At 39.0% G+C, this 55,285-nt stretch overlaps 3 protein-coding genes across 4 annotated transcripts; 2 read left to right on the top strand and 1 right to left on the bottom strand.

Annotated features, from left to right (window-relative positions):
- Positions 1 to 6,122: 6,122 nt before the first annotated feature.
- LOC103131169 (urea transporter 2) lies at positions 6,123 to 28,411 on the top strand. Of its 2 annotated transcripts, none has more exons than XM_016666447.1 (9): positions 6,123 to 6,485; positions 6,849 to 7,038; positions 7,497 to 7,625; positions 8,238 to 8,427; positions 14,758 to 14,905; positions 24,949 to 25,083; positions 26,182 to 26,231; positions 26,381 to 26,594; positions 26,846 to 28,410. In XM_016666447.1, exons 1-8 carry the CDS (start codon positions 6,359 to 6,361, stop codon positions 26,561 to 26,563), a joined length of 1,152 nt encoding a protein of 383 aa, XP_016521933.1. In that variant the 5' UTR covers positions 6,123 to 6,358; the 3' UTR covers positions 26,564 to 26,594; positions 26,846 to 28,410. The 2 variants fall into 2 exon arrangements, with proteins under 2 accessions (XP_016521933.1, XP_007542814.1); XM_007542752.2 differs by having other exon boundaries at positions 6,124 to 6,485; positions 27,949 to 28,411.
- Positions 28,412 to 29,667: 1,256 nt separating this feature from the next.
- LOC103131168 (protein O-GlcNAcase) lies at positions 29,668 to 47,653 on the bottom strand. Its single transcript, XM_007542751.2, has 17 exons — positions 47,063 to 47,653; positions 43,763 to 43,814; positions 41,210 to 41,307; positions 40,921 to 41,051; positions 40,662 to 40,833; positions 40,483 to 40,581; positions 38,155 to 38,424; positions 36,715 to 36,801; positions 36,133 to 36,599; positions 35,868 to 36,042; positions 35,043 to 35,099; positions 34,462 to 34,547; positions 34,229 to 34,333; positions 33,406 to 33,497; positions 32,812 to 33,001; positions 31,655 to 31,814; positions 29,668 to 30,966 (listed from the first exon to the last, which is right to left on the bottom strand). The coding sequence occupies exons 1-17, from the start codon at positions 47,100 to 47,102 to the stop codon at positions 30,830 to 30,832; spliced, it is 2,418 nt and encodes an 805-aa protein (XP_007542813.1). The 5' UTR covers positions 47,103 to 47,653; the 3' UTR covers positions 29,668 to 30,829.
- A 3,349-nt stretch (positions 47,654 to 51,002) lies between these two features.
- On the top strand, positions 51,003 to 54,654 carry LOC103131170 (secretory phospholipase A2 receptor-like). Its single transcript, XM_007542753.2, has 7 exons — positions 51,003 to 51,036; positions 51,787 to 51,957; positions 52,136 to 52,366; positions 52,604 to 52,703; positions 53,071 to 53,309; positions 53,882 to 54,139; positions 54,362 to 54,654. The coding sequence occupies exons 1-7, from the start codon at positions 51,003 to 51,005 to the stop codon at positions 54,652 to 54,654; spliced, it is 1,326 nt and encodes a 441-aa protein (XP_007542815.1).
- The last annotated feature ends 631 nt before the right edge of the window (positions 54,655 to 55,285 follow it).

Raw genomic sequence — 55,285 nt, forward strand, 5'->3', positions numbered from 1 at the left:
AGGAGGAAGTGCGTTCAGACCCCAGCGGGTGAAGTGATGCTAATTTAAGTAAATTTGCTTAATTTAATTTATTAAAAGTTATTGGGGCCTCAGTCAGTGGTTTTTGTCACTATGAGTAAATGTAGATACATTTATCTGCTTAATCTGTGATGGGATCTGGATTCACGGTGAATATTAACCAAACCGCATAAAATGCGACTAAATAGCCGATGTTAATATGATTATAATTTCACGGATAAAAATAGTACATGGCCGATTTTTTTAATGTTGTCGGTCAAGATAAGGATAACAAAAAAAAAGTCTAGCTCGACCTGCCGCCCTGACACCAACTCACACACATCTTCATTCTCAGTCTTACTTGTAAATCGATGTTTCTTTTCTTGGACGTTTTGATGTTAGCTTGTCGATGTCTCAGTTTTATTCGCTGGGAAAATCAATAAGCAGCTTGAGGTGACTCTGCTGCTCTCTAGTGGCGAGAAGCCGTAATGTTGGCTGGTAACAATCGGAATGCATTGTGGGAGATGTAGTTTGTAGTCAATTCATGCTCAAACCCTATTTTAAATCAATCATGGGCCTATAAAATGCTGTGGGGGCGGGGGGGTACATAAAGTGACATGGCGGGCCACATGTGGCCCGCGGGACTTGATTTGACACATGTGGGCTAGACTGAGGGTCTTTGTTTGGTGATGTTTCAGCAAGACGTTGCTGCAGTTCATAAATCCAATCTGACAAAGGACTTCTCCTCTTCCCATCTCACAAAGTTACTGTTTAGGACCGTTCTACATGTTGATCTAAAACTCACTGAAAATCTTTGCTGAAACACGGAAAGGTAGATTCACAACAAATGGAGTCTTGACAAAAGTTCAGTCTGGAAGACTCTAATCGCACCTGCCTCATCAATCAGCGCCCGCCTCTCTGCAACCTGGACCTATCGGGGCGGACCAAGCCTCGCTCCAGCCAATCATCGTTTGGGCTCCAAAAGGACCTTCACCCATAGCCTCCTCTGCTCACCAGCTGCAATCAACCCACCTCCACCCCATCTCCACCTTCTGCTCCCGGCTCTCAGGCCTCATCTTCCTCCGACCACCGCCACCAGTACAGGCCCCGGGGCATCAGGAATGTTCATCGAGCTCATCGAAGTCCAGCTCGATGTCCCCGGCCGGGGCCTGAACGCCAAAGGACTTTGTTTATTTTCATGTTCATTTTGTCATTAAACTCTTTTAATCGCCTTCTTTCTCCGTTTGAGTCTCTCCAGATTGAACTGACGTCAGCTCCAGACCGCGGATACCTTTTGTGTAGCATCTTCAAAAATTTAAGCAAGTTTTAAAACATCCTATATGAAGCACATCCATAGGCAGACTTTTAAAAAAATATATCTTTAACTTTCAGTCAGCTCATAAAAAAGCTGTTTGAGTTGAAATGTCACGTGGCTGTTTCTTCTGCTTGCATGTTGAAGATCAAACTGCAACACGGTCAAGATGTAAATCCATAGATTCGAACGAGGCCACACTCTCTTCTATCTTTCTCTGCAAACTTATCATTCGTGTTCATTTATGACAGACATGTTGCTATTCTTTTCCATGCAAAGAAGCTTGCAGGCCATGCAAAAGTTGTAAAGAGCAGCCAACGTACCAAATAACCACATAATATACAAAAGGCAGGCCACCGACACGTTTTCATTTTGTGTTCTTGTTGTGAAGCTCGTCTTCGTCAACTCCAGCAGGACTTCGCGCACAAATAAAAAGGACAACTCAGCCAAACCAGACAGTCATCTGCACAGCCCTCAGCTGCTCTGCACGCTGTGCATCAGGAGCTCATGGTCGTACGCGCTGAGTCACAAGCACTCAGCGATCACTCACCGCCTCCGATGCTGTTTGTTCCCTTTTCACTTTATGACGTGAATTTAATTGGTTGGGTTCATATTGGATGTCTTCCTTTCTTCCAAAGCCAAAAAAGGTAGTATGTTGAGGAAGGGCTATTTTTAAACCGCCATCAAAAATTGCCCAAATTGGACGATAATCAGCCTGGCTGTATACAGGGTCAGCGAGTACCGGAGCGCCACGCCTCTGTTATTTTACATGCCATAAAAACAGAGAGTGAACATGCTTCAAAGGAATAAACACGTGCTTTTTGTTGTATGAAAAGAGCAAATTAAAACATTAGTTATTCCCTCAAAGGAGGATTAAGTCAATCCTGTTGATCTTCAAATCTAGCCGTCTTTATGTTAATAACTCAGTGAGGCACCTCTTGGGCATAAGATACAAAAATAATCTGTTCTTACCTTCAATGAAGCATTGAAGTACATTTCAGACTTAATATTTATCTTTTTTTCAAGCAAGAAAGGTGTGTCATATTCCCCAATTAAATGGAAGAAATACATGATTTCTAATTATATAAAGATCCACTTCCAAAATGCAGCATGGCTAAAAGACAAAACATGTATCTGTTTATTTTTCATTTTAAAGGTTATTTAGTTTGGGAGTTTATAATTGGACGACATTCAAATAGAAAGGGCAGTTCATTTTAAAACTTGAGAGAAACGTTAACTACAGACAGAGTCTGTCTCTCAACCATCTACTTCCTGTCTTCATGACACCCTGTGACATGTTTAAGTGGAAACAACTTTTTCTTCTCTGTTTTTTTTTTAGATTTTTTTAGATTTTATATCTTTTTGCCTCTAAACAGTGTATCTTTCAGTTTCAACAGTGTATTGAAACTTTAAGGCGCATTGTCAAAAGTGCTGGTAGAAATAAAAAAAACTTGAGTGAGACTGAATAAAAGGTTGTTTGTATTATTGTGTGCAAATACAATGAGAAAAATGCCAATTGCCATGGAAACAAGAAGCAATCGGCACTCGTTTTCCTCGTCTCGTCTCATCTCTTCTTTTCTCATATTTTATTTTTTTTTTCCCAAAAAACAAGTATTTGTTCTTACTCCTCTCAGTTGATTTTAGTCTTCGGCTTGTGCAAAAATTTAGTGGCTCGCAGGCTCCACATCCTGATAATGTCGGAAGATTAGGAGACGGTTAGCCTGTTCAGCGATGGCCTCTGGGAACACGCAGCAATAAACAGTGTGAAAATTGTATCTAGACGTCCAGATGGGCTGCGATTTCAGCTCCTCGTTTGTGATGTTATCTTGGCCTCACGCTTCATTAGCTTCAGAAATTGGATTCTTTGAGCAAAACCTTGGTAATTATATGTCTCGGTGACTTTGGGGAATTTCTGAAAATTGGTACGCATGCTCGCATTAGTTTTGCTCGTTATCTCAACGTTGTTATATGTTTATTTATTTATTTATTCTCAAACTTGCCTCAAGTTCCTTCCAGTATTCAGAGGAACGACTGACACTCTTGTACAATCACAACATTATTATACAGCTAAAAAAAGAAGACATGTACATGAACTGTTGTGGTTCTTATGTAAGAGCTTTAGATTTCTTTTTAAAGTGTATGGCATAAGAGAAAAAGATATTGCTTGATAATCTGTCTTCTGTTTGACACCTAAGTTGCGAGGGGCATTTTTACATCAGTTCTGCAGGATTATTAAGTTCAGCCTTCGAGAGCCGCAGCCTGTCAGACAGTCGAACTCATGCTGTGCGTTTCCAACGGTTGCACAGTTTTCAGAAGGGGCATCTAGGGATAAGCAAATCTGCTGGAGCTGTCTGATACGTTGTAATTACACATGTTACACACTCATCCAAAACATTCACAGTCTGTCATCCGACAGAGCGAGAGGAAACACTGATAGTTCAGAAAAAAAATGCAAATGTTTTTCTGAAGATTAGCCTTGAAGAATCAAACTTAATGTTAGGATTACTTTAAATGCACTTTCTTTGGAAATTAAAAGTTGTCATAAGGATGTGTCACATCAACTTTGAGAACCACTAGAGTTGTTTCATTATTGGTTTCATTGTTGATTTGGTTCCCTTTGTCCTTTAAGGGAATCTGTTGAGGTTTGTAAGAATAAATGCTACCGAGCATTAAGTCATTCAAGCCCTGTTTCACATTAACACCCAGTAGTGTTTAACTTATGTTCAATTGGTACGTAGAGGCTCAAATTGTGCCCAGAAAATCTCCCCCATGCGGACATTATAGGCTCTTGAAAGCATAAATGCTTCTGATAATCAGCGTTAAATCAATTTCCTTCCAGCAGGATTAAAATAGTTTTAATGTTATTGCAATTCTGATGGTGCACATAAGAAATGTTCTATAGAAAAGATGTAGTCTTTTTCGTTGTTTGTGATGTACCACCAGAATTGAGCCATTTAACATTTTTCCTTTAAGAGAAAAGAGTCAAACTGTTTAATCAAGTTTTTCTTCGGAGTTAAAATTTCTTCTGTGGGATCCAGTTGCTTTAAAGCACCAGAGTTTAGCAGATCAACTCTGTCCTGCACATAGACAGTCAATAATCACCAGTAAGAGCCTTTAGCTGACTCAAATATTAATTACTGCTATCCCCTAGTTTGACATAGATGCACAAAATCTTATGACTTTATATATCACCTCAGTAAAACCAACACATTTACACGTCTGAGTAGTTCTGCATCCTTTCTCTTAATATAGCTCGCTCTGTCTTGTGTACCCATCTGTCGCTCGTTTTTGTTGCTCCACAGGCTTTGAGATGTGCATATACAGCCGGAGGGAAGGAGGGCGTATCTACTGAGGCTAATAAAACACAAACGAAACGGGGCAAAGCAGAGGAGAGATTAGCTGTCAGAGCATTTTGGAATGTCACAAAGGTTTCCATCAATAAAAAACGAGGTTTTTAGATCCTGACTCTGATGGAGGGATTGTACCTGACATGCTGTTATTGTCTTTACTTTCTTCACTTTGGCTTTTTATATCGGTTCATCTCAGATAAAAATAGTGTGTCCTTTAGCTATTTAATCCCCCGGTAGAGACGTGCAAAAAGGCCTAAAATAAATGTACCATTTACTGCAGCAGGATAATTATAAAAGAAAACTGTGGTCAACACAATGATCAGCATCACTGAGTATTTCTAAAAGGAATTATGCACCTGAAACCTTTTTTAAAATGTTATCAGAGTTTGAAAGAATAATTAGTAAGCCATGTGAAATATTGGGAATTTTGATTCTCAGTTTTTTTTTCCTTTTTGAATTTGTTTAGCCCACATCAGGTAGTCAGAGAGCCATTATTCAAATAATTTGTTGTTTCTAAAGGTCCGATTTACCAGAGCAGAGGATGGGTAGTAACTAAACTCCACTTTCCAAAACGTATGATTTACAGACCATAGAAACATGAGAATAAAGATCTGCAGAAGACAAAATAACATTCCTATTTCAGCAGATCTTTAAAAGTCAGTAGATAGATGCAGGATAAAAGCCACTCGCCTAAACCTGCTCAGATCTACAGTCAGAGCAAGAATCATAAACTTTGAACTAATGTGACAATCAAGGCTGGATAAGAACCCAGGTGATAAAGTAAACACCTATAAGGCTCGTTGTCAGAGAACCTTTTCTTACCATTTGGGTGGAAACACAAACATCTAAACTGTTAATTAGTTTAGATGAAGTGGATTATGTACCACTTCACAAAACTCAAATAATCTCAAACGGATTTCTGCAAGATTAGAATTAACTGTCCAGTTTCGTCAATAGTCACCAGATCCCAAACCAAAACAGCTCCTGTGGGATGTGGTGGATTTGCATCATGGATGTGCAGCTGAAAAACCTGCAGCGTCTGCTTGATGCTTTCACGGCAATATGGACCAAAATGCTCTGAAACCCTGAAAACTATGCTTGTTGACACCAGTTTTGCCTTGTGCTAGCTAGAAAGAAGCAGGTGCAAAAAAAAAAATTAGTGCCAACCGTGGATGTGTTAGCGGCAAAGGCCGCTAATGGGTTTTACGAATGAAGGGAAGACAAACATTCATCAACATGGTGCCATAAAAGGTGGATGAGTAGCTCAAATGGACAAACAGCAGGTGAGGAACTATCTCTGCGGGCCTGAAACAGAAGAGAGAGCAAACAGGGTGACTGTGAAATGTAACATCAGGGCAGGAACCGGCTTTGGGACGAATGCTCCTCTCTGTGATCACACACACACACACACACACACACACACGCATGCACGCACGCACACACACAGCTTACAGTGTTGAACTTTGTTCAACTCTGGCACATGAGGCTGAGTGAATACATCACCCACCAGTTTATAAGTCACCCCTTCGCGGAGAGAGAAGAGGCAGAGGAGGAGGAGAAGCGATGAAGCAGAGGGAAGAGGAGAAAGACGGAGCAGAAGAACAAAAACAGGATAGAGGGGAACATAAAGGGGAAGGTTTTCTGCATCAAGAGAACATTTTTCTCCTGTTTGGAGTTGGGAGGCCCTGCAGCTGTAAGAATGTGGATAGAAACCAAAACGGAGGTGGAGGAGGCCAGCAGGAGTCGGGCCGGCTTCAGTCGGCGAGTGCTGGATGGTCTGATGTTGTGCACTGGAGACGTGGAGCACTTGGATACGTACATCCAGGGTAGGGAAAGAAAAAGCAAATTTGGACTTTTGTGCTGCTTTAACAAACATTATTCACCAAGTTTTAGAATAACGATAACACTTGTGTGCAAAAACCTGAATAACCTCGGCTAGAAATGCTTACGGTTCGGGTAAAATATGCAGATTTAATCACAGCAGAGCTCCCACAGCGAGGACGCCCGCACTCTGCCTCTAACACAACAACATATTCATCATTACAATCTTTTTTCCAGTCACTTTGCAAAACATCCTGAACTAACAAGAAAACAACACAACAGAGGAATAAATTTGTCAGCAGTAGTTTGCCCCCCCTCCCCCTTTTTTTTTAACATGTTTGAATATTTATCTTTTGTTTCCTGACCAGAAAAGTGGTTTGTGCTGCAGCTGGCTGTGTGGGGGCTCAGAGGGGTGGCCAGAGTGATTCTGGCCAACAACCCGCTGAGCGGAGCTCTGATCCTGGCTGCCCTGTACTGGGCTTCCCCCTGGCAGGGCCTGCTGGGAACTCTGGGAGTACTGGCCTCAACGCTCACAGCTGTCATCGTTGGACAGGACAGGTGGAGTTTACACTGCCGCAGAGATCCAAACTCACTTAAAAACGGCAAATGATGATTTGAAAATTGTCGCAAGAAATCAGTGGTATTATTTCTTGCAACAAATTTTTGGTAAAGTTCACTGAATTATGTCTGAATGCAGTTTTAAGTTCACGCTTCTTATCTGAAAGCTGTACCTCAATGTATGCCTCCCACTGTGAAATATGCTAATGCCTGTCCTTGTTCAAAATCAAACACTTCTCAACTGGAGGCCAAGGTGTTTAGAAATGAGGTGCAGAATACGTTTACCTTCACTCTGAAGTTGCTGCTCATTAAAACAGAGAAGTTTGCTCTACGAGAATCCATAAAGAGTGCTTTTGATCTTGCCAGTTGACGATAATTATGTGTAATAGGTTCCTAAATGATCACATTTCATTATGAAACAAGCCAAGTTGCACTTGAGCTCCTGTGTTTGTGTGCAGTGGCGACGTGGCAGGAGGTCTTCACGGATTCAACGGCATGTTGGTGGCTCTTCTGATGGGAGTGTTCAGCTCAGCTGGAGACTGGTACTGGTGGCTGCTGCTGCCTGTCTGCCTGGGCTCAGCTACATGGTATGAATCTCATATATGCTGAAGCACAGAGTGGAAGACAAAGCAGATGGTGGCATCTGCCGTTTTAAAAAGGCTTAAAAAGTATGATTGTATATGTTTGAAACAGAATGTAAAATGTTGACTCTGTGAATTAGACTAACGTATGCTTTTTCAAATCGTTGAATTTCTATCTGGTACAATCAGTTCACCCTGAGAGAAGAATGATTCAGTAAGCTAAAAATCAATATGATACTCATGACCTTGAAGCGTGTATGAAAGCTTCTCATCAGCATCGCACCTCTCAGCGTTGCTCAGATAAAAAGTTGTTAAATATCTTTGAAGAAAATAGTTGCTGCCACTATAAAGGTGATGTGGTAATATTTCTCTGAACCGTTCCGACAGACTTCACACATTCTTTTCTGTGTGTAAAGAATGTTTTATATTCCAAAGGACACACCCCACTGATTTCTTCTTCTTTACTTTATGGAATACAAGTTGGCAGTCATTTCATATTTCTGAGTTGGATTTCAGTTCTTATCCAAAAATCAAAAGCATGTTTTTCAGCATATTGTGTTTTAATGTCTTTTTATTTAAAAAGCTTATAGTTTTCTCCATTTGCTTTCATTTTCCCAGCGTCTTTCTGTTCAGTGGGCTCACAACGTTACTGGACCACTGGGACTTGCCTGCTGCCGTGTTTCCCTTCAACATCATTATCGTCCTTTACCTCCTGTGCACTGGAACGAACAACCCTTATTTTCCTCACAGCCCAGTAACACCACCGGGGGCAGTAGAGCCTAATGACACAGCGCTGATAGCAGTCGAGGTGAGGACAAAACTAACCGCTATGGACTGCGTGTCCACCCAGCGCGGGTTTTTAAAGTCATAAAATTGTTAAAGACAATCTCTAGGAAGGGGAACATAAAAATACAACCCGACAACGCCACACAGTCGTGAAGACACTAAAGGTATTTGTGAGCAATCAAATTTTTTCTGACGAATATTAAAGTGATACACAGATTGTAGTATCCTACATTTTTTCTTTTTTCATTTTTGAAAGGCGAGGTGTTCATCAGTTTGCAGAAAAACAACAAACAAACAAAAAATGTTTTATGCAATGTAAATGTGCAACAGCAGAGCATGTGCACTGAAACTCTGTATCCTAAACAAAGACTGGCTGAGAGCCAACATAAACTGAGACAAAATACAACCAAAGCTTTGACACCGTTTGGTCAAAAAGATCAGTTTCCATGGCTTAACACCATGGAAACGCTCTGAATTTAAAACCACAGTTTTTGTGCTCCAACTTTGAGATAAAAAGCTACCATTTTGCAAAAGGTTGCATGTTGACCTGTTGACCCTCTTGATTTGTTTGGCCCTCCATCACCAGCTGCAGAACAGAATGAAAAAGGCCAAATACCTCTTGAAAAGTAGAGTAACAGTGGTTTGAGTGTCAGTGGGTGTATTCATAATAATATACTTCTATAATTCATATCTATGTATACATCACAAACAGAACACTTGTGCTTGCGAATTAAAAGTAGAAGGTTTTACTCACGTTTATTTGAGTTGTCATCTTCAAGCTTTTCAACGATTTCTCGAAAGTGAATACCTTTTTCCTTGTATTTCTCTGCAACAGCCTCAACCAGTGGAAGAGAAATCCTGAGTTAATGCGCCTTCTTGAATAAAGATGCGAACCTCTGTCAGCTGAAAAGGTCAAAACTCGATTCTGTTTGATCTTTTCGTCTTAAGGCGAATGCTTTCCCGGAGCCAGAAGCCTTACTCAGAGAAAGAAAGAAGAAAAGAGAGGCGGCGTTTAAGTGAACTGACATAATTCATTGTTTTTAATATGAGATATTTTGCTTTGAAGTTGCAAGTGGTATGGTAGTTTACCACAGACAGATCTGAGAAACTCCAATTTGTCTGAGTGATGTCGTTGTGAACAGTTTAAAATTTAAGTTTGTGTTGCAGTGACGTTTCATCTCAAGTTTCTTTCTTCGTAATTCAGCCTCTGGTTTACAGTTCAACAACCTTCCAGTTACAGATCCCTGCAGGGAATCTGTTACGTTTAAGTTCAAAAAGGAGAAATTCAACAACTGGAGAACTTCAAACAAATCTGGAAACTACTGGAGAATAAACTTTAGCCAGGAAGGATGAAGATCGGGTAAATGAAAACCTAGGATGGCTGCATACTAAAAGACTTAAAAAGAACATGCATTAATGTGCAACTAAAAGTGGGTGTCAGGGAAGAATGAATGGAAAGATGGGCAGAGTCAGAAAATGCAACAATACCATTGCAACACAGATTTATGTGAATTTAGTCAAAGCTGAACCACGAAACACAAAAAGAGAAAACAGAGAAACCAAACAAAAGAATCCCTCAAACAACAAAAACTGACCCAAATAAAGCTAAACTGGAACAACACGGCTGGACGCCTCCAGAAGTGACTGATAAGTAACTCAGGCAGATCTGCTTTTCTGAGCTACAATCATAACCGAAGCTCTTGGTTCAAAGTTATGAACAGTAATATTTAACATGTTGTTTAAATTAGAGTTTTAGTCTGATTACATCCCAGTTTTCAGGTCTAAAGTTTTACTTTGGTCAGTTTCAATAGCAACAATTGGATACATAAGGATTATCCCCAACATGACCAAATGGAAAATACCACTTTACAGCGTTAACTTCTACAAAAGAGGCTACTTTTGTTGTAAGATTGTACTTGTCTGGTAAGTCACCTGCGACAAAGGAATCAGTGACTATGAATCTTTACAATTAAATAGCGCATCAGAACTAGGTTCAACTCAGGAAGAGCAAGGGAAACAATGTGTTGAACAAAACACATTTAATACACATATAGACAATAACGAAACAGAACAAAATAGTCAATGTTTTCTTTTAGTAGTCCTAAGTCAAGTCCAAAAGTTTCTTTTCCTTTCATTTGTTTGCAGTTCAGTTTTCAGATCTTGATGTTATATGGTAGCTACCCGGGTCGTTTTAATGTGTGTAATCCCACCGATCAAGTGGAACAGAAGAAGGTTCTTCTTTGACATCGTAATGGACACAACATCAATCTGCTCTTTTGGATCATGGCTCGCCGTTCTTCACGCAATGTCTCTCAACAAAAATAAAAACTTCTTGCATATAGCAGAAATGTATTTTACTATAGTGTGAAACACCATTCTAAGTCACTTCAGTGAAAGTTTATCTTTTCACTCCATGTAGATAACATAATTTCCAACTGCGATAACCAATTTTGTCTTTTAGCTCAACAAAACATCACAACATAATATTCACTGAATTGACATATCTTTTTCCAGCATTCTTAAATGCCATACAGTGGAATAAATAACTCACTGTCACTAGATACTTCATCAGTATTACAAAGAAAAAAGGCGCAATATTAGCAGAATAGCCTTTGTGAGTTAGCCGTAAGCATTGCTAATTCAAATACAAAACATAATATAGAGAACAGACATTCTTACCCATAAACAAATATCTCCAATTGTTTTTTTTTTCTTTCAACATTGAAACTATAAAATAAAATTACAATATAACTTTTGATACATAACAGCAAAATATTAGCTTGTGGCTAATCGATAGCTAATGAAGCCAATTATAGCAGATTCGCAGCAAGAAAACAAAGAAATTTAATATCAAAAACAAAGTTATTCCAGGTCCAGGTACACAGGAATCAAAAAATCCATCGATGAAAACTAATTCTTGAAAAATATTGAAAATAAAACTGAGTTTTGTCAATAAAATGACCACAAAAACGTGACCCCCCCCCGTTTCTTCTTCTGGTTATTCTAGCCCATATTCTGCGGCATATCACTGTAGTTTTAGACTACTTTGAAATAATTTACTGCCACCTATCGGCAATGTGGTGTATTACAGGATATAATTCATATTTGTTAAGTTAACATTGGTTACATTGTTATTTAACTATTTAGAGAAAATTATTTAGCAAAAAGCTTCAGTAACCAGATGCAGTAGCTTCTGCAGCCAGAGTTGGATCCCATTCAACCTTCAAATAATTATGTTAAGTTATGCACTCAATACTTGGTTGGGAATCCTTCTGCAGAAATGACTGCTTCAATGCGGCGTGGCATGGAGGCAATCAGCCTGTGGCACTGCTGAGGTGTTATGGAGGCCCAGGATGCTTCGATGGTGAAATTAAGCTCATCCAGAGTTTTGGGTCTTGCGTCTCTCAACTTTCTCTTCACAATATTCCACAGATTCTCTATGGGGTTCAGGTCAGGAGAGTCGGCAGGCCAATTGAGCACAGTAATACCGTGGTCAGTAAACCATTTACCAGTGGTTTTGGCACTGTGAGCAGGTGCCAGGTCGTGCTGAAAAATGAAATCTTCATCTCCATAAAGCTTTTCAGCAGATGGAAGCATGAAGTGCTCCAAAATCTCCTGATAGCTAGCTGCATTGACCCTGCCCTTAATAAAACACAGTGGACCAACACCAGCAGCTGACATGGAACCCAGACCATCACTGACTGTGGGTACTTGACACTGGATTTCTGGCATTTTGGCATTTCCTTCTCTCCAGTCTTCCTCCAGACTCTGGTACCTTGGTTTCCGAATGACATGTAAAATTTTCTTTCATCCGAAAAAAGTACTTTGGACCACTGAGCAACAGTCCAGTGCTGCTTCTCTGTAGCCCAGGTCAGGCGCTTCTGCCGCTGTTTCTGGTTCAAAAGTGGCTTGACCTGGGGAATGTGGCACCTGTAGCCCATTTCCTGCACACGCCTGTGCACGGTGGCTCTGGATGTTTCTACTCCAGACTCAGTCCACTGCTTCCGCAGGTCCCCCAAGGTCTGGAATCGGCCCTTCTCCACAATCTTCCTCAGGGTCCGGTCACCTCTTCTCGTTGTGCAGCGTTTTCTGCCACACTTTTTCCTTCCCACTGACTTCCCACTGAGGTGCCTTGATACAGCACTCTGGGAACAGCCGATTCGTTCAGAAATTTCTTTCTGTGTCTTACCGTCTTGCTTGAGAGTGTCAATGATGGCCTTCTGGACAGCAGTCAGGTCGGCAGTCTTACCCATGATTGCAGTTTTGAGAAATGAACCAGGCTGGGAGTTTTTAAAAGCCTCAGGAATCTTTTGCAGGTGTTTAGAGTTACTTCGCTGATTCAGATAATGAGGTTAATTGCTCGTTCAGAGAACCTTTTCATGATATGCTAATTTTTTGAGATAGGAATTTTGGGTTTTAATGAGCTGTATGCCAAAATCATCAATATTAAAACGATAAAAGACCTGAAATATTTCAGTTGGTGTGCAATGAATCTAAAATATACGACAGTTTAATTTTTATCATTACATTACGGAAAATAATTAACTTTATCACAATATGCTAATTTTTTGAGAAGGACCTGTATGCATAAGTACATAGAGCAACTACACAAAATGTTAAAAATGTCTAATTGAAATGCAAGTTAGTAGTTCAGCAGCATTCCACAATATTTATGGGAAGTAATACATTTACATTAAATAATATAAATGTTGAATCCATTAGAATTATAATTTTATCTTTAGATTCATTCAAACAGGCTTATGCAATAACACTTTAGTATCTCCTCTCCCAGTTTAAAACGTATTGAGTGTTAACACTGTGTGTATCTTTTTCCACATTTTTATAACATTAATCCTAATAAAACACATGAAGAGATTGTCCTCCTCCTCTATTGTTCCTCTATTATTCTGCTTTCTATCCACAAAGGATATTATCAAACTATAATGTTTAATGTCTCAAGCAACACTAGAATGTAAATGCAAAGTCATTAGATGTTCAAGAAACAATGGATAAAACAATCCATCTTTTCAACAGTAAATATCTTTATTTTGTGACCAATAATCAAGATCTATTTTCCACATGAATTAGATTTTCCCAGATGGATTTTTTCCTTTACAATAAGTTGTTCTAGGGTTTTTTTTTAAACTGCAAAAGCTTTAGTTTCTACCAAAAGTTTCCTCTGTATTAATTTGCCCTTGCGAATATAATTAAGCCGATTTGTAAGTAAGCCTTTAAGTACAAAGCTGCTTTGTTTGGGTAGGGAGGATGAACTGTTTGTCTCTGAAGGATGATCTCCAAACTGACATTGAGCTTTGATGCCGAAAAAAATCAGCTCGGTGTCCCGAATATCAGAATTTAGACACAATGTTTATAACAAGCGCCACACTAAACCACTTTCTACAAGTTTCAGCTCCAAGATCTCAGATTTTCTTATCTCTTTCTCTCCATGAATCGTTATTCATTTAGCCCTTATCTCCTCCGAGCTCATTTTCAATTTGTTTCATTTTCAAGTCTTTGTGGGCCGATAAGACGTTCCTTCCTGTTTATTTCTTGTTAAACACTAAAAATCTTCCTCTCATCTCTTTGATTCTGTTCTCTTTTGCCACTTTTACTCTCTCTCATTTCGTTTATCCACATCTTCATCCATTTGTTAAAAATATTTTTTTCCCTCTTTCCTCATAAAGTAGCTTGATTTATGCTGTTCATTCACAAAGATGGTTGAAGTCATAGATTTCATTTATGGCTCTAGTGGAAAAAAAAGAGCAATATTTCTCATTTTTCTCTCTTCTGTTCCTCTCTTCCATTCGTTTTATTCCAGCCATCTTCCAGCTCTCCTCCAGTTCTCTCCCTAGATGTGTTTGGGGGGAGTGGGGGGGTGACGTCTGTCCTATTTATATTTAATGCTCTCAGATTCAGTCGCTCTGCCGAGGAAAGCGCTCAGCCTGCTCAGACAGCGTATTAAATCATACAGGCATATGCGTACACACACACACACACACACACACACACACACACGCACGCACACATACACACGTCGAGGTAAAAGCAGTAGTGAGGCTGCCGTGTAATCAAAGACCATTTATGACTTGTAAATATCAGCGACGTGCAGGTGCAGCCTTCACGTCGCCATGGCAACTCTCCGGAGCTGAGTGACTGCTGGGAAGGCACCGTTTATCATTAGAGGTGTCTAAGCAGGAAGAGGTGGAGGGGAGTACAGGTGATTTATAAAAAGAAAAGAGCAGCAGCATGTTTAGCTACGTTTTTCCATAAAAGTCTGTTTTAAAGTTTTCATAGTGCCAGTTTGAGTTCCCGTTTCGCCAAGTTCGTCCCTAAACTCTTTACACCTGCCCAGGTGATCCGTGGCATCCCTCTCGGTGTGGGTCAGATCTACGCTACCGGGGCCCTCGGACCCTCTCTCCTCATCCTGGGGGCCGTGGTTCTCTACTCCCCGCTGCTGGGCGTCCACGCTGTGCTGGGATCAGCAGTGGGAACGTTGGCCGGTCAGTCCTGCTGCTTCTTTGTCACCCATCAAAACCAGAATAACCAATATAATGCTCACAGTGCACAGACATCAAACATATACAGCTCTGGAAAAACATCAAGAGACCACTTAAAGCTATCAGTTTCTCAGATTTTACTTTTTATAGGTATATGTTTGAGCAAAGCGAACATTGTTCTTTTATTCTATGAACTACTGACAACGTGTCTCCGAAATTCCAAGCAAAAATTTAGTATTTATTTGCAGAAAATGAGAAATGGTCAAAACAACAAAAGAGATGCAGTGCTTTCACATCTGAAATAATGCAAAGAAAACAAGTTCATATTCATTTAGAAACAACAATACTAATGTTTGAACTCTGGAAGAGTTCAGAAATCAGTACTTGGTGGAAAAACCTGGAGCTTTTCAATGGGATTCAGTGCGGTGGGCTCTTCATTTTTTCCAGAGCTGGACATCAACTTTAGAGAAAGTAAAATAAAAGAAAACCATGTGAGGATTTGTGTTTTTCTGTGTGTTAATTTAGTTCCTGTCATCTCACCTGCCCCTATCTGTTCCCAGCTGTGTCTCGTTTTCCCTGATTACCTTCCCTGTGTACGTAAACCCACCTGTGTCTCTTGTTCCCTGTCAGATCCTCGTCGTATGTCATCTCATTTGTCTGATGTCCATTCGTGTGTACTAGCAGCTGCTACCAAAATCGGGGCAAACCCAGATTTTACTGGAGGAACTGTTTATCCCTTCTGTCCCCCTGAATGAGTTGGAAAGGATGACGGAGCAGAGAAACGTCTGGGTTTCCCTCTTGGATCTCTTGTCCAGTGTTGACTTGGTGGGGTTGAGTCATATCACACTGAAGGCAGTTAATAAACATTTTTGTTTAGTCTGCCTGGTCTAGATTCACTTAGTTATGTTAGATTCAGTCAAAAGCTTACGTTCTGAATATAATTAAAGTGTAAGGTCCTTTAGCTCTATAAGTCACTCCCAAATTGGACATAGCTTTAATTGGGATATTAATTTGAAATGTTGTAGTTGGTGTATGTAGCTGAAACTGACCAGATTCTTCATCCCATTTCTTTTTATGATTCTTCTTCTCTTTGCTCCTTGAGGCTTGTTTTAAAAATAGGCTGAGTTTATTTTTGACATCCGATATGTTCCTAAAATTAAAACAAGGTGATTTCATGACGTTGACTTGGAGCACAAGAATCAGGCTAACACTGGGTCACATTTGTGACATGACAGCAAGCTACTGTGGTTCTGTGGCTTCTTTGTTTTTAGCTTCTGTTTGAACAGACAGAGTTTTAATTAAAGACAGAAAAAGACGCAGCAGTGTCACCCAGTCCACATTTTTAAATAATGGCAAGTTATGGTCTGTGATCACGAAACACACAATTATCAAGGAAAGGTCAGTTCTTCCTCAGTGGTGTTCATCATATTATTTTTAGAGCTAGTGATCTACAGTCTCGTAAGTAGCTGCACGTATCCAGAGTTTTCTGATCGTGACTGTCTGATGGTAAAAGCTGAGCTGCTCTCGAGAAATTTTATCTTCTGGTTCTGTTGGGATGCCTCTTGGTTTTTGTTTTACATTGATTGTTTCAGAGAACCCATTTATGTCCAGTTGCCATTTTCTTAAGTGCATTTGCAAAGTGAAAGCAATTTCATTGTTGTTTGCTTTAGATCCAATCTGAAATATTTTACTTATTGCTTTCTTTTATTTGCCACCTGTGCTTTTTATAAATTACCTTTATTTCTGACTGAAACTGATCTGTTTGTTCCTCTATAGTTGCCTGAAAATGTACTAATGGTTCTTGTACTTGTTCATATTTTGTCTTCTATATCAACACAAAGTGTAATTTGGGTAACATGCATCACACAGTGACTTTATGCGTTTCTGATTGGGACATAAAAAATGCAAACAGACAATGCTAAACATTTTAACACGGTTAGTAATGACCACAGCTCAAAACTTTTTATTCTGCACTTATTTGCTTACATTTACTCCTATATCAAGCTGCAGAAGTTCTAGTTTTTTTTGTTTGTTTGTTTTGTTTTTTTTTTAAACAAAAGCTCATAATTCTTATTTTATAATACTAGTGGGAATTGTGTTAAATATTCTTGTGAGGTGCAAACCAAGTATTTGCGTCCTGATGAAGGCTTAAAATAAAAAAATGCTATGTAGCTGAATAACTAGCTCACATTAACTATGTGGTGCATTGCTAAAACATTTCTTTTTTTTTTTACATGAAACATGAGCACAGCAGAAATCGCCTCGTACAAATCAAGCCAAAAAAGCTAAAATTTCCATATTTGATAATAAAAAATCTCCTGCAGTCATTTTTTTATTGATTAGTCAGGACCTTAAACAGATTGCAGGATCAGCTTTCTGCAAGGCACCCTTTCAACTGTAGAATAGTTTAATAAGATTAAAGTTATCTCAGACTTATGAAACCTTTTAGCAACTACACGCATTCTCAGTGCAGATATATAATTAAAGCTGATGTGATACAAGAGGCAGGAAAAGTCTTTGTTGGCACTTATACTCTGGGCCTGCATCTGTACTATATGCATTTACAAATGTCTGCGCTTTTATGCGCTTAATTTAAATATTCATATAAGAAATGATAAATGATGTAATTCAAGCCATGTCGCCACTGGCCACTAAAACTTTAGCACTGAGTACTAAAATACTTTGACAAGCTGTGAGTCATTCTGCAAAAAAAAAAAAAAGAAAAGAGTGGGAGTGAGCTGGTGCACAAATATGCAAACAGAAAACCTGGGGACATTAGACTTCTAACAGTGGTTAGTATGCAAACACAGATTTCTGTAATAAGCATTAAGGATATATGACCCTAATGAGGCTGTGTGGGCATCAGAAAGTAGACGGAGCAGTCTGCCGGAGCATGGCGGTTTAATGCCTCTAAAGGTCTCTCTCCTGTTGCACATTATTTCTTTAATGCTTCTTCATTATTTCTGACTTTCTCACAGATTTGAAGTCTGGTTTCATTTTCCCCCCATTAGTGTTCATGTCTTTAGAGGAGGATTAAAGAACTCTGGTCGTTCACAGCATATATTGATGGACAAAAATTGAAGTTAAAGTTGTTTAAAAGTAAAGATCTAATCAGAAATGCGTCTTATCACCTTTTACTCACGTCTGCTCAGGAAAATTTTGAACTGCAAAAGAAATGACATCAAAACCAACACCTGTTGTGTCCATTTCTTGTCAACTTTTTAGTGAGTTTTCAGAACTCGTCTTGTGGCTTTTCGCAGATCTTTGACTCTTTTTTTCTAGTCTTATTGGAGACTTTTGGAGATTTCTGGAGAGAGCACATTGTGTTTTAGGACTGCAAAAGATTAATGCATGTGTGAGAGGTTCAGCCTTCCCTGGCTGAACCTCTCACAGTAATTTGCAATGTGAAAATAAAATCTTCTTTCTCTATATTCATGTCTATGATTGTATTTGTTTGTTTTTTATGTTATTTGTCTATTACTTTTCTGCTGATTCTTTGTCCTTATCCTTTCATGCCACATTAAGATTGTTCTATTGTTTAAGAATCTTTATTTCACCTCCTGTTTCCAATTCTCTATTTGGAACCTGGTTAAAATTACATTCTGACAAATATATACAAACCCATTCAATAAATCTGAATATTATTAAAAAGCCCATTTATTTCAGGAACTTTAACCCTGAGTGAAACACACATAGATAAAACATTTATTTCTGCTACGGTTTTCCACCTAAGCAGCTTATGCTTATGAAAACATAAATTTTATTTTTAGGATATTAAATCAGACCAATACAAACAGTTTGTCTAATGCTTGCGTGAATCTTGTTGTTTTCAAAATCTGCTTTTAATTGACAAATGACACTCATCATTTCAAATTTCTGATAGTTTCTGACTCAGAAATGATTTCGTCCAGGAACATTTTAGGTAAACAAACTGCTCCAAACACCAACACAGCTCTGACACTTGCATAACAAACTTAATTTGTCCAAAAATAGCATCTTCTTATTTTGTCACTGTGTCCTCTGGAACCTGCTTGTTTTAATTTGAGAAGTGCATGAGCTATTTTTACTTTGTCTATGAATTATTTCCACTGATTTGCTTTTTAACATCTAAGTCAATGTTAGAAAGCAAAGTCCTTTCTTATGTAAATATGCTACTTTCTAATAATTGAGTTTGACTCCTACCTATGACTCATTTTTCAATCAGTACTTGACTTAATAAGTCATAAACTGTTTATGTTCTCTGCTGATTGCCTAATTAAGATGATTTTGTTTTGCAAAAATTTCTAAAGGACGATGCTTTTAAAAAAAATCAACTCTTTTCTCTTTGCATTTAGATGTAGCTCGTCCTTTTTCTTTCATCTTTTCCTCACCTACATATTGAAAAGTGTGGGAGAGTTCGTAGTGTGATATTGCTCTGCGATGTCACATTTAAACCCAATTCTGCTACTTGACAGTTCACATGAAAGGAACAGAAAGATTTCACCGTCGGCAGGCAGAAACTCGAATGTCACAGGCAGTTTAATTACAGGTCAGAGGGTTTTGAATATTGGAACAAAAAGATGGTGAATAAACCGCAGGCAGGGAGAGATCAGTCGGAAAAAAAAGACAGCGACGCTTGAGAATGCAGAAGATGAATACACAACACTTGAACTGAGCCGAAAATGTGTTTTTCTGTGCTTTACATCTCACTTCTTTGGCACTTCAAGGTATTTTCTCTGTTTTACATCTTTTTTTTATTATTTTATTTGCAGCTTTTTTCCTTTTCCTTTTTGGTTTCCATAAAGGTGTACCTTCCTGTCGTCCTAGTCTCCTTGTCACTGACATTAGTCTGCTGTTGATTTAATTATCTTCAAATTTCCACCAAATGCTTGGTGAATGCCTGGCTGTGATTTCCTTTAGGGAAACCACATTTGATGTGCAGCCAAATATGAAGGAATGAAGAGTTAATGAAATATCTTCACCTGTTACGTTTACAAATTATGCGTATGCTGTATGACGTGCTGCTGTTTTTCATGTTGCGTGTGTAGTTACTTTTTCCATAAAGGTTGGTCTGGATACAAATTCAAAGTCATCACACATCAAATTGAAAAATATTTTGTGGAATTAAGCTCAACAAAAGTCCAAAAACTGAAAAAAAAAAAAATCTTTAAGAAGCCAAATACTTTATCACATTGTATATATCGCAATCATTTGACTTCAAAGTCGGTGGTTGTCATTAAAGCTAGGTAGGTGTACAAAGACAATAATAACCACAATTCTCTTGATAATGACACCTGGGAGCCAATTAGGCAACTCTCTATAATAGCACTTTTCTAATAAAGGTTCTGTGTAAAAACAAGAGAGGAACAAACTGTGTTAGTACGTCTGAGCTCAAAGGAAAGAGAGGAGCATTAAACTCAGCAGGGACAGAGTTCGAGGCCATATTTAGAGCTGCCACTCAAACACGGTGGCGTATGCTGTTCCCACGAGGGGTTTCCAGAGGAGAGGAGCAGGGGCCGAATGTAGGCCAACGCCTGCACATCACCTGCTACGACCACTTCGTAGGAAAACAAGTAACCAAATGTGTTGTGTTGGGATCAGAATCTGAAAGAAGAGAAACGATGAGAGCTGGAATTCGGATTCAGATTTTTCTCCATTTCTAGATGTGGATGTTTGGTGGCTGCATTGGTAATTAATGGAGGAAATATACAATATTAGAATGATATTAATTTGCTGGCAAGCTAGCACAAAGTCCACCTTCAAATTCAAGTTACTTTTTTTCACCTGTGGACAAAACAAACATCTTCTAACATAAGGGTCATGATGGGCCTTGTGAAATCTATTTATTCATTTAATCCTATACTGTTCCACGTTCCCACATTCTTTCCCCGCCACAAACAGCTTAACAGTTTAAACGTCAACACAACTGCATAGAATAATGATGTCAAGGTGGAAAAAAGGTAAATATCAAAACAAGTTTTGCATCAGTTGTTAAAGCCCTACCTTAACCCTGTTGCAAAATTTGAGTATTTTTTAAAGCAGTTCCGCGCCGGGAAACCGAAATAACCGAGATGAACATACAAATATTTACTTTCCAGAAATGCGATACAAACTGCAGATGTTGATTCATCAATTGAATAAACAAGAAGGGTCAACAGAAAGTTTCCTCTCAGCAGCCCTGGATAACAGTGATATGTACATCTGTGATTTATTTTAGTTTATTTTGTGCCTGTCTCACTGTCCTCTAGTCAGTGGATGGAGGCAGGTGGAGTGAAGGTAAAAAAAAACCAAAACAGAGTAGACGTTAGCATTTGATACGATAGAAGCAGTCTGACTCATCCTGTTAGAAAATACAACACGCACACATACACGCACACACACGCACACACACACCCAATAACAGTCCAAACTGTGAAAATTACAGCATCCTTTGCTGCTCTCTTCCCATATTACCATTTTGTTGGTAAGGAGCATAAAAAACAGAGCAAGAATTGAAAGGGTCAAACAGTGAATGGAAGCAAATGAAGAGGATTAAGAGCGGAGTGCAGAGGCGTCTGTGGATGTGAAGAAATGAGCAAACAGCTGTAGGAGAGCTCATCATGGCAGAGTGGACCAGCAGACATCACGAGGAGGCAGCACCGGGGCGTGGTCCGTCTGCTTCTGAACATGACTGCTGAACTGCAGCTCCTATTACAGTGTAAAGAGTAAATCGATCACAGTGCTGGCTGAAGGTTGTTTTCTATAACAGGGCAGCTACCAAACTCCATATTACTCTGAAAAATCCTGCAGCTTCCTTGCACACAGGAAGGATGTGAAGTAGTCCAGAATATTTTTTTTCCTCCCTTATCTGTGCTCAGCATGCCTGGCCGAGCATTTCAGAGTTGTAATGGCTTTTAAAAGGCTTTTTCATCACACGAGATTTACAACTGGGAACACCAATGAGTATATAATTAAGAAAGAGAGAAAGCTACCAAAGTAGGAAGCATAGTAGTTGGGGTATTAAATGGTCCTTCCTTTAGATAGTCTGACAGTTTGAATTATTTATGATCTTGTGGTTACTCAGGAGGTTCAAAATGCAGTTCCTGCTGCAGGCACCCTGGTCAGCAAGCAGCAGCTGGAGACGTGAGAAGCATGGAGCCAGAATTTAGTGTTTTTCATTAACTAAAAAAAAACAACAACAACACAACAGCCAGCATCTTTAAGTGACCACCTTCTCGGTAGACAGATTGTGTCCATTGCATGGTACAAGATATTGGTTTTGTTTTGGAGAGCCAACATAAAACCAATCAACACCAACTTACACCTCAGAACTTTTACATCCATACATCCCTATAATCAGACCTGCTGATTGCCCCAATACAAAACTAAAACTTAAAGAAAGCAGATAAGCAGACTCCTTTAAAATCCAGCTAAAAACGTATCGTTTTAAATCTGCGTTTGTTTAAATTCGCTTTGTTGAAGCGCTTCATTTTGATCTAGAAACTTACTTGCCAGGACGATCTGAATCAGCTGGAGTTTAATTTGTAGACGAGCCACTGCTCTTCTGTTCAGCTGAAATATATCAGTAATAATTGGAGAGGCTGCTAGTGGCATTTCTCACATTCATCGTCCTCACTTGATAAATCTTAATGACTGCAGCGTTTGGTTGACATTTCCAAGGTGCCGTGATGAGATTCCTGTTTGTTGCTAACAACACTGTGATGGATCGCCAGGAAAGTTGGTACTGGCGTGTATAACCCCTCAGGATGTGGCTGTTTTATTCGCTTTATTACTTTGCAGCCCACATTTGTTCAAAATGCAATTTGTCCTATAATGTGATTAATGGACCAGTGCTGATTAGGCAGTGAGAGGATGAAAGATTCAGATTCATGTTTTTCTATGTACTCTCATATACACTGTTTGACCACTTATTTAGGCACCTATTGTTAATGCTGGGTTTTATACAGCTTTGCCTTCACTATTGCCTTAATTCTTTGTGAAATAGATTCAACAACTCGTCAGAAACATTCCTCTGAGATTTTATCCATGTTGACATGATAGAGTTGCACAGTTGCAGCAGATTTGTTGTCTGCATAATCAGTGATGTGAAAGGTACCAAAGGTAATCTATTAAAGAATTTGTGCTTCACAGCATTGTGCATTGTGCTGCTGGATGGAGCTATCAGAAGATGGGTGATAAACATGGTCATAAAGGGAAACAATACGGTCAACAGCAATATTTAGGTAATACATTGCCACCATAAAGTATTTGCTAATGCAAAGTATATTTTGCATTAGCAAAGTATCGACCAATCAGTAATCAAAGTGTGCCAAGAAAACCTCTATGGGACTGTTATACCGCCTCCAACAAACTGAAATGTTGAGAAAAGGCCTGATGGAAACTTGCTTTGGTGCTGCTGAAGCTAAATTTGATCATATCCTCTAAATGTCACAAGATTCCCAGAGACCAAGCAACACTTTTCAACCTGCTTTTGTCCAATTTTGGTAAGACCGTCCAATTTGTCAGCTGAGTTTTCTGATCTTAGCACTTGATTTGGTCTCCTGTGTGTTTGTTCAGAATTAGTATGCTACAGAATTTGGGTATTGTAAATAGTTATTTTAACAACAGTTGTCTTTTATATCATCAGTTCTGAAACCCTGGTAAACATGTAGAAAGCCTTAGGAGGCTTATTTTTAATCGCAGGAGCATCTTCCTCGCTCCAGTTCTCCAGCAGTGAGCCTTGGACAAGTTTTACTTTCTTTACCATCTTCACAATTATGAGTGTTGGCAAAATAAGGGCTCAGAGTTTTGGTTTGTTGTTATCATGGCTCTTGATAGATGTTTTGTTCCGGTCTAACTATTGCCCTGTAGGATTTATGAAGATTAACACCCACCAGTGTTACAGGAGGTGTGTCAATTATTCAGACAGAATAACAAGAACAACACCCACCTTTGCCTGAGCTGCCAGGATAAAACACATGAAGTTATTTCATTTAATCTATTAAAACTGTTAGGGGTGGTAATTCTGTAGTTTTGCTAGTATCAACAAGCAATTGGCAGCAACAGTAAGAAAGAGGAACATGAGAAACTAAAAAAAATAAAAACAAGTAAAATTTGGGGGCGTGGCTACAGCAGATTTTGAGAAACGTCTAGAAGAGTGCAGTCCTAGGAAACCCGTTGGATTCTAGGCCTCTTGTTGAGAAACTCAAAGTGGAACCGCTTGAGTGGATCATTTTTAATGCTGCTGCTCTATTTTTGAAGTTTTTGCCTGCCTTGTAAGTTAATCAAATTATGCCTACCTGTCTGATTGTTCAGTTCATCGTTCCAGATTTGATCAGCATGGTGGCTAATCTAAAGGTGAAACATATTAACCTGTGCTGCTGAACTCCGCCGCCCTATTCTTCCTCGCCACAGTGTGATTTTATTATCTCCCTCTGCGTGTGGGTGAGAGAGTCACACTGCAGCTGCTGATGCTGGAGGCCATGGGACAAAATGTCAGAGCATCTGGCTGAGCTGAGATCTACTTGGGCCGGAATGACCCCTGTGTAATCAGTTTATAGTTTGTCTGCTGTGGGTATGAGTCAGAGGTACGGTTTACCTGCATCACCAGAAGCCTGCAGCAGCCCCCAACAGACTGGGTGATGCAAGCATGACTAAAGTGAAATAAAAATCCAATATTTTAATATGACTTTCGCTTAAAGTCACCCCCTTTACATGATTAAAAGCTGAATACAGATGGCCTGTCTAATTAGCAGCAGTTTTCCAAGTGATTCATCACATCCAGGTTTTCTCATCACAGCAAAGCGAGGCTAATTAGTTTAACGACGTGTTCTGAGGATTTTAGCACTTATAACATTGGTCCCCATTTTAGGTGTGTTGACGCACAAATGGAAAAATTTCCCTATTAGGTTACATGCAAATTAAGGGTTGCACAAAGGGGTGGAAGCACAAAAGTATGTGTCTAGCCCCACCACATGGACAAGAATGGTACTGCTATTTCAAGAAGTCCTGATTGAGTGTGTACCTGGCTATTTTCATGGGTTTATGTGATCACATCTTGTGTGTCTGTGTGTGTTTGTGTGTCGCAGGTTTATCCATGGCAGTGCGTCATGACTCGCTTTACTCCGGCCTGTCGGGCTTCAACGGTGCTTTGGGCTGCATGGCCGTTGGAGGACTCTTCTTTACCTTCAGCTGGAGGACCCACCTCTTTGCCATCGCTAGCGGTGACAAACATTTACAAAATCTACAGTAACACAATCAGGCGTAACGTCATGACTGCACGGACTTCAAGAAGAGCTGCAGCTATCCGTCAATTCATCCTGTTTTTTGACAACTCACTATAAAAACCAACATTAACTTATTCACAATCAGAGCTAAAGTCGTTTGTTTACTGGATATGACCACATGGGCTAGCCTTATTTTTAAAAATTATTTTTAAAAATTGTTCGCCACTGCATCAATTAATAATTAACTTGGTCTTCATGGAGAACTTTTGGTAGAATAAAATGTAACAAAGTGCTTTACAGAAGCTGAAGTGACGACAAAGAATCAAAAGCTCGACTAGGTAATAATATTATAATAGTAAGGAAAGGGTATTAAATAAGGAAACAACATTGGCAATTATGAATCAACAGCAACTTAAATGCTAAAAATTATGCAATTCAAACATAATGCAAAACTTATAAAATATGAAATTAGGAAAATTATATATATGAGTAAGACAGTGATAAAAACCATAATTATAACAATAAAGGAATATTAATATCACACTAAAAATGCAATGAAATTAACCAAAAATAACTTATATTCCTTAAATCAAGAGGAAAATAAAATATTGATAGAACTAAGAGGCTTATTGAAGTTCAAGTCAAACTAAAATTGTAAAAAAAAAAAAAAAACTTTTGTACACTTTCAGTAATTTAAATTGCTTTTAGAAGTATAATAACCCACTCAGACTGAGTACCTTTAATATATCTTTTTTTATTTTGAGCATTTCTTTTTTTCCAACATTGTAAATTGCATTTCTAATCCTTTGCATTATTTAAGTACAGTATGTTTTCTGTTATGAAACCAAAGTTTGATGTCATTCATCAGTGTATCATTTTCCTCTCATATCTGAGAGGAAAAGAGCAAACTGTAGCAATCACAGACATCACAGATAGTAACACTGACCAGCTTGACATGCAGCTAATTACCTCCCATTATGTAAATTGGCCTTAATTGGTGCCTTGACTGCTATCAGGAAAGAGAGCAGCCAGCTGCTGCTGTGCACTGAATGTGTGGAGAATATTCTGTATGAACTAATCTTTTTTTGTTCGCAGCGTTTCTCTCTGCGTACTCAGACATCGCCCTGAGCAACCTGCTAGGAACTGTAAGAATGAGAATTTGGTCTTTGTTTCTTTCTGCCTTTCTTTCTTAATGAATTTGCAGCTTTCTTTCTTGGACAACTAAACCTGTGTAAAATTTGACTTAAGCTACTAAAGGTGCCATTCATACGCCTCATTCCTTCCCTCTGCGTAGGTGGGTCTCCCAGCATGCAGTTGGGCAGCTACTCTAATAGCCACACTTATGTTGCTGTTGACCGGAACCTTAGCAGCATACCGCATCCCCATTGGTCAAGTCAAGGCCCCTGAACGCAACCTGCGCTGGAGAAGCCAATGGGAAGCCGGAAACACGGAAGAGAGGGAGAGCACGGATGTGTAGCGGAAAGTTACACCAACTGGACCAAACACAGGTAGTTTTAATCTTAAAAATGATGTTAGCTGTGAGTTTTTATACTGAATTTTATTCCAAAGCTGCTTTTAAAACTGCCCATATGCTGGCAATACAGCAAATGTTTTAAACCATATTTACTTGACTTAAAAGTCTGGATTCATCATTCATAGGTTGGAGTATGCAAAGCAGCTCTTTAGGAATAATCCATCTGGGTTAAGAGTATTTGTGAAATCAGTTAACTTTTGATATTCTTCATTTATTTACTTTCAGAAATGGGAAGAATGCTGACGGGCTGTTAACAAAGTTGTCCTTTTTCTCATAGATGTCAACAACTTAAAAAAACTTTTTGGGGATCTAAATTTGAACAAGTGAAACACTTTTTGTGAAACAAAGTTCTGTTACCTCCATAAAGCTTGTGTATTGCTTATAATTCTCTTGATCTACACTTAGTAAAAATTACAATGACCATCCATTCATTGAGTGTCTCAAAGTGCTCAAAAAAATAATGAGCTAAATTATTCAAAAAAAAAAAAAAAAAAAAAAACTGACCTGCTGTTGAAGTTTGTTTATGCGAGTCAAATTTCGTCTATGGAGACTGAGCGTTTGCATAACGCAGAATGACAATAAGTAAGGTTGTTGTTGTTGGGCTAATGCAAAAACTCTAGTACACATTTGGGATCAGCGACGCATACTATGAGACTTACTAAAAACATGGAATGATTAAAAACTATAAAACACAAACAAAAAAACTTAGATCATGTGCATGGTTGTGAGACTGATGCTGGAATGGTAATTATTTAAAGTATCTAAATTTAACATTGACAAGAAACTTAGGAAATATTACAACAGGACTCTTAGGATACAGGATACAAGATATTATGTATCTTGTAAACTGTATTCTTTGCTTAGCTGCTGGTTTTGTTTATCTTTTAACTCTGTAGGTTTTCCTGTGTAATATTTTTCCTCATCTTGAGATAAAGAAGAGACATCACAAGTCAGAAGGAAAAAAATCATTTAATAAACATGAAAACGAGTTGCATCATCATCTTTAAAATGAAACATCCTGAATATCATTGTCAATAAAAACCCAAACTGAAATCAGCAGTAATATTTTTTCAATGTTTTTTTTTTACCCTGCATAGATGTGCTACACAGCACTCCACTAAAAATTCATTGTAAACACAAAGTTTATGTGTAATGTACCTCTATGCAGGCAGCCTGTAGCAGTTTGAAATTTGTAATGGTTTTAATGAAATGATGCTTAAGCCTGATGTTGAAAGGCAACCGTTACTTTAAATACTCATACAGACATGATTGTTGTTACAATTGCATTAAATCAACTTGTGGTTAATTCCTTTCTTCTCTTTTCACAGTGCTTCATGTTGACTGCAACATTTTTTTTTTCACATCTGTCGACGTATTGCGTTTTCTAGAACACACTTTCCTAACTTTACACAGACATTTTGAAATGATTATCACAGTAAAGAAAAGAACTGTCCCCGCCTCCTTACAGGTGCAATAAAAATCTTGCAACAGACACAACCATCTATTATTTTTATTTCTTTTTTTTTTTTTGCTTTTTTTTTTTGCTTTACATCATGCAATTCAGTTTTGGTGCTTTATTTTTGTCTATGCAATCACCGCCTTCTTTGTTCATTTATTATTACAAAGCACCTCACGAGAGACTTTTAAGGAAAATTGTACAAAAGTGTCCAAGTCTACTGATCGAACATAATTGTAAATAAAAAAAAAAGTTGAAATATAAATGCTTGCACAAGTAGTTGTGTATGTTCACATAGAAATAAAAAAAACATTCATTGTTCTACATACTTTCAGTTGAACTGAGTGCGTTTGTGCTTCTTTGTGTGTGTGTGTGTGTGTGTGTGTGTGTCAGGGTGTGAACGGTGCGTTTCTGCCTCGTTGGGGTTTATAATGAAGGACGGATGACACAGCTGTCGCACTTTAATTATTCACATGCCCACTCTTGCATCCGCCTCAAATGAATGTCACACTTTTCACTGAGTGGCTATGTTTAAGCATGAGTCAGCCATGTAAGTGATGTATAATAATGGAAGGTATTTGTAAAAAAAACTAAGAGAACCAAGAGTAAAATGTGTTAGTGTGTGCATATCTATCTATATGTTTTTAGCTTTTATTTTCTGTTTTTCTAATGAGTTTCAGCATGCATACATTTAAAATTTCCTCCTCTTACATTTTTCACAACTGCAATTCCCAAATATTTCATCTTCATGTGTGTTAATGCAGGTGAGTGCCAGCTGTTGCAGTTCTCTTTGCATGTTTTTGTGTTTGTATACGTGTAACCCTGCTTGGTAGAAAAGCAACACAAGGTTTTGTTTTTCATGCATGTAAACATTCGTCTTATCTAGAAAAATAGTAAAGAACTTGAGGTTGTCGGATGATTTCAATGGGATAAATATATATATTAAAAAACAACTACCAAGGTAAAAATAATGATAAAATGAGGGAAAAAATCCATCATTTACAAAGCAGAGCACAAAATCAAACGGATAAATCTGTTTTAATCCTGCCTTTAGGAATTGACATGAACTGTGTGGCTGCTGCTACAATTTGCTGAGCATCGAAATAAACCAGAACAAATAACCTTTACCTGTACAAAGGGTTATAACTCGCCTATAATGTCTTCTTTTACAAATTAACAGTTTAAATATAGTTTATTAAATGTACTGACACTAAATGTCCCACTGAACTACCAGGATGCTAACAGTCAAGGATAAAACACCAAGGCTTCTTTTTGTTAGAATTTATCAAAAGTAAACGACATATTACTCATGAAGTCTGCTTCACTCTTACGCGGAGCAGCCTTGTAGCTTCAGTCTGTGGGATCAACTAATGTGGATTTTAGCTAAATTAAGTGGCTGAAATTAGTTTTGAATGTCCAAAGCTATTTCTTCAAAAAAAAAAATAAAATAAAAGAGACATAGGCTTATCCAAATCAGATCAAAAGCAAGAAACAAAAGAAAAGAAAAAAAAATTGCTCTGGGAAGTCAATTTATCACCAGCTCTGTTTCTGCAGGTTGGTGCTAAGCAGGTTTTAAACAAGCAGGTTTCTCTTTTTTTTTGGAAAACGTTGTGCTCACTTTCTTTCCGATGAAACTGAGGAAAGCAGTTCTGCTCATCCAGGTTGAAACTGCACAGAGTCGAGAAATGCCACAACATATCTGCACCTCAATCTTTTAAGGATATTACTGGTTTGGTGCTGCATTTCCAAGAATAAACTTACTTTTTATCTAATAAAAATACCTTTAATAAAATTCCTTACATTTTGAGTTACGCCTCCATTTAAAACACTTGCTGCTTTCCCTGATGGAAAGCATTTGTCAAACCCTAACACGCGTTTCATAGTTTATAAAATGCTCAAACATCTTGTGGTTCATGCCTGTTTGATCTCTTCATTAAGGTTTTTATCAAACTAGAGTTTCTATAACATTTTCACCCGTTTTTGTGCGTTATGCATGTAAGTCTGTTGTTTTTAGTGACATGTTTACTGTTACACCTTCACAACATGCAATGCATTCCATTAATCTGAAGGCATCCAAAAGGCTCCTAAATCCCCTTTCATGCTTCAGTTGAGTTTACCGTTTTGAGATAAGAGGAAATTGAGATAGTTACTTGACAGGCAGGCTGTAGTTGGTATCAGTAAGTAAAAACAAGTCTAAGCTACCTACAGACCTAATTAAGCTAAAGTAAGGGTGCCCATGTGGCATTTTCCTCTCTAATCTTACAGATTCCAACCCTTATTTGAATTAAATAAAGTCCACAATTTTTCTTGCTTTGGTTTTCTTTCGGTTTTCTGGTGGAACGTCTTCTTTATGTTGGCAGATTTTAAACCAAACAACTTAAAATAAAACGTTGACCATTTGAAAAATATTCCTGAACGGGGCTGCTACTTACATGAAACATGTCCTAGTCAAAGTAAGAGAGCAATGGTTTTTTTGAACAAGCACAATAACGGAATTGTAAGAAACCTTCTCTTTATGTTATCATTCAAAATGTCTATATGTGTAGGAGGGTGACGCTTCAAGCTGATCGATAAAAGGTGACATTTATGGCAAGATTTGTGTTAAAAACAAGCATCAGGGGTCACTAAAAATAACCTTTGTTATACCTAACCATGCACTTTGATAAACTGATGAACTAATTAATGTTGATGCTGAAATGTGTGACCAGGTGACGGCGAGTGCGAGTGTTTTTTTTTTTTTTTTGACGTGGCTTTCAGAGCAGCCGTCCGAGCACCACGCCCTCTCTGCTCCTGGCGTCTCCTCTGAGGATCTCCAGGAAGCCCAGTTTGGTTAAGAACTCCAGCCTCTGCTGATCTGTGGGCTGCACCTCACAGAAGACACCCTGAGAACCTGGACACACACACCCCCCCACACACACACACGAAACGTCCATCAGTCTTTTTCTCGGCACTTAAAATTAACTGCCTTTTAGACAGCCTCCCCACAAAAAACACCCACAATGAAACATTCTTCTGAATATGTTTGTCAAACAAAACTGGATGCAATCTGTAACACACACTGGAGACATATTCACGTCCTACAAAGCCGTTTCGTGTTCTGTAACGCTGCAATAGAAAATGTAAATGTATTCTTACTAGAATTTTAAGTGATGCGCGACACAAAACAGTGGAAAAGAATACACACACGTTAATATTGCACGAAAAATATGAAAAGTGACGTGTTTATCTGTAGTCATCAAATGAGGCGGTGCAGCAATTTTGACATCTGGATGTGTAAAGCTGGTGGAAACGTATGCCAAAGGAAATGCATCTGTATTTGTTGGTGGCTCTACAAAGCATCTTGACTTGGGTGGATTGGATACAAATTCACACCACAGTTCACAATTATGCTACTCTTTGCTTTGCTCAATTCATTAAATCCATTAAAGTCTGTATTTGTCGATAAGTTCGACTTTCATGAACGCTTTTGCAACGCGCAGTTACTTAAAGCTTTAAAAGAAGTGAGTGCATCTAAAGAGGTTTGCATTTCCGCGTTTTACCAAACACCGGAGAGGAACTGGATGTGACTGACATCTTACCGTTGGCCTTGAGCGCAGTGAGCAGGGCGGTGAGCAGGGTCCGGCTGACGCTGACGTCCACCAGCTCGGGCAGCGCGTCCAGCCGCAGCTGAGAGGGGAAGTGGTAGAGGAGCGAGTCCGGGTACTCGCCCTGGTCCTCCTCCATCAGTTTCACCAAGTCCTGTGCAGAGGACAGCAGACACACCACAGATTATCTTTTATTCTAGATGATGGAAACATGAAGCACAGTCAAAATATCTGTGGAAGAGGATGAGGACCACTGAAAGAAGTTTGACTTTCTTGTCATAGTTCTGAGATTAAAATCAAATTTCAAAGAAAGTCCAGTGGTTGTAATCCTCTTCAGTAAACACTTTACAGAAGTTAGCATGTGGAAGAACAACTTTTGTCCCTTGTAGTTGAATTTCATTTGATCAATGACTTTCTGCTCTACAAATCTACGAAACGCTTCATTTTGAAATTCATCCAGTGTAGGATTTTTCTGTTTCTGTTCACACAGAACCTAAACACGGGGAAGTGAAAACAGTTTTGAAGGAGTTACCGCTAACTTACACTGGAATGCAATAAAACAGGTTATAAGAGCCTTTCCAACTCCTTCTGCCACCTCACAATAAATCATTAGGCAGACAGAAAACTTGTCCCGTCTTCAAACATAAGTAAGCTTTAAAAATGGCAGTCGTCCAAAAGTTTAACTGTTGGCACGCACCATGACTCATTAAGCAGAAAAAAAAAAAGAAAAAATCAGTCACAGATTGTCTCGGTCTGACTGTGTCTGTTGCTCACCAGAGTCGTGGATTGATTCGTTGCCAGAGATTGTTTGTTCTCTGCTGTTATAACTTTGTGCTACGCAACAACTTTTAACAAATATACCTAAGTAGAAAGTGCTTTACCGTAACGACAGATGAATGTTCTGCCCTGCTCAGCAGCATGGCCAGCTTATGCTTGAACATGCTAACATGAGGCGTCTCAAATGCCAAAAATTAATGTGTTTTTGTGCATCTTCATAGTGAGTAATTAATCTTTGGCAGGATGGACCCAGATGGTGCAACAGCAGGTACCAATAACTAAACATTCGTGTGCATGATGCTGCGTGTTACGCGTCCTGTTTGCTAAAATGAAACAAACAAGTAGCTCCTCTGCCCAGTTTTGAACATATTCACCTGTGTGTTTGAGTGTGTGCTGCTCCCTTTGGGTGGGTATTTATCTCTCATGGCAGGAATCCAGCTGGCCTGGCACCGCTTCGCGAAGAAGCGGACGTCTAGGATGCCCAGCACGCAGCCACAAATGCCGAGCTCATCTTCCAGGATGAAGCTGTACTCGGGGCTCAGCGCCAGACATGGGCCAAGACATCTAAGAGGTGAGAAGAGGTATTATTTATAAAAAAATGCATTAATTCTGTTTATGCTGCACACCAGTTCAGTTCAAGGCATTTAAGAGGCTTTAAATGTGGCATGGTTGTTGGTCCAAAAAAAAAAAAAAAAAAAAAAACAAAGAAAAGTTTTGTAGATGAAAATGATTTGTTGTTGTCAAGAGGGCAGAGGGGGGTGGGCAAAAAGACAACTGCAGCACATATACATCACCGCTAGTTACAACCGAGATGTGCAGAACACAATCTGAATACACAACACAGCGAATCTGTGTACCTAAAGCATCTGGCAAATGTAAACAAGTAAAGAAAGCAAACTAAAAAAAAAAAAAAAAAAAGGGGGGGGGGGGAAATCTTAAATTTTAAGATTCATAACAGGCTGACAAACCTGTCTCCAATGACATCTGGATGAGCCACGGTGGACTCCTGTCCGCCCTGAGTCCTCAGGTGAAGCTGGCGGACCATCCGGTACAGCTCCACCTACGAGCACACGTCGCTCAAAATATAATCACAATGCTTCCCTTTGCAACCTGGTTAATACTTCAAAGAGCACTGAAAGAGCTGCTCCTGGGTATGCAAGTCTAGTATGCAGATGCTTCTCTTTGCGTATTTCCAACAAAGCAGAACCTTGTAGAAGGTTGCGAATAATTTTGGGCAAAACATTTTTACCCGCCTTTCCTATTAACGGTGGTCAGAGCCTCTGATGGCACAGGTTATATGGGGGCCTCGCTCCTATCAGACTGCCTTAGGGCAGCTGGGTCTGCTATGTGGTGGCTCACCACCATCTGTGTACGAATGGGTGAATGACTGATAAAGCCTTGATGAAGCACATCTAAAAGTTAAAGTGTCTATGATGTTTAAGAAACAGACAGAAGGCTACTTGCAGAAAACCAAAACTAACCACATTGATTGCAAATCTAGTTTATAGATTAAAATGTAAACTCTATAAATAACAATCCATTGATCAGAAATTTGACACAAAACTGAGATCGGGGGTCTTTAACTCCAGACATCAAGAGCCAGTGTCCTGCAAATTTTAGATGCATCTCTGCTGCAACACACCCGAGTTAAAAAAAACAACAAACAAGCAGGTGTTCTGGACCAGAGACACATCTAAAAGTAGCAGAACTGAAGTTAAGTTTTGAAAACATATTTATTACATTAACTGAGTTTTACTTTCTCAGTAGCGGAAACAACAACTCATCTCCTACCTTGTCTTTGCTGTGATAGGGCCTGATGTTGTAGAGACGAGAGGTAGGAAAGAGAGGAGGGGGATGAGAGAAAAGTTCACCGCTGCTGCCTATCGGGAGGAGCATCTGTTCACACAACGACAAACACGCACAACGGTTGGAAGCATTTAGGAATGAACTTGAATCCTGAATGACTAAGAAGTAAGAGGTAGAATAAGGCAGTAGACAAAAACAAAAAAAATCAATAAAGCTACCTGCACCTCCCCAGACACCCCCCCTTTGAACACCCATGGCTCTGAGTCCACTCCCAGCAGCTCTGCTCCTGTGGATTTCCCACACCCTGGAAAACACAAGAGAAAAACGTTCCTCATTCACCAGAACAGGTCAGGAGCTCTGAAATTACACAAAGGTTTATCTGTAAGGGCTGCAGTCATTGGAAAACGTAAGTAAACATTATGATTTTACAGCTTGTTTTAACATCAGTGAGTGTCATATTGTGAATTACTTTATTATTTTACGCTACTTGGTTTGGTTTGGAATTGAATTTACTGTCTTATCCTTTCCTGTCCTAAGTGCTTCACATTTCTTCATCAGTTGCTTCTCAAAGGTTCGTCGCTAACATCTTCACACCTCGGCATATTGAAAAACCACCCAAATGGGAACATTATGCATATTTCTTGAACTTTCAAAGCAAACGTGACGCATTGGTTCTTAGTGAGCCATGATCTGCACGTATCCGTCAGCATCTTTCTGGAAGAACGACAGCCGACTGTTTAACTTGCACCAGCTGCACAGTTAGAGAGGGAGAGAGAGAGAAACATTTCTGCCTGCTCACAGTGGAAGCAGTTCCTCCAGGAGGCGAGGTTTGAGCCGTCATTCAGCACTCGCCCGTCTGAGGGAAACAAAGAGAAAATGTGTCACTCAAGTATGACGGCAAAATGTGTGGAGCGAAAGAATGCCGTCGGCGTACGGCAGGTGTTTCAGCTCGTAAAATGCAAGCTGCACAAACGAGCACCACAGGCACAGTAATCTGGTAACAGCTCGATTACATTTCACAGCGTTTTAAATAATTACTGTGAACATTCACATAGAGGGACAAGGATGAGCCGGAAGTTTTTGAGGGGAGTTTAAAATCCAGTTATTAAAAAAAAATTGTTAAATGCATAATTAATACAGAGTAAACATGGCACAAAATCTATAAAATGAAAATCTTTCAGTTTGTTTATTTTAATTGTGCATTTATTTGTTGATTTAACACATCAGCCCTGCATGTCGGTGAGAGCAGCTCCACCTATACTGCAAAAATATGAATTACTTCAATAACATAATAGATGAGAAACTTTCATTTTTCAATCAGAAACAACTTACTAACAAATATGTGTAATTTATTTCTTTAAATTGAATAAACTCATAATGATCAATGGTGTTATATATAAAGAATATTATATATCATATTTTTATTGAATGAGGTAAATTTGGTGTAAGAATAATTTAAAAAAAAACATCAAGGATTGTAGTTTGAGGCTTAACGATTGAATGATGGTTAATAACTACACACCATGTCTGCTGCTCTATTTTATTAGTTTTATGTAAGATAGAATATTCTATTCTATTCTCTCCTGTTCTGACCTTGTATCCGTATCCACCCAGGTGTTCTTACCCAGCCAGCATATGAAGGCTTTTGCCACCAGAGCTGTGTTCCTCAGGTCCCACACATAAGGGTAAAGGTCATAGAGCACGGACCTGTTAGCCCCGCCCACTACGCTGCAGTGGAGCTGGGCTATGTCTTCGCACAGAGACAGGAACCTGGAGGCCCGCCCACGCCACTCATCAACCTGAGGACAGAAACAAGCCATCAGTTATTTAACCATGATGACCTCCATGTAGGAAATCGTTTTCGACGAAAGAAAGAAAGGAAGGAAGACCTTCTGAGGCTGCGTCTTCTTGCTGTTCGCACTGACCAGGTGGCAGTTTGACTTTAGCCAGGTCAGGTCCTGCAGCAGCTTCTGCGCCGAAGGGCCGTGCTCATGGGGGAGATAATGGAGACCGACGAGCAGCCGCACCTGGGCCTCGCTCAGCAGGCCCTTCCCGCCGCAGAGCCCGCGACCCGGCGCCCGCTGCGCCCGGCCCCCGCCCGCAGGCGCACCCGACCTCGATCCCGGAAGTTGCTGACTTGATTGGTGTGGCCTCTTTTTGTCCCCTTCTCGCCCCTCCCTCTCCGCTTTGCCCATAGGAGGGGATGAGGGTGGAGAGCTGGAGTTGAGTGGGAAGACGGGGAGTTTGGCCACAGCGTGCGTGGCTCTGAAGGTGGAGGGACAGTCGGAGCTGTCAGAAGCTTTGGTACGCGATGAGGAGACGGAGGCCCGGTGGTCTGCTCTTGTGCTCTGCCAACCTGAAATGTTGGTTCAAGCTACAGTGTGAGAACTTTCAGAGTTCAGATTTGGTAAAATGTGACTTATTTGGTATCAGACTTATTACAGAGGTGCTTTGGTTTGTATAATCTTTACCTGCTTGCAGAGGCTGATTAAGTTCTTCCATCCAGTCATGAAGTGCAGCAGTTAAAGCTCTCTCTGGACAGTATTCACACTCCTCGTCTGAAATACATAACATGACTTTTATGAAATGAACTGAAAATTAGGGCAAAAAGTCATCATTTCTATTTCTGTTACTGAAACCAGATGAGTTTTTGAAATGTGTTTAATAGGTACTTTAATCAAACTGTGATAATCAGTTTTCTGCTGTTTCCAGTAATAATTCGGAATCAGATGAAAGTAATGTAGCTCATGGCGTTCCACAAGGACCACTTATTGGTCCCCTGTTATTGTGTATTTTAAACTCTTAATGGAAGCTTTCATTAAGCTGTCTACTCTTAAATTAACACGTCACTAGAGTTTTTTTTTTAAATCTCTACATAAATGTTTTATTCTTATGTTTATAATTTTAGTGTCATATTTTAACACATTGAGTTACAAATGTATGCTATTTACTGAATGAACAAAGTTACCTTGAGCTTGCTTTAACATTGATTAACATAATCACCTTCATTTATGGAGCACATTGTGCCTGGAAACTCTGAAACGTCCAGCCACAGATTATCAGCAAACCTTCACTCTAGAATTTCCTTTTCATTCAGTATTACGACTCCAGGTGTTTATAATTTTTTTTATCCCTTTTAAAGGAATAGATTGCACCAGAATCCACCTCATTTTCTCCACACAAAGGGACCTGACTCTCTCCTGGTTTTCTCTCATTATCACCCTGCACCGCCTCCACACAGCCCACAGAGAGCAGAACTTCACACGCCTCAGTGCTTCTCAGCTGCCTTGGTTTTTTACGACTCCTCCTGTTCCCTCTCTTCATTCCTGGCTTTTTTTTTTTTTTTTTTTTTTTTTTTAATTTAAATTGGGTAATAAAACTTTACAGTTGCAATAGGATTCTGAATAATAAATTGCGCTAAACAGACTTACAACCATCTCATATCTCTTATATTCGTTTTTAACATTTCATGCAGTCATGCAAGAGGATAAAAACTCAAATATAGATGGAGAGAGAGAGAGAGAGAGAGAGAGAGAGAGAGAGAGAGAGAGAGAGAGAGCACTACAATGTCATTGTTTAAAAAAAAAGACTTGGCTTGCGTGGTCACACTGAAACATGAAACCGCCATTATAAAATGTATCCATTCTGCAATTTGGTTTCATAAATAATCATTTCTGGTTTCTCAGGATGCAGAATGCATGTGGATAAACGGCAAAAATCTTTTGCAGTTGCACCTAAACTCATGTCCATGTGGACGGGGCTTTATTTGTGCCTGTTGGTCAAAGTGACCCAAGGAATAATAGAATATTAGATGATTAGACATTTCCACAAGAAGTAAAAGCAGTGATTGTTTTATCAATGCAATCTGGCAGAGCTAATGTTGACATAAACAAAATGAAATCTACCCTCACCTTTCACGTAATCTTTTTCAGCTCTGAACCAGCTTCCCAGAGTATGCAGCGGGATGTAATTGGCTTCGAATTCGCAGTTGGGATTGAGCAGCAGACCCCTCAGGTGTTTTTTTAGCTGAGGGTCGCGACCCTTGAAAGGCCCCAGGAAGAGACGTCGGGTATCATAGTCGTTGGCGTGCAGGTTGTCCCAGATCAGCGGGGGCCTCTGGAGGACACACTCCAACTCGGCAAGGCAGTCTAAGGACAGTTTCCTGGAGATAACTTTGCTGCCTGTGGGACACAGAGATGGATGAAAACATCTGAGGAATAAAACTGGTCACATTCGATTCACTTCTTTCTCTAAATTAATGTTAGGAGAGTCCATTTTAAATTTTGGATTTTTAGGTAAACAGATAAAAAACATCTGCACACAAAAAAAAAAACTCAGCCGGTTTACTTACAGACGCAACAGAAGTCAGTGATGTTGGTACAGAAGTTGATCTATTTACTAAATGTTCAGTCAAAAATTAACTCAGTTTGCTGGGTTACGTGCAAAACTACCAGGTGTTGAATTAAAATGGTAATATAGGAAATGTATGCTTTATAATATTGTTAATGTAAGTGCATTGCATCAGTAGCTTTAGTAAATTTAGGGGGAAAGCTTATTTACTTAAAACATCTAGCATCTTAGCTGCAAAGTACCTGGTGCAAGTTGTGCTTTTAGTGCTCAACACTCACACTTTGTCTAAAATATCAGTCAAGTCGACTGAGATATGTGACATTTTATTCACACATAAAATGTGCATAAAAATAAAATCATCTGTAATAAATGTACTCAAACCCTCATTCTGAATACTGTGACAGAGTATTTGCATAGCATGAAGCAGTTTGTTGCAGGTACTCCATAAAAAGTATGGCGATTCTTCAGTCAAAGAAGAATTTGACTTCTTTGACTGAAGAAGAATTTTGTTACTCGGATCCAATTGTGGAAATATTTAATTTAAACAAAAACATAATTTATTTGACCATATATAGGCTAAGGGGATTTTTCATCACCACCCTGGAGGAGAATGACTTACTTTAGTAATTTCTGTTGCTATGCACACATCTTTGAAAGGCTCATTAATAAATGTTATATCTCCTATTATTTGCTGACACACAGCTTCGTGGCTCTTTCCAGAACACTAATTTCCTTAAACTGTCTGAACTACTTGAGGGACTAAAATAAAATACAAGCTGGTTAAAAATATCTCTCTTCAACTGATCTCTGACTAGACAAAGTGCCTCATCTTTCCTCCGGAGCAGACGGTTTCATCTGATCGGGCAATAAATTGGACATCTGGACTCCGCTGTAACCCAATATGCTGAGTCAAACCCATAACCAACGCAGGGTGGCATCAGTCCATAACTGACTCTGGACTGGGTCAGAAAAATAACCTAAATTAGGTTATTCTTTGTGTAAACATAAAGTGCTTGTTTTAGGATACTGAAATGCCAAAAATGTTTTTTTTTTTAAATAAATCTGTTGTGGGAGAAAGCCGTTTCCTCAAGGGAAGCAGGAGATAATTGCTTGTTCGCAAAACAGCAACTTTGCTTATTTTCTTCAGCAGCTCTGATGCATATTTTATGCAGACGGGTCAGCTGGGTGTCTTTTAGCGGAAAATCCTCCGGGAAGCTTTTCTCTTCCACAACAACTCACTAGAACTGTATTTCACAGCCTCCGCTAATTTCCAAGTGTTTAAAATCAAGAGAGTTTACAGATTGTGATGAACGATATCACGGTAAACAATGCTAGATCTGTTTAACGGTCAGAAATGAAACTCCTTAATCCTTGAAGCTGCATGACATAACTTCCTCGTGCCTTTGGCAACGATTGAACAATCCAAACAAACGTCACTTAGAAGACACACGCCTGGATACGTAGCAGTTTTGTCAGCAAGATGCCTGTGGGCTCAGTAAACAAAGCAAGTCAGATGTTTTCTTGAGCATAAATAATAGCAATGACACAATAACAATGTGATATGTCAGGAATCTTTTTTAGCTCCTGGTGCTGAAACCCAGAGAGGAACACCAAAACTGGAGAAGTGATCTAGAAGCGAGTGGGCGATGGATCCTGCACTCCTATTGTACTTCCATGTGCACCTAAATGGTTCCATGGTGTGTGGAGGAGGCTGAGTGGGTTTGTGCAAAATCTAATTTGCATGCGTGCGTGCCGAGATGTGCTTTTATTAGCACATCTATTAGGCAAGATGCATTTCGAACAAAAAACACGTCAGGTGTATTTCTAAATTCTAGAAGGAAGACAGATTATGCAACTTTTAAGAGCGTTTTCATTGATTTTTATCTTACCTGTCCATATCACTGTTATGTTTGGTAGTAGGTCCTCTCCGACTGTTTGCAGGTAGGGAGATTTTGACACACTTGGAGAGCAGAGAGAACCGCAATACTCTAAGCATAAAAGAAAGAGGAAATAATGTTTCATTCAACAAAACCTGCATGGCAGAGTTTTATGCAGACTTCGGTCTTACCTGTCGGGCAGAAAAGGAAGACAGGCGGCTCCCCCAAGAAGCGGTAAATCTCGTTAGTGACTGTGACCTGAGCGTGGGCAAATGAAGTGAAGGCCTCGCTGTCGGCCTGGCACATGGAGTGATCGATGTCGTCAAAGAGGATGGCGAACGCCTGGCACCCCAGGTCTGACACCTGCCAGAGAGAAACAAAGGAGGATCAGGAAGCGGGACGCAACACACGCAGGTGTGCTCCTGATATATGTTAGAGAGAGTAACGTGCCTGTTTCAGCTTCCGTTTGAGCAGCGTCAAGTCGCAGGAAGAAGAGAAGACGATGTCCTGACCAGGGGAGAGAGCGTAAACAAACCTCAGACCCCGGGACTGAGCTTCCACTATAAGAGTACGCAACTGAGCTGTGAGAGGAAGAGGAACAAGTCATAGGTATGAATGATGGTTGGGGTGAGAACTGTATGCTAAATTGGTAGAGAAGGAACTACGTGTGATTAGTCTTAAAGGTAATAAAATGTGAAGAAGTTATCCCATCGTGGAAGGATAGAGTGAATGTACAAACCTTCCTCTTCGGGAGAATAGACTTCCCTCCACAGCAGTCTGTGCTTCAGATCGTCTTTGGGGCCGTACAGGTAGGTGTTCAACCCCCACAGCTGCATCCTGAGGGAGATGGAGAAAGGTGTAAAAATGTTGCACAAGGAAAGACAAAAGAGAGGTCATCTAAATCATTTCAAGAGGTTGACAAACATCAGTCATTTACAGACGCACCAGTGAGAATTTTATGTCTGGTTATTCCCTGAAATGAACAGACTTGTCAAAGAAATTAGCTTCCTTTTAAATATGTGCTTACATCAGGTCCTTGAAAAGCAAAGGCTCCTCAGACACAGACACCTCCACCTCCATGATTCACAGTTGGAATGAAGTTACTTTCCTCCATTGCTTTAGTAGGTTCACACCAAAACTCGCCTCCTGTTCAGTGATCTTAACGATCCAGTTTTAGACCGTTATGTGAAAAACACGTGAGCTTGCTTTAAATCTAGCAAATTGTACTTTGTTTTTACGTTTTTCTCACAGAGCAAAGGTTTCCTTTTTGCACACCTTCGACAAAAGTTAAACTTGTGCAGACTTTTTCTGCTTGTACAAGCATGAAATGTCATGTCTGCAGTACCAAGAGGCTGCTGTAGGTGCTGCAGTGACATTTTGGGGTTTCAGAGATTTATTCTAGCATCTCGTGGCCTCCTCTTGACTGAGGCATGTTTGTAGATTATCCTCCTGATAGTGGAGCAGATTGTTTAAAATTCTGTTTAGATAAGCCCTTTGGGAGACTCATGATTTATTTTTCATCCACATTATTTACTGTGCTGTCTACTTTGAAATTGAAAATCCACATTTTCAGATGCATAAAAATGAGCTTCTTCAGAAGTCAAAGGTACAAGTTTTGTTTTTTTTTTCCTCATGACTGTTTATAGTGGAATCAAAACTAACTTCTTCCCTCTCTAGCAGTACCCACATCAAAAAATGTTGTAGTCAAAATGACCTGGCAGCATTGGTGGACTAACTGATAATGGAAATTATGTTTCTCTTTTGCGATTCTGACCAACCTGTCATAGATGATGAAACTAAAAATCATGTGATTCCTATTTCAAGCCAATTTTGCTGCATCTTTGCTTTGACTTGCAGACCCTAAAACCAGTTTGCTACAACATTTATCACTTAGTGACAACCTTTACTTAGCTTTTTCAAAACATGTTTTATGCACATCCATCTTCTCCAAGCTTTGCTTCTCTTTGTCAGATATAACTCGAAGTTTCGCACCGAGAGGGAGGACAGTAGGAGCAGAAAAAGATAGAGCTGAAAAAAATCGTAATAAAAGCAGATTAACTGTCTCTACAGAGCGATCCCAAGGCTGCGTCATTTATAGGACACAAGCTCCTGAATTATAAATAGAGAATAGTACTAGAAATAAAACTGAATCTGCATCAGTGCCCATTCATACACTTCGACATGTTTGTGTTCCTCCTGCTCATTTATGGAAGGGAAGTGATCTCATCTTTCACTTCCTGGACAGATGGCACGTACAGTAAGTCGCCTCCACAGAGTGCCAACCTACATACCAACATGCAATGAGACGAACACATGTATTGGGTATGAATCTGCAGCACCACTCTGCCAAAGCTAGAAACCACAAAGCGACTGTTTCTGCACCCCACATGAGAACCCCAGATGAAACGTCTCTATTAATAAATCTGGAACACGCACACTCAGCTGTTGGCACAGCATCTTCACAACAAAGTGACTGTTTAGCAAAGTTGTGCAAACTTGAGACACATTTTAAATGTAAAATCTGCAAGGCAGAATTCTTCAGACTTAATCCCAGCTGCCTGCTGTGCGCTATAAGGACAAACTTCAAACAGAACCAAACAATGGACTAATTATTTTTGCTTAGGGAAGCAGAGGTACACTCTCCAGGCTATTATTAGATACCAAGCTACAAAACTGTGTCCAAGCTTTCAGCAAGGATTTAAGATTTAATCTTAAAGGTAGGATCAGTGAGGCGCGAAGAATTAATTGGTTCCCTTCAAACTACACAGAACACACGAGGGTAATGAGAGAGCATGAAAATCCCTCGTCTTTCATTAGCGCATGAATTTACAGCATGCTTGAGGCACGTCTCTCCTCATTGTTTTTACGTATGAGGTTGTTTCTCCTTACACAAATAGATCGCCGATGCTTTAACACGTAGGGAGCTGAGTCATGCACAGCTTCGTTCTCGTTCTGAGGAAACTGCTAATGAAAGAAATGTTTTGCAACTCAACAGGGAACGCAGTTACTTTCCTTGGCAGTGACTCAAATTAAATTGGAGGGCTAAACCTGTCTTGTTCCCCATTGTGTGTCGGACGAGGGATGTAGCAGAAAATAGCAGCCACTGAGGGCTGGAGTTCGACCCTTGAGGTTTGGAGCAAAATGTATTATTAGCATGGCCCAGTCAAAGTCCAGACTGAAATTCAAACATGGTTTAAATACATGCCGTCACGCAGACGGTTGAAACGCAGCAGTTTGAAATGTCTAGAGAAAATAGTCAACAGGCCACAAGCAGACTGAGGAATGTTCTTACCACTGGAAGAGAACTTTCCTCTGATCCATAGACCAGGGTCGACCATAGAAACCTAAAGGAAAAAACAAACACATAATGAGCACAGACACACAAAACCACTGCTGTGCTTAACTGCTCATTGGTAACATTAGAAATTAGTTATGTTAGCCCATATTTTGTATTGAAAACCAACTCATTTTGCTGAGTGACCCAACCATGTTGTGTTAACTTAGCCCAGGCCTGCATTGCTCCATATTTGACTAAGTGACCACGATAACTAAAACTGGCTCAGATCGGGTTGTTTGGAATCCACCACTTCTAAACTGTTTCATCTTCATATTTCACAGCCTTATCCACAATGAACTGATTCTGCCATTGACATGAACTGAAGATCACTCAGCAACGAGGACTTTATCTATGATAGACATAAAAAAAAAAGCCCAATTACAATCTGGAAATGCAAACGAGGACAAAAGTCTTAATTTTTGGATCTATGGTGACCAGAAAGTAAAACTAAAGTGTCTGGCCGTACTGTCCAAGATTAGGCAGAAGCTTACACATCAAAACATCCAAACTTTTGCTGCCATCATAGACTTTAGGGATATTTTGAAGCGAGTTGAATATGCAAATGCCCTTAAGAACAACAAGATCGATGTGCTGGAGTGACCATCACAAAGTCCTGATCTCAATATCAAGAAAAATATGTGGGCAGAGTTAAACGGGTTCATGCAATCTAGGTGGCCTACAAATTTAATTCACAAGTTCTCTCAGAGGGAATAGGCCACAATTTTAGCGAAGCTTGAAAACTAATATTAGTATTAAAGATACGTCTTATTACATGCATTTTTTTTGTTTTAAAATGTTACAAAGATTAAAGAGAATCTTCTGCTGAAATAAAATAAAATAAAAACTATTACCTCTAACACATTTCTAGCACATTCTTCCTTCATGACGCTGTATGTGAATTAAAATAGAGGATTCACACAAAATAGTTTTTATGCTGGAAAATCACTAGAATGAAAATTTGCATCAGAGTCCACAGGTGAGATCTCCTAAATTTCCCAAATAAACAAAGAGCAGCTCAGTTTCATTAATGCTCATTACTGGCTGCTGCAGCTACAATGCAAAACGTAAAGTAAGGCAAAGCAATCTGAGATCTTCCAGCGCCTGCTTGGCCGTATCCCCACTGCATTTGGTTTAGGCCTAATTTATCTGCGTGCACACACTCCATCACATTTTCTATTAATAGAAATGGGAGCATCCCCAGTGCCCCTACCAGACTTGTATGTTACTGAATAAGTCTGCAGTGTGTGTATGAGTGCAAGTACAGTAAGTGGGTCAGAGTGACAAGTGAATAAAATGCAGTCCAGACCACTTCCTTCTGCAAGCCATTGGGGAGTTTCTTCTTTATTGCTTTGGTGTGCATGTGTGCGATGTTTGACGTTTCTAGATGCAAGTGGAGTCTTCGCTTCAAAGCCAGACTAATGACCTCATGAGGAACCTTCTGAACGGTTTGAGGAGAACTGGGTTAGAGGAAGTAAAGAATCTAACAAACAATTAGCTGCTGGACTGCACTGGAACAAAGAAGATTTAAGATGATGTCTGTTGTGAATGCTGAACTGGAACGGATTAAATGATACAGTATGCAGCTGGAATGATAGACACTTAAAAATAAAAGAAAAACTGCCAAAGATGTATTATTTAACAAACAGAACGCCAACAAGGGTAAGAGAGCGATCTAGTTATTTACTGATGACTTTATTTGGTTTCCTGCATATCACATCAAAATTGAGATTATACATTTTTTTACTACTGGTGCAGAACAATAACTGCAATTTAAATGAGCTGTTGTGCAAAGTTGGATTACTATTTTGGTTACTCTATCATTGTTTCTCTTGTCTAATGTTTTGGGTTTTGCTTCCAATATTGACCAGCATGTCAAAAATAAACCTTCTTGAGAAATAATTCATTTTTAATAACCTTTTTAAGTGTTTGGTATAAACATAATCCTGATGAGCTATAAAAAAAAGTGAGAGCATTTCCCATATCTAGACATTTGATGTCAGACACGAATGTAATGACACAAAACGTTAAAGACATGAAAAGAGTGAAATACGACCCTTTATGTAATTAGCACACTAGAATGATTTTTATGCTTTTTATGCTATGTTGACGTAATTTGATCACCAACTAAGTCATAATTTCACAGAATGTTTTGGACATGCAACTTTCAAACACAATGCACCTGTGTGCCAGTGGGACATTGTTGTTAAATATGGCAGAAATGTCCCAATAATTTTACTAAAGCTCATGCAACACAGTGCAAACACTTTGTCTACCCTAATGAAGTCTCCCTCACCTTAAGACACCAGATGCCTAAAATTTTGATTCATCTTGCTACTAATTTCCTGACCAGTTACTCTAAAACAAGCCATTGTGTCTTGTTTTTATTTTATCTAAAATGATTTTGTCTTATCTGTCCAGACGTAGTTGAACGCTGTGAATTCCCCTACCGTCTCTCATTTTGCTTACATCTTACATGCCTGGATTATTCAACTATTTTGGTTCGTGTCTAAAAATGGAGGAAGTATGCAACATCATAATTAACCAGGATTTACTTTTTAAATTACTTTGTATGCTGCTGTATTGCGGTAATCTGTGGCACGATAAACAATAATAATTGTAATTCTACATTACTTTTTTCAACATTATTATCATAATTCTCCTCTTCATCAAAAATGTACTCAACAGATTTAAGATGATCTGTTGAGTCGTGTGTCCTCTTCACCTTCTTTGTCATCATCCTCATCATCATCGTGATAATTAACTGCCCACCATAACAGCAGCCTTCCTCCTCCTCCCCCCACCCCCCATCTCTGTCATCATCTGCTATTGTCGTGTCATTCAAACTTCATTTCATTCTCTTATCACCAGCCTCTTCATTTCCAGCTCCATCACGTCATTTGTGTTCCTTCCATCATTTCTGTTTCATTCATCAGCACATCTGTCTTTATTTCCAGCAGCTACAGTGGCATAGTTCAAAGAGATCTGATGCTGTCCGCTGCCTGCCTTTTTGATCTCCACTTCACTCTGCTGATGCCCACACCATCATTTGCCACAGACCTTTTCATCCAAGCTTATTCTTCCTTCATAAATATATTTATCAACACTCCCACGCCCATTTTACAGTAGCTGCAAACGATCGTTTTTTCTTCCAGGTCACACTATTCTCTGTTCAAAATCAATACGCTGAGCATAGGAATAATATAAAAAATATCACATGATTTATAGGAGGTCATCGATGAAGTCGGCCGCTCTCACCTTCCACCACCCCACAAAGGAACTGCGTCTCCCCCTCCATCCTGTCCGTTGTCTCCCTCCGCTTCCTGTCGGCCTCTTAACGAGCGAGGGAAGATGTTTTCCCCGTCGATCAGCTCAGAGTCCGGGAATATTCTTCATGCTTACCATCGATATGCTTCCTCTTCTTCCTGTCCCTCTCTTTCCTCTCATCCCTCCTCCTCCTCCTTCCTCCTCCTCCTCCTCCTCACTACACCGCCGGAAAGCTCCCGCGCTGCGTTCAGGTGCTCACGGGAAGCGGCAGCTTTAAAGCACCGGAGAGGTTTCTGGCAATGGGCAATTACGCGTTTCTCTATAAGCACCCCCAAAATAACATCGAGTAAAATTTAGCAACGGCCAACCGTTTTTGGCCGTTGGAATGTTGATATTTCATCTTGTTGTGAAAGGATGAAATAAGAAATAAAAGTCAATCTCCTGTTGACCTTGATTTAGGAATTCACCTGGGTAAAAAAAGAACCCCAGCCAGCACACCTAGGTGGGCCCCATATGGGGGGGAAAAAAGAGGGCAGACAATATGGGCAGACAAAAGGGTTTGTCCGCAGTTTCCTGGTGGCTCTACGGGGCCGCTGTTCTATCAGATAGCATACATGCAGTGAGTACGCATGCCCGCGCATGCGCATTAAGAAGTCCGACCGTCAGTTCAGCATACGCACCAAGTTATGACGAAAATAAGTAATTAAATTTATAATATTATATAATATGATAACTAGATAGATATGCATGCGTTGTCGTATGTTGATCTGACCCACCATGGAAAGTGCTACAAACCCTTCTGGGACCCATATTGTCTGCCCTCTTTTTTCCCATATGGGACCCATCTAGGTATGCTGGCTGGGAACTATGATCAAAATACATGCTTTACAAAAACACATAAATTATTTATTCAAATACCAGATGAAATCAAATCAGCTCTGAAGAACAAAAAAGAAGGGAGACTTTTTCCAGGTATTCTCACTAAATCGTGATGGTATCATAAGATTTTCAGCTGGCAGCTGATGTGAACTGCGAATTTCACCAAGCCAGTTTAATGATTCCATGTTTAATTCCTGAGTAATTGTAGGGGATGAAATGTACCACATAAGTTTTTCCTTCCTTCAACTCCTTTACAACATCAATATTCTGATTGTTATGATTATTGTCTGTTCTGTATTGTCTCAATTTATGTATTCTATTTGAGCAAAACAACGTGAGCTGCCAACAGTATAAACAACAAACACTTGCAATTACTTTTGTTGTAGAAGCACGTTTAGATTCAGCTTTCTACAAATTATGTTTAATAAAGTTTCTACCTGTGTGCTTCCTCTCCCAGCTGCATCCTGTTAGTAAATCTCACTCCTCAGTTTTCAGGCCTCTCTGTCTCTGCCACTCTTCGCTAACTTCTTTCCTGGCATGACCTGTTTTCCCAAAATGTTCTGCTACCATTTAGTCTTTTTTATACTCCTAGACCTGACTACCTGTGTGAGACTTATAAGTTTTCTTATTAAAATAAAACCTCACCATGCTAATTCCATGTTCCTGTATGTATTTTGCCCCTGCATCAACAAACATAGCATGTTTTACATGCATCTCCCACATCTGGTTACAGAAAATGCACGGACCCAGCACAAAAGTTACTGTAAGACTATACAGCCAGTTGAAATTGTGTACTTCTCACTCCAAACATTAATATTCAGGTTTTCCCTACTGAACATGAAGACATTACTTTGTAAGACCTGATTGTTTTTTTCACTTATACATTTTCTTAAGTATTAACTGAAAGCTCAAGGACAAAGTGAAATAAAAGCAGGAAGAAAACACAGAATCTGATTGAACTACATTTTTAATAAATTTCCATTTTTATCATAAATACTCTGGAATCATCTGATGCATATTACGTTTGCAGATCAGACACTGTCATCAGGATCCTTATAAACTAGCAAGTAAAAACAAAATCTTCTGACTTTGTTGTCTACATAGTTTATGTACCTCTGAAATATGAGATTTTCTTCAGTTTGTGAGTCACTGGCTTTTGACAGTTTTCCTGGCAGACCAGATTCTTTCATCAACTTCATTGTCCTACTGCTTTCAACAGGGCTTCTCATAATACTTCATGGTTAAATGCAGAGCAAGTTTTCTCTGCTTAAAAACCAGAGAACTCTCACATCTTCATGCAAAATAAATGTGTGATTAAAAATTGTAAATGGAGTAGTTTGGTGTAGTGTTCAGACTTATTTAATTTGACCACAGTTTAATTACAGATGCATTTAAGGTAAATGGCCATTAAATGTCTTGTACTAATTAAGAGAGTTTCCACCACAAGAATGAGTTATGTTTCTCTACCCTGGTGGCACTGACATGATTTAGCAAGAACCTGCTCATTTTATCCCGTTAAGGTTTTGTGACTTAATTTGGAAGAAAACAATCCTCTACAATTCAGTCCACAAGAATGTATGTCTTCAGTTCCCACATCGCCCTTTAGTTTATTAAGCATTGTGTTACAACTTTGGTTTTCATTCATGTTTTGAGCCTTTCTTTTTTGTTCTTTCCTCTGTGTGTTTCCCTTTTGATTTATTATATGTTTTGCATTTAGATTTATACTCTTGTAATGTTTTTTTCTGTTGCTGCTCATGTTAGTTTTAGGATTTCTTCTTTGTTTAATCCCATTTTCAACTTATGTTGCAGCTGTTTTCCATTTACTCATCTGTCCTCTTCTTGTGGTTTCCCTCCAGCTGTTCCTCATTCTTTTGATTACACCTGCTGCAGATTAGCCCTTCTGCTCTCTGTTACATCTCTTAGATCCCCATTCATGTTACCGCTGTGTTCTCTGTCACTTGTTAATCTCTTTTAAGAAGTTTTGGTTGAGTTTGGTTAAACTCTTTTTAAAAAATTAGTCATCATGAGACTTCCACTTTCCTGTTTGTGTTTTGGTCCGATCCCTGCTCCACGCATGACACAGTGGGCTCCGGCTTTTAGTTTTTATTGGAGAGGAGTTGTGGTCCAACATGTACACACTGCTTAGTAAGAAAACCAATTCAGAAATTCACAACAAAAAAAAAACAACTAACCAAGCAGCGTTCAGTAAAGGTTTGTTAAGAATCGGTACGTGAGATTACACACTTTACAAGGACTGTAGGGCTGAGCTGGAGCGTCAGGAGACCTTTCTACTGTTTAGTTTATGAAAATACTATAAATGTTTATTTAAAAAAGGATATATAGACATAAGTCTACCTTGTAAATGTGCCAGATTTAAGCTTTAAGGACTGCTTTCCTCTGCAGTTGCTGGTATAGTGATGATGTGGGAAAGCGTTTCAAAAACTGCAAAGTCATAGCTAATAAAATCATCTTCCAATTTCCTTTCTGAGCATTTTTTAAGATATTTATCCACTGATTTTCAAATTCATTATTGCTTTTCTTAGCATCTCAACAAAAAGCTGTACAGCTTGTGGTACAACTGAGGTTTATTAATATCATTTGTGTAAATGTCAGTACATTGTGCTTTAAGTGACAACAAGGATAACTTTAATTTTCACAAGAGCTGGGTTGAAACACATCCTCATTCCTGTATGTTACTGCAGAACGAGGAACAATCTTTCCGAAAAGTTCCTAGGATCTATAAAACTAATCAGACGTGTTTCTTTGTTACTCTAACAGTAGTAAAACCGCAGAGCGCCTGAAGTTTCTGTTAATGAGTATCTTCACTTCATTGCAGCACACACCTCCTCATTGCTTTGGTGTGTATCATTTTCCGTCAGGACAATTTTAGCAACAAGAAGGTGAATACTTTTTTTTTTAAAAATGAACTTTTAAAATCTTAATGTTGAGTATCTGGATTTTTTTTTTTACTTGACTGAGATGTGAGAACTTCGTAAGGTAGATTCAGTGGATGACCATTAAACCATTATTGGTCATTTTAAAAGTTTGACCAATGGATTTTAGATTGATCTACCTCGGACTTGCAGGTTCGTACCTTTTTGATTTAATTTTCTGCTTTATGTTGTATTTTGTTGCATGTTCATTTGAAATCAAAGGAATTCCTACAAATAGGGAGCTTGTACAAACAGACGTAAAATAAAGCATAAAAATAAAACCAAAATTTTCTCTTCTAAATACTTTCTGTAAGAAACTAAAAGTAAAGGATTGTTCATGGAAAAGTAAATGTAAAAGAAACTTGATGTTTCAAATGCATATTTTCTTTAATAACTGAAGTGGGACAGGATACTAAGTCAAAATTCTGAAAGCTAATATTTAGGTTTTTGTCACATTTCACTCATTTGTAAAACTCCAACTAATGACAAGAATTGAAAATTAGTCAGCAAATCAATTCTACATTAAAAAATAAAGCATAATATGGAAAAGAAATGCAGCAAGTTATCAGGATGTAAAACTATCTCCCTACTTACCTTTTCTCTATTCTAGTGACCTAAAACAACTTTGTGATAAATATTGCAACTTTTCAATGTACCCAAAGTTTAGAACAGATATTTTTCTAGGAAGGGACACATAGTTATTAATCCATCTAGTTCTCGATCTTTCAGCTAACTCAATTTGTAAATCAGTAAGTTTTCTTGTCCACCTCTTCGTGCCTAAATGCATTGAACTGCTGTCACGTGTTTGGCTGAATCACTGTGTTAACAGGTGCACTGAATAAAATGGCCAGTGAATGCATCCGTACTCAACAGCTATGGATTTCTCAATGTGTTTTATTCTAGGTGCACTCCTCAGCGTTGCCTTTGCACAAACTCGTCAGTACTACTTTGTAGGCTCTGCACAAACCTGGACAAACGCCCAGAGTGTCTGCAGACGGGACTACACCGACCTGGCCACCATTGAAAACTTGGCCGACGTTGATGCTGTTCTCAGGACAAATCCTGGCTATTCGGGTAGATTCTTAACACTCACTGCATGCTTAAATGTTTCAGACACAGATCTTATATTTTGAGATGCATATATATATATATATTTGTACAAAAAAAATGTCTGGAGACATTCAGAAATACAAATTCTCTTAGATCAATCTTCACAGCTGCTCATTGACAACTTGAAACTGTATTTCAACAGGCAATGCTTGGATAGGCCTCTATGATGAGTTGTACAACAGCTGGAAATGGTCCCTGAATGACAGCAGCTTCTATGGAGCTGGAGAGTATACATTTAGGAACTGGATAGCCGGCTCACCCAATGACCTCGGTGGACAGCAGCACTGTGTTAGGTTTTTAAGTGACAACACGTATTTGGGTGGGTGGGATGACCGTCAGTGCTTGGACCTGAGACGTTTTTTGTGTTACACTGGTAAGATTTTTTTTCAGTTTACACTAAAAGTCTGTAATTCTTTTTGTTACTTGTATAAAATCTCCTGAACACTGAAATGTTGGTCATGGGGGAAAAAGGTGGAACTATTTTCTCTTTCTCTGCTCATGTAATTCTGGTTAAAGCCACTTGATGGCATCATTTCCTAGGAATTCCCTTATTAATAACGTACCTGGTAAACTTCAAGCGTTCCTAATCGTCAGTCTGTTTTATCTGCAGGTATAGTCGGTGGCTCGCCGTCTTATTTCGTCAGTACCCAATCACTGAATTGGACCGAAGCTCAGCGATTCTGCAGAGAGAATTATATTGACCTGGCCAGGTAATAAAAGCACAATATTAAAACAAATTGAAATATGTAATGTACTACTTAGCACTATGAGTTTTCTTCTCCCACTTTTGTCATTGCAGTAATTCAGCAGCAAAATTAAAACTTATGAACCTACAAAGCAAACATTAACATTTTATTTTCATTTGAAAATAAAAAAAAACTTTGTCCATTTTATACGCTTTATCATTATGTGCTACTTAGTTTACCTGTCCTGAGAAATCAATAAAACTTTATCAGTTTGTTGTTGAAATGTCAAAAAAAATGTGGAAAATGTAATCATAATCCAAGACAAAGAAAGTTATTGTCTGCAGAACCAGTTCAGTTTTCCATTCGTTTCTGTAATTTTCTTTCTTCACAGCATTCGAAATCAAGCAGAAAATAATAACATCAGGACACTACTGGGTGGCATCGAGGTGTGGATTGGGCTTTATCGGGACAAACTGTGGTCAGACAGCAGCCCCTCTCTGTTTCGACACTGGGCGGCCGGTCAGCCAAACGATGATTACAGTCAATGTGTTGCTGCTTCATTCAGCGACTCGGGAAAATGGCTGGACGAAGACTGCACCCAGAGTTTTCCTTTCATCTGTTACAAACCAAGTAACTCGTACTATATATTGATCTTTAACATAAGAAGCAAATGTGTTAATAACTGCTCACATACTAACACTGTAAACTCATGCTTTAAGTTCTCTGTGAAACTTTTGGAATTTTTATTTATTTTTTCTTTATTTGACCATAGTACAGGTTGTCTCGTTGAAATACAAGATTGCACTTACAACACACAAACAAAAACACTAAATCAGACATAGAAATAAATGTAAATTTTAAAAACAGCGGAGAGAAATACTCCTGTGTTGTCCATGGAATGATAAAAAAATTAAGTAAAAAATCAGATATACAGAGAAAATATCAAATGGGTTTAGGCAAAGGTGATTTAAATTTCAAATTTCCCATATTAAAGCCCATTTAATATTTTCTAATATTTTCTAATTTTTTTAGAGTTTCATGATTTTTCATATATGAAGAGAAAAATCAAGATCGTTAGTACAGTTGCAGTTTTCATTCTGAAGGAAAACCCAATTCTGAGGCATAAAATATCTCAGTGAAATTTGACTCCTCTGTTTTTTGTTTTACGTAGACTCTAAGTAAAGATGAACTTTTTCTCTCAGTCCCAGCCAACACTGAGGGCTTCAGAGCATCAAGTCAAAATGAGAGCAGCATCACCCTGCAGTGGAATAAGATAAACAACAACATCAGCTTTGTTCTCCAGTATGACGGCACAGAGACAAACATCAGTTCACCAGCTGGAGATGGACCAGTGATACATACAGTCACATCTCTCACTGCTGGAACCAAATACACATTCACTCTCTTCTCTGTGTTGGATAACGTCAGGAGTAGTGGAGTCAGCATTGCTGCCGTTACCAGTAAGAGAAAAAAAGTTTCATTATTTTTTAAAAGCTGCACCTGTTGTTGAAGAGCTACTATTGTGAGACCTTTATGTTTTACAGAGAAACTTTCATCATATGTTTTCAGTATACTTTTTTTTTTTTTTAAGAACAATTGAATATATCTTATGTTCATTGTCAGACAAATTGTAGTGACATGATGGAGTCACTTGTGATTTTTATTTATTTATTTTTTCGAAGAACCTCAAAATGCAGAAGGCTTCAGGTCATCCATTCAAGATGAGAGCAGCATCACCCTGCAGTGGAATAAAATCAACAACAGCACCAGCTTTGTTCTCCAGTTTAATGGATCAGAAACATTCATCAGTTCACCAGATGGAGATGGACCAGTAACTCACACAGTTTCATCTCTCACTGCTGGAACCAGATACACATTCACTCTCTTCTCTGTGTTTGAGAGCATCAGAAGCAGTGGAGTACAACTTACTGCTGTCACTGGTAAGATTCTTAACTTAATTTCCACATGGCTTTAATTTAACAATATTTGTGAAGTTTTTTTTTTTTTTTTTTTTTTTGCAAATTCCATGTTATACAAGTATAACAGCATCTTAAATTTAGGTAGAGCGTGTATATGTTTTTATTTTTTGTTTTGTGTGAAACTAAGAGAGTACCATCCTAGTTCAGACGTTTCTTTTGCAACAGTTTTCAAAATATTGAAATTTGCTTAAAGACATTGAAGCAGACAGCAAATGGGCATTAGGTTTCAACAAGTAGACTTCACATCCTTGAATGTGACTACATGCACCAAGTTATGCAGATTACTGGAACATTCTTTTTCATAAAAGTAATTTCAAAACTTTTTTTTCCCCAAAGCTCCTAAAAACACGGAAGCTCTAAGAGCATCAAAACAAAATGAGACCAGAATTTGATCATAAGTTGCAAGATTTAACTGTGAAATTATGTCTTAAGATTGTCCAATTATGGTAGCATATGATCACTACAGGCACATTTCCCATAGCTAGACATTATGACAAGCAGGACCAATTGGAAAATAAAGATGTAATCACCTTTATTTATTTTTAAAGGTTTTGTTGACTCTAGTGGCCTTTATTTGAAAGTAGTTTGACGGGTAGTGAGAGAGGGGGAAGACATGCGGCAAATGTC

This window comes from Poecilia formosa, unplaced genomic scaffold (assembly GCF_000485575.1).
Source record: "Poecilia formosa unplaced genomic scaffold, Poecilia_formosa-5.1.2 Scaffold725, whole genome shotgun sequence".
Classification (NCBI taxonomy): Eukaryota; Metazoa; Chordata; class Actinopteri; order Cyprinodontiformes; family Poeciliidae; genus Poecilia; species Poecilia formosa.

Coding starts and splice junctions, on each gene's coding strand:
- LOC103131169 (XM_016666447.1), top strand. CDS start 6,359: ATGTGGATAGAAACCAAAACGGAGGTGGAGGAGGCCAGCAGGAGTCGG. Junction 7,626..8,237: donor TGCCTGGGCTCAGCTACATG/GTATGAATCTCA, acceptor TCATTTTCCCAG/CGTCTTTCTGTTCAGTGGGC. Junction 8,428..14,757: donor CAGCGCTGATAGCAGTCGAG/GTGAGGACAAAA, acceptor ACACCTGCCCAG/GTGATCCGTGGCATCCCTCT.
- LOC103131168 (XM_007542751.2), bottom strand. CDS start 47,102: ATGGAGGGGGAGACGCAGTTCCTTTGTGGGGTGGTGGAAG. Junction 36,802..38,154: donor TGAAAAAGATTACGTGAAAG/GTGAGGGTAGAT, acceptor TATGTATTTCAG/ACGAGGAGTGTGAATACTGT. Junction 33,002..33,405: donor CCAGATGTCATTGGAGACAG/GTTTGTCAGCCT, acceptor CTCACCTCTTAG/ATGTCTTGGCCCATGTCTGG.
- LOC103131170 (XM_007542753.2), top strand. CDS start 51,003: ATGGATTTTAGATTGATCTACCTCGGACTTGCAG. Junction 53,310..53,881: donor TTTCATCTGTTACAAACCAA/GTAACTCGTACT, acceptor TTTTTCTCTCAG/TCCCAGCCAACACTGAGGGC. Junction 54,140..54,361: donor CAGCATTGCTGCCGTTACCA/GTAAGAGAAAAA, acceptor ATTTTTTCGAAG/AACCTCAAAATGCAGAAGGC.